This window comes from Acinonyx jubatus, chromosome B1, assembly GCF_027475565.1.
Source record: "Acinonyx jubatus isolate Ajub_Pintada_27869175 chromosome B1, VMU_Ajub_asm_v1.0, whole genome shotgun sequence".
Lineage (NCBI taxonomy): Eukaryota > Metazoa > Chordata > Mammalia > Carnivora > Felidae > Acinonyx > Acinonyx jubatus.
The window spans coordinates 35017720-35089808 of record NC_069382.1 but is presented as its reverse complement, the minus strand read 5'-3'; the positions used below and the strand labels follow the sequence as shown (position 1 = coordinate 35089808).

Genomic DNA, 72089 nt, shown 5'->3' with positions numbered 1-72089 from the left:
TTGGGTCCATGTTATTAGTTTAATTTTATAGATGGGGAAATCCATCTATACATAACAAAGAGGTTATGTAACTTGCCTAATTTCACACAGCTAGTAAGTTACAGAGTAGAAATTCAAACCCATAAATGAACTACTTCAGTTGTACAGTCCTGTAATATACACTAAACATTGAATTCTTGTAGTCGTGGTCCGTGATTTACTGTTTCCGGACTCCCTTCTGAGATGGAGCTGGAGGCATCTTGCCCTTCTATTTTATTCTTTTGCAAACGAGGCTCTCCACTGTTTCGTCTTCCAGGTCAACCACTAGGAGAATCACCTGGGGCCCTGCCTCAACCTACTGAATCAGAATCTTGATTTTAAGAGCACCCCCAAGTGATTCTGGTTAACAGTCATTTAGGGGTTACCGGTAATTATTTCTTCCACCATGACCTCTCTTTACATCCAGAAGATATGATTGACAGAACAGTTTTTGTCCTCTTGTTTCACAGAAGCAGTTCAAATCTTAGAATCTGCAATCCATCATAACATCCAGGTCACTAGATTTCTGCCTTATAAAGAATGTTTATATGTGATGCCTGTCTTCACCAGTGATACTGTAATGATTAAACTATACATATTCTGTGATAGTCTCAAAAGACTAATCTCCATACTTCCACAAATCTTCAAATTTTGTGAGATCACAGTAGCAGCATTTGCTAAGTACTGTATTTCATGGCTCCCTGGTCTGTCACCTATTCCATGCACAAAAGGAAACTACATATTGCATTTGGTCTTAGAAGTTGGGAAACTACATATTGTACCTCTCTCTTAAAAATTCATGGTGTACATTAGCATACTGAAGGACCCTTAGAAATTCTCAGTTGAAAACTGTTTTTTGCTTTGTTTAACTTGTCATTCCCCAAACTGGAATCTCTCTTATTTGTGCAATTCTATTAGGAGCCAATGTCAAACATGAACTGCTCTATATGCAGAATTTTCTGATTCTTCATTTGAAAGGGGAAATAATATCTGCTTCATTTGGGGTGATTTTTGAGGATGAATCAAGAGTTGAGAGGTAAATGTTGAGTAGCTAGGCTACTTGCTACTCATAAGTATCTTGCTACTACATACCAGGATCAGCAAAATAAAAACTTACTTTGTCATTAACCTGTGAACCTGTCACTCTAGACAGAGTCAGACTTTGACTAATCAAATCTATGAGTTCTGAAGTTGAACTGTTATTTTAAATGTCTACCACAATAAGAGCTCAAAAATTTCAAACTTGCATATCTTCTGGAATTTTCAACATGGCTGGAAAATGTTCACAGTAATGTGTGTCATTTACATAATTATTGGTGGATTATAAATTACCACCATAAAGCACACATAAATTCATATTGGTTGGATGAATGAATCAATCAGTCTTATTTGGGCTTATTAAATGTATTTCCAAAATACACTTGAGTTCATAAACTTTTTATTTGCTCTTTAAAGCATCTTGCTCTGTTATGTTTCAGGCAGAAGCACTTTTGATTTCTCTACTACCAAGAAGATTCGATCTTAGTATTCGCGTAATAGGGAAGACTTGGATCTGATGTTTTGCTGACTGACCTCATAGGAGCTGAGCTTAGTATACTTTTCAAACTGTGCTTGTCTAGTTGCTTAGGATTCTGAAGTGCTCTTAGCTGTTTCGTTTCTGTTCCCATCACTGTTCTGGTCACTGCAGTGTCCCCATCTGCCTGACAACCTATCCATGGTCAAAGCAGGGAAGGTATTCCTTTTTTGAACTTATTAGTTGCTGAGAGTCTTGCTAAAATCACTAGAACCTGTTTACTAGTAACTTTGTTTAATTGTAAAGGATCGACAGAAACTGAAGTACCCTGGATCAGCATGGAAACCTGAATTTCTGTTACTCAGTGCCTGATTCTTGGTATTTTTGTTCCTCTTGTTTAAAGCATTGTATATTTGTTGAATAGCTATGTTCAAGTTGGTATTCAGTTTTTGCCAGTAGGAATGTTACATGGGTAAATAAGAATCTTCAGAGGTCTTAGAGTAGTTTATAAAGAAGAGATAAAATTTGTATTAAGTTCCCATTTTTGTTAAACTGTTTTATTACTAAAGTTTCAGAGAAAAAGGATGTGGATCATGTTTATGAATCTTTCATAACATTTTCTCAAAATTTCCTACTGTATAGTCTGTCTTAAAAGGGCAAATGGTATGTCACAAATTCCCAACATTGAATTAAATTATTTTGGTTTTAATGTAAGAGATGTTAACAAACATAAAACTAGGCATAAATTCCTCAGGGCTATCACTCTTATGCAACAATAAATGAGTCAAAAATTTAAAACAAACCACAAGATCAATTATATTCCAGTTGGCAACATAACATTTAATATGCTAAGTGATGATGTCTGTAATACTGATTGCTGTGTTCTGTGTTCTTTCTTTTTTATTGATGTAAAATTCATATAACATAAATTCACTATTTAAAAATATATAATTCACTGTTGTACAAACATGAGTAATGTGTAATTCCAAAACATTGTCCTCACCCCAAAAAGTAACCCTATACCCATTAAGAAGTTTCTATAAGTCCTCTTTTGAGTTCAGCATGCCAGTACAGCTGTGTGCCATGTAACCCAATTCTCCCACCATTTTCCTGTATTCGAGGAGTAGGAGGCTTTCATTTATTCCATAACTTGACCTTTACTTTTTTTTTTTTAATTTTTTTTTTAACGTTTATTTATTTTTGAGACAGAGAGAGACAGAGCATGAACAGGGGAGGGGCAGAGAGAGAGGGAGACACAGAATCTGAAGCAGGCTCCAGGCTCTGAGCTGTCAGCACAGAGCCCGACGCAGGGCTCGAACTCACGGACCGTGAGATCATGACCTGAGCCGAAGTTGGACGCTTAACCGACCAAGCCACCCAGGCACCCTTGACCTTTACTTTGTAGAACACCTTGTTTACATATTAAGTCTACCTCTGCACCTTTTTAATTAGCCCTCAGTTATTAAAGTATAACTGCTTGGCACTAGTCAACCCTAAGCAGGTATGTGAGCAACAAAACCATAAGACTGTACTTGGTATTAAGGTGACCAACCAAATGATCCAAAATATGCTTATATTATTTTTTTACAATATAAATAATAAATAAACAGTCATAAAAATGGAAAGACATCATTATAAAATTCTTGTTGAGAACTCATGGAACACTAAGACTGTTTCTGAAATCTTGTTGAGGTCTGTGTGTACTTCATGAGAATGAGGAGCATGGGCATTTTAAATCTCTTCTGCTTTAAAATTTTTACAATAATTGCCCTGGAGCGTGGAAGATATCTTTTTGGGAAAATCTCATTCCTATCTCATTTTAGATTTTTGTTTACATATTCTTTTTTCCACTGGGAACATGATACTACTCCCTTTTGGAAACTTCATATTGATAATAAAGTGGAATAGCTTCATTTCTAGCTCTTTTATTCTCACTTTGTTCCTTATATATCTTTGTAACTTAAAAATAGATGGATGTAGGCTTTGTCTATAGAATGTGCCCATGATTTTTAAGCAATAACTTATTTTTGGATTTTTAAGATTACTTGAGAGTAATTATTTCCAACAGTTGAGTCATGGTGTTTTTTTTTCCTTTAATGCCAAAGTTAATTGAGTCACATTCTTATAAAAGTAATTGTAATATGAACTGTGTTTAGATATATATGGATAACTTTTAAAACATATCAGGAAAACATCACCAAAGCAATTTTTTTTATTTATATTACCAAAAAAGATGAAAGGGTTAGTGGAACAGAGTGGCAGGAGATGAGCCCAGAGACCAAATGGTGATGTGCTTTATCAGCTGAGCTAAAGAGATTTCATTGTATTCTGAAAATCAAGGGGAAGTCACTGAAGAATTTTTAAAAATATAATTAGGAAACACTTCTCAGACTTTTTAATTTTATCTGAACTTATCTTCATGAAAGTGTTAAGAAAATCATATTTTTTAATCTACCCTGAATTTTTTCATTTAAGAAGTAATTAGTTGTCAGCCCTTTCCATAACTAAAATGCCTTTGCTTATGGAAAGGTATGTTTTGAGGTGTGAAGCTGATCTTTGCACAGCTAAAATCTAATGTATAAATCTAGCTCTTCGTGGCCCAAATGTGCTATTTGAAAATTTGGCAGCAAGATTAATCAAAGGTGTTTAAATCTATTAATTCTTAATGATATTTAAAAGTAATAAGGGAAATGATTGGTCATCTTCAGAGGATGATAGGAAACCAATTCATTATCTTGAAATCTTACAAGGGAAAAGAATCCAGTGTTTCCCATTTTTTCTATATGAATTGAACATGTAGGTAACCAAGTAGTAGCTGAGGGAGAGAATCATTTTATAAATATATTCCAGTTAATAAACGAAAAAGAAATTATAAAATTAAAGAATCACCATTTTACAGTCTCCCACCAACTGAATAGATACAGGCAGCGAGCATCAGTGGCTCCCAAGATTGCAAAAAGACCAAATTGGGCATTAAGTGTCTCCTATAGTCTTGTCAAAGAGGCAACAGGACCTGAGTGTAATCCACTTTCTGGATTCATCTGTCAATTTTTAGGTTATACTAAAACAAGAAACATGCTGAACTGCACCAAGATGAGGCAGTCAACAAAATCCAAACCTGGGGAACTCTATAGGTGAAATAGCCTGGGTCCTTCACTAGATAAATTATAGGGAAGTGAAGGACATACTGGCTCTCCTATGGGTTAAAAGAGACCTTATAAGACACCAAAATTTTTTCACCTGGGCAAAACAAAACTGCAGTGTCAAGGGAAGCATACAATAAAAAAATGTCAAGGAGGTGATTAATATAAAAGGTTACTTACAGCAAGGGTGGGAAGGTGTTATGATTGGGATGGAGCAACATAGAAAGGGCTTCTGGGGTGTTTGGCAAAATTCTATTTCTGGACTTGACTGGTGTTCACCTTATAATAATTTATTAGGTCCTGCATCACAATATTGGAGAAGATATGCAGGTAGCAAATAGTATTCTGAAGTATTTCTTGCTAAGTAAGAAAAATCAGTTTGTAAGTCCTGCTGTGTGTAAAGTGGAACAGGGTTCACCAAAGTGACGTTTTTCATTAACTACAGCAGTTGTCAAACTTTTTGGTCTCAGGACCCCTTTATACTCTTTAATGTTATTGAGGATCCCAAAGAGCTTTTGTTAATGTGATTCAATCTAGTTACAGTATTTGCTTTATCAGAAATTAAAACAAAATTTTTAGAATATGTTCATTAATTCATTTAAAATAACAATCATAACCCCTTATAAACATTTTTATGAAAAAATGTTCTAAGACAAAACAAAAATTTAGTAATAGCATCATTTTGTATTTTTTTTTAACTCTCTTTAATATCTGGTTTAATAGAGTAGAACTGGATTCTGATACTTCTGCATTCAGTCCATTACCATCCATTGTTTGGGTTGAAGTGTATGAACAAAATCCAGCCTCACACAAATATGTAGTTGGAAAAAGGAGGAATATATAGAATCCAGATAATTATGGATATTCTTCAATACCTCTTTGACAAGGAATGGTTTTGTGAAGGTTAGCTGCAATATGGACTCTGAAACCATATCTGAACTGTACTTATTACACGAAAACTCATTGGTATGCAGAAGTTTTTGTGCATGCTTCCTATTTGTCAGAGTATTAAAAAGATACATCCTCAAGGTTGAGATTTAATAAAAATATTTTTTCTGCTTCCTTTATCAAGGAATTCTTAAGTGAAAACTGGCCTTTCTAAAAAATAAGTATATGGCAATGAAGACTACAGTGGTTGCTAGTACACTTTGATGCCTCTGTCTTGGTTTGTGCCAAGGCACCAGTGATTTTACCCAGCACTGCCTTTGTGCCATTGGTGCACTATTGGTGCAAATGCCAATACAGTGAAAGGGGTGAATAACATCTTAGTATTATTTTGAAAATAGCTTGGATCTTAAACCTGAAAGAATCTCAGTAACTCCCAGGGGTCCATGGACCATGCTTTGAGAACCACTGAAGTAGAGAACTCCATGGTTTCTCACTAGCTGTTCTATTCAGCTTGGTTATTTTTTGAGAAGGATATGAAATAACTTCTTATATTTTTAAGGAATTGGCATACAGTGTGGCTTTCCCAGGCTTGTCACAAATTAAGAACTTGATCGTTTATGGAAGTTCCTTTTGGGTGTCATCAAATAAAATATTTAAGGCTGTAGTGTTAGTATGCTATAGTGATTGACAATGTATTTCAAAATACTCTTTCACATCATCTGAGGCTCCTTCTATGGAGTGCTTTAACTGAATACATCTCTCTCACAAGTGTTTGTTGCTCTACTTTGTTTGAAGAAATAAGATTTCTATTTCCTGTTTCTTCCCTTCTGTTTTCCCTAGTGAGGGTGGGACTAGAGATGAAATTTCTCATTTTCTCCCCAAATATCATACATTTAAAAGACATTCTGCTGTAGGAAAGCAGTTATTTATTGATTGATTGCTGTTTGTTCAATACTGTGTTAAATGTCACAGTCCCAGACCCTAAACAGCTTTTGAGGAATGCAGGGAGCACTCAGCATCACTCTGTTGTATTGGTACAGTTTATCACTATGCTAGATTAGAGGGATTCTGTGTCACCCTTCAAATGTAAGGTATATTTATGTGTGGATATGGGAACAAATCACCCATTTGTGTTATTAATTTAGGAAGGGAAAGTCTAAAACTAAATACAGTAAGTTCCTGTTAGTGTAAGAACATATTTTCTGTGTGTAGAAACAGGTGTTTGTGTCTGTGGGCACACACATAGCTATGCAGGTATAAAGAAAAGTTCAGTGAAGATAAAAACAACTTTTACAGTGGTTGACGCTAGAAGAAGAAACAAAGGATTAGGGTAGAGGGAAGATACTCTTTTAAAATCCTTTTTTACTGTATGAATTTTTAAATCACATGCATAGAATTCTTTTTAAATAGTTTTAAAATAGCAAAAAAAAATGTCATGGGAAGATAATTTATAAACTCATTAAATAGTAAGGCAAAAAAATAGTAAGGCAGCATATAAAGTGTAAAAATGTGTGTTGCTGAGTTCAAAGTTGTACTAAAGAGCTCAGTTTGATCTGAATATTCAAAAAGGCTTCATGAAAGATTTAAGATGAGTTGATAAGGCTAGTAGAAAAGGGAAATGCTGTAGACAGAATGTGTCTGGATATCAGCAGAGCATTTGATAAAATCTCTCAGAACATTGTCATAGACCCTAGATAATTGGCTGAAATGTGAAATTTAATACAGTTTCAGATATTTGTTGAATCTTTGAGTTGAATAACTAGTTGCATGACCATAACAAAGAGTGCTAATTAATGGACCATTGATAGCTAGGTACCAGGCCTGTCTTAAGGTTCAGGGCTCTGACCATGGGCTTATCGTGTTTAATATTTTTACCAGTAACTTAGTTAAGGACATTCAGTGTGCATTTATTGAATACCTCCTAGGTTCAAAAATCAAAAGTAATTAAGGGGCTGCTGGGTGGCTCAGTTGGTTAAGCGTTGTACTCTTAATCTCAGCTCAGGTCTTGATCTCAGGGTCCTGAGTTCAGGCCCCACATTGGGCTCCACTCTGGGCATGAAGCCTACTTTAAAAAAAAACAAAAACAAAAAAGTAATTAAGATAGTTCCTATTTTTTAATCTGAAGGGGTAATAAAATGATCATGTAAACAAATAACTGCTGGAATATAAATTTAATAGGCTGTTTATATACAGGGTGAAGGGATGTATTGTTTGATAATAAGAACTAGAAAGATCTCAGTATATTGACTAGAAAAATTCTCCAAATCTAACAAGATAAAATTTTATACAAGTAAATGTAATTTATTTATACAAATTTATACAAACATTTATACAAATAAATGTTTCTATATCTACATGTAGATATAGAAAAACTACATGGGTATAAAATGGGAGCGATCTAGCATAACATGTTTGGGGGGAAAAACAGGACTTCTGAAATTTCTAGCAGAATAGCAGGGTACATTACTTAACATTCTTCTACATGACACTCAAAAATGCTTAGAAAAATGTTAAAATAATTCTTTTTAAATACATAGTATTTACTTACTTTACATACTTACACCAAAAAAGTAAGGAAAATCCCTTGGGAGCAAAAATGAGTAGGAAGATAGTGTGCCCTTTCCTGTTGTATAGCAAACTAATTTTTCTGAAGTACCCTGTCACTATCACATAAGTAGATCTGTTAGAATTTGAATAAGCATTAACAGGCTTTCAAGGAGTAAGGGGAATCTCCCAAGTCCCCCCAGCCCTATTAATTAATTTTGATGAACCCACTCAAACTGGAGTGTTGGGAGTGAGTGCTGATGTGAAAGTCACTCTAGAGTCAAATGCCAAAACCAAACAACTGTTCCTACTGCAAAATGAAGAAACTAACACTGAAATTTCTGCGTTAAATCCAGGACCCTAGGAAACAGCTAGAGTTGTTAGCAGTCCCTGGCCACTACTAGCAGAAACAAGGAAACATAGGTACTCAAAATTTCCATAGATTTACATCGACCAATTGTGAATTTATATTATCCCACACACAGAAAAGTCCCCTGTAAGTAAGCTTGAGCAGAAACTAGAAGCAGCAGTTTTCGATTACTCTGTCCTCCCCTCCCTACCCCTAGATACTTCACAGATACTGCAAATCATCAGACAGAAAATTAAAACAAACTACATATGAAATACTTAACAAAGCAATAAATTTTTTTGAGTTTATCTATTTTAGAAAAGGGAGAGAGTGTGCGCACATGAGTTGGGGAGGAGCAGAGAGAGAGGGAAAGAATCCCAAGCAAGCTCCGTGCTGTCAGTGCACAGCAACATGGGGCTTGATCCCTTGAACTATGAGATTATGACCTGAGCCAAAACCCAAGAGTCAGACGCTTAACCAGCTGAGCAACCCAGGCGCCCCTGAAGTAATGAAATTTTGTTTATTTATTTTGAGAGGAAAGGGTGCGTGCAGGCTCCAGCAGGGGAGGGGCACAGGGGGAGAGAGAGAATTCCAAGCAGGCTCCACACTGTCAGCACAGAGCCCAACATGGGGCTTGATCCCACAAACCATGCAATAATGACCTGAGCCAAAATCAAGAGTCAGATCCTTAACCGACTCAGCCACTCAGGTGCCTCAACAAAGTAATGAATTTTTTTTTAATGAAGCAAAGAGTGATCATCAAAAATGACAAGATGTATTTGACAAAAAAGTCAAGTAGAGTATAAGTTTAAACATGTAACCATTGACATTTTAAACCCAGTGAATAGTATATTAGACACAGTGAGGAAGAGAGAGAACTGGAAGATCTGAAGGTATTATTCAGAAAACAGCACAGGGAGACAAGTACCGGAAAAATATGAACGGTTAAGGGACATGGAGGACAGAATATCTAATATCTACAAGGAGAGAATGGAAGAGAGACATCTCAACTGCAACCAGGAAGCCAAAAGATAGTACAGAGAGAAATAAATGTCACCTTAGAATTGTATCCCCAAGAAAAGAATCTTTCAAGAATGAAGGTGTGGTCAGTCATGTTTAGATAAACAGAAACTGAGTTTACCATCAGTAAGTCTTTACTTTAAAAACTTCTACAAAGGACCATTAAGAAAGAAAATATACGATAAGAAGAATTTGTTTATGTGAGAAGTAAAGGTCAGCAAAGAAATTGGTAAATATAAGTAAATCTGTACAAGCATATGAAATGATAGTAATCTAATTTTTAGGACTAAAAAGACAGAACCAAAATAATGAACAATAATAAATATAGGAGAGAACTGATCATAGTTCGTGTTCTAAGGCATTGTGTTATTCAGGAGGAGGGATGAATTATTGCCTAACTTTGGACTTTTTAAGAGTGAGATAACTGGTATTGAGAAAAATAGATTTCAGAAACTAGCAAAACAAAAAAAATTTTTAATCCAAAAAAAAGGAAAGAAAAAGCAGAAAAGTAGGACAAATAAAGTCGAAAGGAAGAAGGAAGAATAAATCCAGGGTACATTAGTAGTCACAAGTACTAAGTAATCTCAGTTAAAATCTGATTGTTCGAGTGGATTAAAAGTTATAAGGGGCCCTTGGGTGGCTCAGTCAGTTAAGTGTGTAACTCTTGGTTTTGGCTCAGGTCGTGGTCTCAGGGTTTGTGGGTTGGAGCCCTGCACTGGGCTCTGTGCTGACAGTGTGGAGCCTGCTTAGGATTCTCTCTCTCCCTCTCTCTGCCCCTTCCCTGCTGACTCAGTCTCTCTCAAGATAAACATTTTTAAAATAATAGTAATATAAAGAAGTAAAGCTTGACCACCACTCCCACAACATACTCACTTCCAATGGCTTTTAGATCTAAAAGTGAAAGTAAAAGAAACAAAACTTTTAAAAAAATAGTATAAAAGAATAGGTTTGTGATCTTAGGATAGGAAAAGATTTGTTAAACAGGGCAAGCAAAATATTAACCATAAAGGAAAATAATGATAAAATGGGCTGTATTAAGAACTTCTCTTGATCAAAGACACCATCAACAGTAAATCTACAAAGTAGCAGGAGAAACTTGTAACAATAACTGGTTAAAAAAAAAAGCCATTGGAAATCAAAAAGTCACTAAATAACAAGATTCAGCTCCTGTACTTGTATGCACCTAATGAAATAGCTTCAGAACATATAAAGTAAAAACTAATAAAAGTATAGGGCAAAATTCTAAATCTATTATCATAGTAAAAAGTCACTCAGTCATTGATAGGGCAAGAAGCCAAAAAGAATAAAGCTACAGAAGATATGAGCACAAGTTAACAGGTTGGATTTGATGGACATACACAAACACATTTTTCTCAAGCACACATGGAATATCTGCAGAAATGAACAAGAATTGGGGCACCTGGCTGGCTCAGTCCATAGAGCATGGGCCTCTTGATCTCAGGATTGTGAGTTTGAGCCTCACACTGGGTGTAGATTACTTTAAAATAAAATCTTTAAAAAATAAGAAGAAAAAGAAAAAGAAATGAACGAGCATAAAACTGGAGTGGTAAGCAGGCCCTGTAAGCCCAGAAGAATGAGCATGATGGATGTGAAAACCAGAGACCAGGGGTTTGTTTCGAGTAGTGAAAATAGTTTTAGTATAAGTAGATTTCAAGTCAGATTTGTTTACCAACTTTGTAATCGCACTCACCCTAATATATTGATCTAAAATTGAAATCAAGAGGCCCCTGACTGGCTCAGTTGGAAGAGTATACAACTCTTGATTTCAGGGTTGTGAGTTCAAGCCCCACATTGGGTGTAGAGATTACTTCAAAATAAATAAAAATTTAAAAAAATAAAATTGAAACCCAGCCCTTAATTAGAAACAGAACACCAATTTCAAAGTGCTCTTTGAAGGTTTTGTTTTGTTTTGTTTTTTGAAGGCATTTTAAAGTATTATTTTTATATACTGGGTTGAACCACATAAAACTGCCATTTTTCCAGGAATGATTGGATATTTGGCATTTTCACATGGCTCAGGCTAATACAAGGTGAGGAAATGAGCTTTTCTGGGTTTGTTTCGGGTTTTTTTTATTCATCTCTTCCAGAAAAAAAATGAGTATTTGTAAGCCAGAATTCAACATCCTATCAAAAGCATCTGTGCCAAAATCTTCCTGAATTTTAATATTTTATATTTCAGAAGATGTCTCAGGCTCTGGTAATGACATGTTCTCAGACTGGAAGGATATGGTGGGATTATTTAAAAGAAAACATCTGACTCCTCCAGGGATCCTTTAAAAAGCCAGTACCCTAGAGAGTATAGGTACTGAATGTGTGATCTCATATGTAATTGTTTGAGTCATCACGAGGAAATAACCTGGGCCTGGGGACTTCTGGCAACAATAGCAAATGAAGGGTCCTGAGATAGGAACAGGGTTCCAAAAGTTCCCACAATTCAAAGTAATTCTCCAAAGTTTTGCTAATCTCTGTGTTCCAAACTCAAGGTGCCCCCTGCTTCTGATTTCTATTTAACTGTTGAATTACACTTTTCAGAAAATCTCATACATTGACACACTAGTTCCAGAAATTAACATTCTAGGCAAAATGAGTATGTTATTGTCACTCTGTGAAGTTTAATTTCCACATTTATAATTAAGTGGAAGACTTTTCTTCCTTATGTAACACAGACTTTCCTGGCTTAACCAACTTTTGTTCTTGGGGATTTAGTTGTTGCTCCAGTAACTATAAAAGGCTGACCCGGACATTATCCTTAGGTCATTGCCTGTCATTGCCTTTCTCCAAAGCCTACATATTGAATAACATGAAACTGACAAACAACTATGACATTCTTGCTGTATGCTGTACTTATGAAAGTTATATTTGCGCGTTCATTATGCCAAAGTAGTTACAGACAGGTTTGGCGTTTGCGATTTAATTGGTTAAAAGCAATGTGATGGGGATGGGGACAGGGATGGGGGAAGCAGTGTGGTATAAAAAGTAGTGTTAACTGTGGCTTTAAAGGCTTCAGGACTTCCTTTCCCCCTGTGACAGCTAAGGTGTCTCAGCTGCTGCTCTTAACTCTGCCAGGAGTCCCATAAAGCTTATTCATGCCAAGGGCAGGGTTCTTTAAAAGCTTTCCACCTCAGTCTTTGAGTCTCACTGTCATTTATTGTTTAGTCCTAAACTTTACTGAGCACTGTTGATTATTTTTGGTAGGGAAATGCAGACAGAACTTTCATTTATTACAGTTTGGAAAGTCTTAACTTTCTGAAAATGTACAGTTAAGGAGCACTTTGCTTTAAACCTAATTACCAAAGTAGGAACAGAGATTTAAGTTCCAGAAGGTAATTTTAAGATCATTCTTACTGGGATTTAAGTTTGGCTTGGCTTGGTTTAGAATTTAAACAAACAAACAAAAAGCATACATATTAGATGGGTTTGCTTTTTGCCTTTTGCTTATTAACTCCTAAAATATTTCTGTTTCCTGTTGGGCTGACTGGATTCAAAGTCATTTCACATCCTTAGAAGTAGTTTCTTTAATCTCATTTGTTTCACAGGCTCTTATGGACATTTTCAAAGAAACACTTACCTTGAGATTTAATTAGCATTAGTACCATTCTGTGAAGAAATATTTCATGTTCCTAAACTACAGGAGTTGATTTTTGTTCTTCTAAAAGGAAGAGTAAACTGTTCTCCCCATCAAATAAGAAATGTTGGTGAGGTTATGTTGAGAGGCTTAGGTTACATCATGTCTGTTTCTGGGATTACTACTGTTTTTAATTTCAGCTGCTAGATTGTCAGCTTGGTTTCAGGTTATCTTTACCAGCCTACAAATGTTACATGGACTTTCTTTGGAAGTATCTTGCAATAGGCCCTTGTTAATTTCCAAAAACAAAAAAACACAGCATTTGTTGGATGAATTATGCATGCTTACAGTATATACATACATATTTCTATTTCTTTTTTGGTAACCTTTAAATTAACTCATGTAAAGTTTATATTTGCCTTTTACTTTTAAAAAAATGAGAATAACTACCAACAGGATTTTAATATCCTAACTTTGTATAGAAAATGAGACATGTATAAGTACATAGCACAAGGATTAACACACATTTGATAGGTACCCAGCCAAGGGATAGTGTTTCCCTTTTGAGGTCCTCATGTGTGTTGTCTTATCCATAGGGAATCCTTATTAGGAGTTGTGAGTAGATGTGCTTACCTCGTTGGTTAACTCTCTAAACATTTGGATCATTTTTTCACGTCTCTATGAAGCCTACCTTAACTACCCTGCTGAACTCTGTAACCTTGCACCTCTTATACCTCCATCCCATGTATACTCTCTTCATCCTCCTTTCCTTGCTTCATTTTTTTCCATAGTATTTATCACCTTCTAACATCCCTGTAGTTAATGTATTACGTTTATTATGATTTGTCTTTCCTCACTGTAGTGTCACCTCCAAGAGTGCAGAGGTCTTTGTTCACTGATGTATCTCAGGCATTTAGAATAGTGCTTGGCCCATAGCAGGCACTCACATATTTGTCACTGAATGAGTGGAGCCTGTTTTCTCTGTGATCAAATAGAGGTATCAAGTTGGGGAACTTCCCCTATCACATAAATAGTCCTAAAGCAGAGCTGCCCATGAAACCTCCAGTTAAAACCCTCCTTTCCTGACTTTCAAATTCAGTGTTCTTTAGTCTGCCATTCTGCTCATGTAGTTAAAATATTGGTGCAGTCCTCCAGCATTTGATCACATTTGGAAAAGCCAGTAGCCATATAGATGTGTTATCAACTGTTTTGTTTCTGTCTCCAGCTACTCCTAATGGTTTTTCAGAGCTTCGTGTTCTCATCCCAGTATTTTTGGAAAATTACTTTTGAAGAGTATTTATGGTATTTATGGTACTGGAACTTACATTAAGATCTTATGTTAATTATGAGTATATAAAGTGTACAGTTAACTGTGAGTCCTGTGTTGACTGTGAAAGAGAAGATCCTGATGCTGTTTGAACAATGAGAATCCTTAAAGGTGACAGACACAACAATCAAGATAGGAGTGACTGGCAATAACCCAACCCACTCTTAACAAATTTAAATAGAAATTGTTCAGTATCATCTCCCCAGTGTTAGAGTTCCTCCTCGGTATTAGTAACCTGTTTAGCAAATGTCACTTGTCTTCTTTTCTAGGATATCAAATGCCTTTCGCCCGCCTATTTCTTTTGAGAATTTAGCTCAGAAAACACATACCAATTTAGGATGTCAGAGGTGGTAAAATACCACTAGTTGTTTCCTGCAACAAGTTTGTGATGAAGACATCAGGGCTGTCCAAAAATAAGTTTATTGGTATGTTGCACACATTACTTTTTTTTTTTAGTTGCACATTTTGTTGTTTGCATGTGACAAATCCGTGAAAATTTACAATAACCTTGGTTGTTCAGGTGAAGCAAGTATTGTTTTGGTTTTTTAAAAACTGAGACAAATGGGTGATTAAGCTGCAGAAATTTACAGAGAAAATATTTTCAGTTGTTGAAATGTACCAGAATTGTATTCAGAATTTTGAAAGGAGGACAGAAAATGCTATAGAAAATAGAAGACCCATAAGACAAACCAAGATATATTTTGCTGATCTTTTCTATATGTATATAATATTTTGGTGGTAGGGGGTAATAAAGGAAAGTAAGTGCGCACACAAGTGGGGCAGGGGCAGAGAGGGAGAATCCCAAGCAGGCACTGATAGTGCAGTGCCCCGATGCAGGGCTCAAACTCACAAACCATGAGATCATGACCTGAGCCGAAGTCAGCCACTTAACTGACTGAGCCACCCTAGGCGCCCCACAGTAAGTGATTTTAAGTGAGCATTCCTTTGAAATGATCTTATAAATCTAACTTTTAAAGAGTTTTCCTACATAGATCCTCTAGCAGAGAATATTTTTTTACAGATAGGTACAGTATGGATTCTAATTTAGATCTGTAGAGGGGTGCCTGACTGGCACAGTTGGTAGAGCATGTGACTCTTGATATAGGGGTCATGAGTCTGAGCCCCATGTTGAATATAGAGCTTACCTAAAAAAAATATTTTTAGGGGCACCTGGTTGGCTTAGTATGTTGAGCATCCAACTCTTGATTTCAACTCAGCTCATGATCCCAGTGTCATGGAATTGAGCCCCACATCAGGCTCTACCCTGAGTTTAGAACCTGCTTAAGATTCTCTCCCTCTCTCTCTCTCTCCCTCTCTCTCTCCCTCTCTCTCTCCCTCTCCCTCTGCCCTTCTCCCCAGCTCTCTCCCTAAAAAAAAAATAAAAAATTAAAAAATTTTTTAATTAATAAATTAATTTAGAGCTGTCAACTACATTGTCGTTGAACATGAATAGTGGTGTTGTAATGTCTGTGTATTAAACTAGAGAATTTTAACCATTTTATTGCTCTGTCAGATGAAGAGGGTGAAAGCTAGGATATAAAATGTCATGTTTTATTACAGAACATTGGTTAGTAAACCAGACAATATTAAAATAAAATTTGAGGAGGGAAAGTAGCACTTTTTAAACTGTCAAATTAGATTTATTTTTAATAGACTGTGTATTTTAACATACTTTGTAGAGTATTTTTAGGTTTACAGAACAATTGAGGGGAAAGTGGTTCCCACATACCTTCTTATCCTTTCCTACACGGTTTATCTTATTAACATCTTGCATTACAATTGATGAGCCAGTACTGATACATAATGATTAAAGTCCACTGTGTTGTACATTCTATAGGTTTTCACAAACATACAGTGACATGCATCCATCATTACTGTATCATACAGGGTAGTTTTGCACTCTAATATTCCCTGGGCTCCCCGTATTCTTCATCCCTCCCTACCCCCCAAACTCTTGGCTGCAACTGCTCTTTTTACTGTTTCTATAGTTTTGCCTTTTTCTGAATGTCATCTACTTGGAATGGTACAGATGTAGCCCTTTCAGATTGGCTTCTTTCACATAGTAATATGCATTTAGGTTCTTCCATGTCTTTTTGTAGCATGAAAGCTCATTTCTTTTTATCCCTGAATAATGTTCTACTGTCTAGATGTACCACAGTTTATTTATCCTTTCACCTATTGAAGGACATCTCAGTTGCTTCCAAGTGTTGGCACTTCTCACGTACAGGTTTTTGTGTAGACATAAGTTTTCAACTCCTTTGGGTAAATACCAAGGAGTGCAATTTCTGGATTGTATGGTAAGAGTATGTTTAGTATTATAGGAAACTGCCAAACTTTCTTCCAAAGAGGCTGTACCATTTTGCATTCCCACCAGCAATGAACGCGAGTTCCCATTGCTCTACATGAACGCGAGTTCCCATTGCTCTACATCCTTGCCAGCATTTGGGGTTTCCAGTGGTTTGGATTTTAGCCACTCTAATAGATATGTAGCAGTTTGTCATTGTTGTTTTAATTTGCATTTCCCTGATAACATATAATGTGGAGCATCGTTTCATATGCTTATTTGCCATCTGTATATCTTCTTGGTGAGGTATCTGTTCAGGTCTTTTGCCAAATTTTTAATTGGGCTGTTATTGTCAAGTTTTAAGAATTCTTTGTATATTTTGGATACCAGTCTTCTCAGATATATGTTTTGCAAAGATACTTCCCAGTCTGTTTCATTCTTTTAAGCAAAATAGATTCTGTCTGTAAATGCAGTTCCTCTTAGCCATGGAAATTCTAAAAACTAGCAACATAAAAAGAAGGGGGAAAGCCCTAAGACTCCTGAAGTTCCCTGAATACCAAGCCAGTCACATTTATTTGGATAGCCTGTTAAGAAAACTAAGTGTAAATGCTTTAATCTAAAATCACTTTTTATTTAGTCATTGTAATGTTTTACAGTAAACAAATAAAGTTTGGTGACCTGGTGGCCTAAGATAATTGGTGATTCTGTGTTTGATCTTTCTTTGCTTTATTATATACAATTCAGCGTTGTTTTTTTTTTTAATAAGTTTATTTAGAGAGAGAGCGGGCAGAGGAGCAGAGAGAATTCCAAGTTTTTATAAGTTTATTTAGAGAGCAGGGGAAGGAGCAGCAGAGAGAGAGAATTACAAGTTTTTGTAAGTTTATTTAGAGAGAGCAGGGGGAGGGACAGAGAGAGTGAATTCCAAGCAGGCTCCACACTGTCAGCACGGAGCCTGACTCGGCTCAAATGCACAAACTGTGAGATCGTGACCTGAGTTGCAATCAAGAGACACTTAACTGACTGAGCCACCAGGTGCCCCTACCATCATTGTTTAAATGGCACTTTTAATATTTTTTTTTATTTTTATGTTTTGTTTTTTACTTATTTTTTTAGTAGGCTGTATCCAACATGGGTCTTGAACTCACAACCCCAAGATCAAGAGTCATATATTCTACCTACAAAGCCAGCCAGGCACCCCACTTTTAATATTTTTAAATGATTCTGTACAAAATATTCCCAGTACTCTAAAGTTTGAATCTTATACCAAATTGATATTAAGAACACAAAACTAGAGGCACCTGGGTGGCTCAATTGGCTGAGATCTGACGTCAGTTCAGGTCATGATCTTGCAGTTCATTGGTTAGAGCCCCATGTCAGGCTCACTGCTGTCAGCTTATCAGCGCAAAGTCCACTTCAGATCCTCTGTTCCTCTCTTTCTGCCCCTCCCCTTTCCTCTCGTGCTCTCTCTTTCTCTCAAAAAATAAATAAAACATTTTTTAAAAGAACACAAAACTAAAATAATAAATGTACACTGGCCAAACAGCATGCTTCTATAGTATAACTTAATAAAGAACTCAAAAACAAATCACTCTTGGAAACCAGGACTAAATAAAGTGAAATTCTGTACAACTTTCATAGTTTGGCTCCTTTAACCAACAGGCTATCTTGTTTGACCATGCTTGCTATATGGTAAAAATCATTATTAAATTTATAAGGAAAAAATCTGATGATATCAGGAGACATTATTATTCCAACTTAAATTGTTAGAGACGTGGTTTAATACTCTGAACAAGAGTACTGAACTATTATAGGATTGTTCTCCCTGTGTAGATGTGCTCTTAAAAATGAGGTTTTAGGGGCGCCTAGGTGGTTCGGTCGGTTGAGCATCTGACTCTTGATGTTGGCTCAGGTCATGATCCCAGGGTCATGGGATCAAGGCCCATGTCAGGCTCCATACTAAGTGTGGAGCCTGCTTGGGATTCTCTATCCCTCCCTCTAACTCTCCCCCCCTCAGGCTCTCTCTCTCTAAAATTTAAAAAAAAAAAAAATTTAGGGGTGTTTGGGTGGCTCAATCGGTTAAGCATCTGACTCTTGATTTCAGTTCAGGTCATGATCTCACGATTTGGGGGTTTGAGCCCTGCATCAGGCTCTGCGTTGTCAGTATGGAGCCTGCTTGGGGTTTTCTCTCTCTCACTCCCTCTCTGCCCCTCCCCTGGCTCTCTCTCTCTCTCTCAAAATAAATAAACTTTAAAAAAAGTTTTTTTTTTAATGAGGTTTGAGAGGTGCCTGGTTGGCAACTCTTGATCTAGGGGGTTGTGTGTTCAGGCACCACATTGGGCATAGAGCCCACTGGGGGAAAGAAAAGAGGTTTTAGGGAGCTGGTAATATAGCAAAAAAGCTAATTTAAAGGTATGTTGTTTTATACTGTAGATTTGGGTTCCCACATGGCTGGGGAACCCAGCCTCGTAAGGTGATCTGCTTGGCCTACATAGTCTACTCTCTTAGCCATTTTCATAGCAAAGTACATTGTTTTGGTCTTTCAATACTGTCAGCATGACAGAATCAAGTTCCATAAAAGGCATTTGAGAGACAAACAACTTTATGTATAAAGAAATTCAAGGTGGCAAAAACCAAGTATATTGTTCCTTTTTTTTCTTATCGTAACTCCATTTATAAATCATAGGGTGCAAAATGTTTATGCCTAAAGCCTATTACAGATTTTTTAAATGCTGTGAGTAACCATACAATGCAGTATTAATTTCAAAGCCATCCTTTAATGTTGCACAACTGCGTTTGTTCTTAGAATGTTAGTTTAAAATGATTACATAGCTCTATAGAAAAACTTTCCTAAGTTTAATAGAGAGTTGTTACTTTGTCAGTGGAGGGCTTTTCCAGTTCAGTGTGGATTAAGGTGAAATCTTAGCATAAGAATCCTTACCCAGGTATTCTCAAGGGATCTTAGTGATGTCTTCTTGAAGAAGACGTGTTCCTTGAGCCACTTTGCTTGAATAAGGCCTGGTTGCTTGGATGGACACCACAGTTATCCTAGGATCTCCCTTCCCCATCCCTCCAGGGATTTCTTTGATGTCTCTGCAGCTTTGGGAGTTCCCATTTTCTGCATTCCATGCTTACCTTTATATATGGGATTAGTCTTATTTTGATATGAAACACTTTCTTTCCATAGAAGCACCGGTGATAGGTTGTTGGGGCTTACATGTTTGAAATAGCTTTGTTCCACCCTCACCCTTGATTATTTGTTTGGGGTAGGTTTGAGGTTCTGTGTTGATCGTTTCCCTTCGGAATCTTGCAGATGTTGTTCTGTTGGCTTGTTTCTAGTGTTGCTTTTGTGATACGCAGAGTCATTTGATTTCCTGATGATTTGTATGTGACCTGGCTTGGGTTTTCTTTTTGTTTTCATTTTTTTGACCCACCGACTCGTATCCCCCTCACCCCCTGGGCAGCTTGTAGAATCTTCTTTTCGACCTCAGGTTTCTGAAGCTTCACAGCAATGTGCCTTGGCTTGATTTTCACCTGTGATGCTGGGCATTTGGTAGGCCCTTTCCTTCTGGCAGCTGATGTTCTTCAGTTCTAAGAAGTTAACTTGAATTATTTTGTTGATAATTTTCTCTCCTTTACTATCCACTCCTGTTACTTGGATGTTGGACCTCCAGAACCTGGTCTCTGATTTTATCTGTCTCTCTTATTTTCCATCTCTGTCCTTTTATTCTACTTTCTAAGAGACTTTAACTTAATTTTCCAACCCTCTGATAGAATATTTTCTCTGCTATCATATTTTTAATTTCTGAGATCTCTTTTTATGCTCTTTGAATGTTTCTTTTTTAGAGCATCCTGTTTTTATTCCATAGTTGCAATATATTTTCTTATCTCTTTGGTGAGCTTAATATTTTTTCTACCCCCCGCCCCCATCTCTTTTTTTTCTTTTTCTTCAAGTTTCCTTCTCCCTGCACAGCTTCCATTTGTTCTATTGGCTTTTTGTTTGCTTGTTTAGATCACTGGTGTTAAAAGATAAACTGAGGCATCTTAAAACTTGCAAGAGTTTATTTGGGCAAAAATTAGTTCAAATTGAGCAGCATCCAATCTGGAAGACAGAAAGGAGCTCCCAGTTACTGCACAAAATAAAAGACTTCGAGGTAAGAAGGAAGTGGGAACAAGGAAGTCATAGTAGGCCAAAAAAGTGGATTGGTTATTGCAAAGTTACTTTCCTTTAGGGGATGGCAGGGGTCTATCAGGCAGATTACCTGACTAGTGCTGATCAGATGATTTCCTGATTGACTGGTTTAAAATTCCATTCCTGGGAGAGTCAACCTGTAATTTAGTCTCAGTTTGGTGACATGGGACTTAGCATAAACGACTGCATTTTGGGCCTGTTGTTTTAAATACTGTCGTCCATGTTAAAGGCCTTCTTTAGGTTTTTAGTAATTTTTTATTATTTGCTCATAATCAAGGTTAAGAGACTGCAAAGCTAATTGGAAATTCTGAGTGTGGGAGTGAGGCTTGTTTGCTTGAAGCATCACGGGGAGGATCTGACTGTGCCATTTGTTGGGTAATCCCTATATCGTTTAAGTATTGCCTTTCTTGGGGAAAATCTTCCCAATTCCTGCCTAGAGAGTATTGTCTGGATGCTGGCATTTCTGGGTTGAAGAAACCCAGGAGAGGAAGATTCCATAGCATTCTGTGTCCTTGTGGCTGTATAATTGACCTCTTAGCTACATGGTGCCCATATCCTCAGATATGCTTTTGACTGGCTTGCTGTCTTCCATTCCAGAGAGAGAGGGTCAGTCATTTAGAGGCATGGGGTGAGTGAAAGTGTCTGGAATCTAACTTATCAAAAATACTAAGACCCCAGTAGTGTTGTTTTAGTTGGGCTTTGGGATGGAACAAAATTAGATGTGTGGTCAATCTGCCATTTTAACCCAAAGTCCCTTTAGAAGCTTTTAAAAATTAGGCTTAACCATTTATACAAGACATTTTTATGAAGCTCCGATTATGTGCCACTTATGCACACTATCGTCTTTTCCATCAAATGTGTTCATTACTGCTCATTAACTAAAATCACAATGCATAAATAATATAAAGGCAGTTTCAGCAAACATTTGAGTCAACTGTGCAAGAATTCAAGTTTTATAGACATTAATATGGAAGCTATGTAAATTAAGAAATGTCTCTGTTTGATACAAATGCCTATAACAGTGACAATATAGTTTTCTTTCTATGGGGAAACATGTACTGACTACTACCTAATGTGCCAGAAATACCGTTGGTCCTCATTATTCATGGTGGTTCTATTGTCTGAGTCACCAAGAACACTGAATTCGCAAATATTGGAACATTGCTCCCAGAGGATATACAGTGTTAGGTTTCTGCTGACCTCTGGTCACAATATTTTCATCAGCCAATCAACCTATAACCTCATTTTATTAATGTTTCTAGTTTGTTTTGTTTTTTTCTCTTTCTGTTTAAAGACACCATATTTAATATGTCTGAGTAAGCTTATCTAACATGCATTTTCACACAGCCTTCTTGGGCTTAGGAACATTAGACTGCACTTTAGCACTATGCTTGAGAGCCATTTTAAAGAACAAAATCAAATATGTTACCTATACTTTAATTAAAAATTTTTAAATAATAGGGGCGCCTTGGTAGCTCAGTCAGACTCTTGGTTTTGGCTCAGTTTATGACCTCATAGCTTGCCAGATCAAGCCCCACACCAGGCTGTATGCTGGCAGCGCAGAGCCTGCTTGGAATTCTCTGCCCTTCCCCCTCTTGCATGCTCATGCACTCTCTCACTGTTTCTCAAATAAATAAACATTTCAAAAATTGTAAATAATAAAATACTGTTCTCAAAAGAAAAATAAATGGCAAAAATAAATAGCAAAAAGCACAAAACTGTAAAAAGCACATAAAAAGCAAAAAACAAATCACAAAAAGGATGCTGTGTCAAGTGACTCACATTTTTCACAATTCTGTGTATGTCCGTGAATGACCGTAAAATTGCCACAAGTATTGATTTTGGGATTACAAATAAATTTTAGCAAGTGGACAAATTCACAGATAAGGAATCCACAAATCAGCACTTATTGCCAACACCCTAGTTACTCTTACTGGGAAAGGCATTTATGACTCCTCTAGAAGAAATAGTACAGTTTTTATATGCATTTATGCATGAGCTTTTATTTTTTTAATGTTTATTTATTTTGAAAGAGAGAATGAGCTGGGGGCAGAGAGAGAGAGAATCCCATGCATGCTTTGTGCTGTCGGCACAGAGCCCAACACAGCACTCCATGTCATCAACTGTGAGATCATGACCTAAGCCAGAATCAAGAGTCAGTCACTTAACTGACTGAGCCACCCAGGCATCCCTGTGCATGCTCTTTTAAAATGTTCTTATTTATTTTTAAGTAATCTCTACACCCAACATGAGGGTTGAACTTACAACCCCAAAATCAAGAGTCACATGCTCTACTGTCTGAGCCAGCCAGGTGCCCCCATTGTTTTTAGTAGCTAGTATAATTGATAATAGCCAGTAATAAACTCAGTCATTAACAGTTAATTTACTGACTTTTACAGCCTTGTGAAGTAAATATTTCTATTTAAAAGAAATGAAAACTAATTTGAAAGATCTGAGTAACTTATTCATACTCCCATAGCTAGTAAATAGCTATGTATAGTAAATAGAGGAGTGGGGTTTTGTCTGGCATCTAAGGTCTTAATCATTACACTGTACTGAACCTCCCCTCCAAAAGGATCCTTGTTCTGCTAGGTCATTGAAGTGGTTTCTGAGTAAAGCTCCCATGCTGTCATGAGAGGGATGTGCAGGAGTGTTACCAGATTGATTTTTTTAAGTGTAATTCTCTCTTTAAGATAATTTGCCCTGTTTTCATGATTAAATTAATTTTAATATTCGCTTACTTTTAAATCTGATTTACTTATATAACTAAAAGAGGAAGAATAGTATATTACAATCACAGAATTTTAGAACTGGGAGTGTCTTTTTAAAATAATATAATAAAATCCACCTATTTTACACATGAGCAGACTGAAGCTTCAGGAGATTAACTTGCCCACACAGTTAATTACGAAGGCCATTATCCAAATTGCTTAAACTCTCAATCTAACTTCTCTAAGTTTTATGTCGTTCCTTGTACTCAAAAGATTGTTTTAACCAGATTCAGCAAAGAGTAACCAGAGTTAAGCCAAAATCAACTGCCATATATGCTCACTACTTTTTAACCTTGACATCCTGTACTGAGCCACTGATATGAGACAAATCTACATTAGAGCAGGGGGAGGAGGCACTCAAAGACACTCAGGCACCTTGGTGAAGGAAAGAGAGCCTGCCTGAGACAAATGTCATCTGATTAGTGACACTTGAAAATGCAGGCCCAGTGTTATCAGATCCTTGAATTTTTCATTGGAAGCTCAAAAAACAGATATTATTATGAAATATTGGCAACTATGTCAAACTTTAAAACCACACTGTAAGACAAAAAGCGAATATGTCCATGGGCCGGTTTGAGGCCACCAGCAGTTTGAGACCTGTACTTAAGAGGATTCAGCTTACACTGCAACTTGCATTCCTGTGCACAGTGAGTGACTATGAGAAGGAACCAAAACCAGAGTTTACTGACAGGCTAAATGAAAATGCTTGAGTCAAGTTTATAAGTCAATAAACCATTAAGTGACCAAGCACAGTTAATCTGTCTGTTTACTTCTTGAAAGAGCTTGTTTACATGTGTTTTGGCTGCCTGTTACCCACAGTGCAGAGATCTTCCATGTTTATTACAAGTTCAAATTGATTAGTATTTTGAGGCTAAGTAGAATTTTGCAGTCTCATATGTTAGCAGACTTGCTGTCCTTATCTAATGCCTGCAAGCCTCTGACGTAGTATTATCACTTGCTGGAAATTCATATTTTATCTTGTTTCACAGCAGTAGACATTACACAGCATCTGCAACCAAAGTTTTACTCAGTAAAACTTAGTACTTAGTACTCTCTTAGTACTCTCAGACATAGAATGTCCCCCAGATGCATCCAGAAGTCTTAGCTTATTTATTTCTTTTTTTTTTATTTTTTTTTAACGTTTATTTTTGAGACAGAGACAGAGCATGAACGGGGGGACGGTCAGAGAGAGAGGGAGACACAGAATCCGAAACAGGCTCCAGGCTCTGAGCGGTCAGCACAGAGCCCGACGTGGGGCTCGAACTCATGGACCGCGAGATCACAACCTGAGCTGAAGTCGGACGCTTAGCCGACTGAGCCACCCAGGCTCCCCTTAGCTTATTTATTTCTTGAGAAAATGATGGAAGTTACGGTTCTAAAAGCATGAATTGGTATAAAAGTACAGCATTCTAATCTAAAGTGTAGCCGTCGGTTATGATAAATTTCTGTTCCATTAATATCAGAAAGAAATAGATGAGAGTAAATACCTGGAAAATTATGGGAAAACTGTGGCATTCATTCATCTTTGTTTTAAAGCTTCTCATTGAAGTAGAACACACATACAGAAAATTATACAAATTACACAGTTCAGTGGATTTTCTCAAAATGAACGTGCCTGTGTAACCAGAACCCAGATTAAGAAATGAAATATTTATACTATTGTTGATGGACATTTGGCTTTCCATTTAGGAGTGATTACATTTAGTGCTGCCATGAACATTCTTTTACATGGTTTTTTTTGTTTTGTCTGAGGTGAATTTAGCACACATCTCTGTTAATTATATACACAGGAGTAGAATAGCTAGGTCGTAGAGTATACATATTTTGAGCTTTAATAGATAGTGGCCAATTTGCCAGTATGTTTGAACTAGTTCAGATTTCACAATTGTGTATGAGTTCTTGTTTCACATCCTAACCAATGCTAGATCTTGGCTCTTCCATTATAAATCATTCTGATGGATGTCTCATGTGGTTTGAATTTACATTTCCTGATACTTGAGATTGAGCACCATTTCTTTTGCTTATTGGCCATTTGGATATTTGTAAAGTGCACTGGCTTTGTAAACTTTTTTCTTTAACTTTTTTTTACATAAAGTTTATTTATTTATTTTGAGAGCAAGAACCAGTGGGGGAGGGGCCGAGGGGGGGGCAGAGAATCCAAAGTGGGTTCTGTGCTGACAGCAGAGAGCCCAGTGTAGGGCTCAAACTCATGAACCGAACCCTGAAATCATGACCTGGGCTGTAGTCAAATGCTTAACCAACTGAGCCACCCAGACACCCCTCTTTAACTTTTAAAAATAAGTAGTTTGCATATATAAACATTCTCATTTGAGCTAGCTCCTTTCCCTCCATTGACTCCACTGCAATGTATAACATCTTAGAGATCTGCTGATATATGTGTAAAACCAGAATGGCTTTGGCCCACAAGATTGCCTTCTAGATAACTTTATAAACAAGAGGAAACTTTGTGTGGAATTTTTTAGGCCATTTAAACTACCAGCATTTGAACTTACAGCATTTCTTGGTAAGAAAGAGTAAAATAAAAGTAATAAATAGAGACATACTTTTTAAAAATTTCATTTTTGGAATAGCCATTTGCCTTTTTGGTTTTTTTAGTTGGTTTTATGAATTCTGATGGTAAACAGAATCAGCTGTTAATTAGTAATGTGTTCCTAATTAGAAGAGTTAATTTAGAAAGAATGTAGCTCAAATTTGCCCTTTTAAAAAATATTTATATAGTTGTTGGGGAGGGGGGTGCCTGCTTACAAGTAATACATGGTCATAGTCAAAACTTCAAAAGTTACACAAATACATAACATAGAAATTGACAGTTTCCCATAATCTCATATTCCAGATCATTGGTTGATTTGTATTCATCCAGATTTCCTTCTGTGAATTTGCTAACATATATCACAAATGATATACCCTACATACAGCTTTGTCACTTGCTTTTTAACCTAACAACTACATGTTACTGCATCTTTAGGAGTTTAAAAGATATCTGTGATAATTGGGTACTCATTATTGATAATAAGAATGACTTATTGAAACGATAAATAATAAATTAGTATATTAATTTTATTAACCTTACTTATAGATGCTTAAAATGGTTCACCTAGCAGTTTCAGTACGCATTTTTTAAAATATTTATTCATTTTTGAGAGCGTGAGCAGGGGAGGGGCAGAGAGAGACAGAGACAACAGAATCCAAAGCAGGCTCCAGGCTCCCAACTGTCAGCCCAGAGCCTGACCTGGGGCTTGAACCGACAAACCGTGAGATCACGACCTGAGCCGAAGACGCTCAACCGACTGAGCCACCCAGGTGCCCTTCAGTATGCATTTTTAATTTACTTAGCACAGTGTTTTCCTAGTACACAGAAAAATTCCAACTAAAGAAGATCTAAATTAATGTAGTTTATGAGCAGTTGAAAGTGGCTTGATTTTTTTTTTCAGCAGCTTTTTAAAATATATTTAAGACATCCTAATCAGAATCCAGATGCTGAATTGGTGAATCTACTGTTTTTTATGAGAAATTCACTGGATTGAGCCTGTACTTCACACTTTGTAATAAAATGGTAGTTTCTCATCATTTCAAGTGGTACTGGTGGCTGTCAGATTAAGAATGTGCTCTGCAGAAAACCTGGAAATCTGACTAGTCATCCAAGGGTTATGTTTGTTTTCTAGTTCAGTACTCAGCACTATTGGGAATGTCATCAAATCCTTCCTAAAAGTGAGTTATCCTAGTCTCTGGAAATCTCCAAGTGAATTCTTTTTAAGCAGTGAGGCTTAAATTTAAAAGTATTTACTGTTAGGCTTTATAAAAAGCAATATTTTACAAATTAAATAAGTTCCAAGGTATTCTGCTTTGTATCTGATGTACAGTCTTCACTTTCCTCTAATCTAAAGGAAACTCTTCAGGTAAATCATTATATTCTGAGCGTTCTAGTCTCAATTGGTTGCACCTTCTTTTGAAATGAGAATAACAGGCACCTGGGTGGCCCAGGCGGGTAAGTGTCCACTCTTGGCTTCAGCTCAGGTCGTGATCTCACAGTTTGTGAGTTCGAACCCCATGTCAGGCTCTACAGTGGTAGTGTGGAGCCTGCTTGGGATTCTCTTTCTCCCTCTCTCTCTGCCCCTCCCCTGCTCATGCTCTCCCTCTCCAAATAAACTTTTAAAAAGTGAGAATGAATGAGCTGCATTTTCTCTATTCAAGTTTGAAAGGCTATATAAAATAATACTGTTGCTAAATATTAATGAAGATATATTCTTTCAGTACCTTCATCTTAACCATGTGGTCTAGGTTTGGGAGTTTGCCTCGCGTTTCTAGTACTTTGCTAGTGGAAGAACCCTTCCAGTCTTGTGAAGTATTTTACCCATGTTTGCTTTTCTGTTCCAATGGGACCAGATGGAAGTTTCTTTGTGGATTATACATTTGGCAAACTCAGGAATAGAAAATAGGCATTCTTCTCTGGAGGCTTTTCTGTGACTGAACTGGCGTCATGTAATAGATGTCCTCAGTAAAGCTGGTGGGTGGGAGAAGGTTTAATACAGCTGTTACTGTGCAGAGGGAAAAAATGCTGTGATGTGTTGTTGCTATCCAAAATGTGAAATTTAATAGCTGATCAGATAATTGCAGGATAAATTGTTTTATTCAGGGTCCCAAAAAAGGTGATTCAAAAGACTTAGATTTGCTTTGGAAACATTAGGATCCAAAAGAGCATAAAGATAAATGTCTCATTCTCCTCTCCTTCCATGGGTAAAATGGGTTAGCCCAAATAAAATGACTCTTAACCCTGTGGGTTTTAGATGTTTTCACTAATTGGGAAAACAAAATTGTTTCCCATTTGTTCTTCTGGAGACACAAATAGAGCTATAGTTCTTCAAACTGTTTGTGTAAACGGTCAAATTACTTTTTTGGTTTTTAAACAGACTTGTTTCCTGAGCTGAGAACTCATTAACAGACTTACCCTGCAGTATGTTTTTGTCTCCTGAATTAAAGCAGATCAAAACAAAACAACAACCAAGAAGGCCCACCATAACCTGCATGTAGGTTTTTAGCAATAAGGAACTACCCGTGACAGATGCCTAGCCATTGTCATGTGAACAACTTTGTTATAGTAAACATAAACAAGAGATGCACTGGGGGAGCTACCAGAACTGCTTGATCAGACTTTAAGGAGAGTCATTATACCTTAAGCAGCATGACTATTTAGGGAGTATCCTGTTCAGGATTTTGGAAAGCTCCAAGTGTGTGGTGGCTGTGGACTTATGAGGCTGCTGATGGTTTCTGTGTTACCTGTTTCTAAAATAAATTTTCCCTTTTTAAATGAATCATTTTATTCTATTTTATTTTTTTTAATGTTTATTTATTTTAGAGCAAGAGATAGAACATGAGTGGGGGAGGGGCAGAGAGAGAGAGAGGGAGACACAGAATCTGAAGCAGGCTCCAGGCTCTAAGCTGTCAGCACAGAGCCTGACATGGGGCTTGAACTCACAGACCACAAGATCATGACCTGAGCCGAAGTCAGATGCCCAACTGACTGAGCCACCCCAGGCGCCCCTAAATGAATCATTTCATGGGGGGGGGGGCGGGGGCTGAAACAAAATCTTGTGAACTTGGGGATTTAAAATTAAACTGATTTGGGGCACCTGGGTGGTTCAGCCGGTTAAGCATCAGATTCTTGATTTCAGCTCAGGTCATCTTCTCATGATTCGTGTGATTCGTGGGATGGAGCCCCATGTTGGGCTCTGCACTGATGCACTGAGCCTGCTTGGGATTCTCTCTCTCCCTCTCTGCTCACTGTCTCTCAAAAATAAATAAAAATTTAAAATTAAACTAATATATTTGTCAGTAGGGTTGTGGGCCAATATTGCAACCATATTGCTTTCACATGTGTTTATGGACTATATGTAATTAATTAGTCTTATACTTTATTCTTTGTGTTTATAAGCTTGTGAAAAAATCAGGTACTTATGGAGGAACTTCATCAAGATCTGACTTTGCAAGTGCAGTTTTGTCTGTGCTTTTAAGTTCAAGAAGTTATTAAGTGAGACTCCTGGAGGTCAGAGAGGGACAAATTAAATATAAGGCTAATCAGAGTCCCAAGATGTTTTGAAGGGTGGCTGGTTTGTTTTGTTTTGGAGTAGCAGTTGTGTTTGTTGTGCTCTCGGAAGCAAGACCCCTGATCTTAAGAGTGTCAGTACTTGTCTTTCTTGTTTTCTTTAGGTAAATGTTTGAAATTTCTTAATCAGGTTGAGTAAAATAGGTATCCTGCCCTAAGGGCTTTCCTGCTTAGTGGAAAAGCTGTGATTTATAAAGTTAACACCATAATGAAATAAATTGATGGTGAAAAGCCTTGAGCAGATTGCCTGTGTAATAAATTTTAGACTATTTACCCAGGTCAGTTTGTTTTATTATTATTATTATTATTATTATTATTTCTGCTCTTGTCAGAATTGTCATTTCTAATAGTAGGATCCCTCAAACTCTTTAAACCAAATCTTGCTTGCTATTGTAGAAAATAGGCTCAGATTTCTTCTTAAAGTCCAAACCATTTCTTTAAAGACTAACGGATGTTTGCCCTCCTCTTCAGTCAGTGAGAGGTGACAGTTAAGTGCACTCTTACAGGTTTCTTTCCTCTTTGCTTCTCAACACTTCCACGTTCAGTGGAAGTAGACTTGCATCCCTTTGGGTTTTGACTGAAGCACACACCCATCCCCTTCCTGCCTCCCTGGAACTGTTTCAAGATTTGAAGAGAAGGGTTTGTTTGGGGGCGTTTCCCTCGTCTTATCTCCGTCTGAGCATATGCTAGGGTTGAATGTATTTTGACCCTTCCACTTTAAATTTGGAGCTGAAACACAAGTTTAAAGTACAACAGGAGAAGAGAGTCTGCTGAACTTTAAACATGAGGGATCCAGGGAGGAAGGTGCGTACATGCATTCTGAAGCTTTCCCAGAGAGGTTGTCCATCTTTATTTATTCAGACACAGAATTGTAAGCTAATAACTACTAGGTAAAGGGAAAATATTTAAAACTATATAGAGATGTGTGACACATTGTGTGTTTATGTGCTTAATTTTACAGGAATGCCTCTAGTATTGAGTTTTGAAATTGATGGGAGAGCAAGTAAATTCTGAATTTTTATTTGAAAGCCTTTTGGAAAAGCTTAGGAGGATGGGTATTTGCAAGGAAAAATGTATTGTTTGTGATTGATCTTTAAGGCAATGACTAAAAAAGTATAGATAGACATTTTAGGTATTTTATCATTTTGTCTTCTAAAGCATAAAATTTTTAAAAAGCTATAAATAGTTATTATGAGATAAAGGTCACCCAGATTCTCCTCAGAGTTGAAAAGCAAGTCTCTCTCCATTGATTATTACTTATCTTTGTCTAGTGGCTTTGAGGACAGTACATTGTGTGTATAGACTGATTTCTTTCTTGACTGATCTTTTCCAGAGCCTGGCCCAACTCGAGAATCTGTGCAAACAGCTCTATGAGACAACAGACACAACCACTCGACTGCAGGCAGAGAAAGCCTTGGTTGAATTCACCAACAGCCCTGATTGCCTGAGCAAGTGCCAGCTGCTCCTCGAAAGAGGAAGTGTACGTAAGGCTTGAAAAATCCTGTAGGATCAGAAAGGTTGAGGAAAATACATTCTAAGTTTAAGGGTGGACTGGGATAAGTTTTGTTCCTTAATTCTTCTAGGTACCTCTGCCTCCTTAATTTCACCTTTAAAAAGCACCATAGCCAGCTGCCTGGTCGACAACAAAAGGACACACAGCCCCATCAGGAAAATCTCACTGAAATATATCTTGTTCTCTCATTTTTCATCTTGAATCAAATTTCTGGGACTTTTTTTTTCCTGTTTCTCACACTTAAGTACCACCTCATATCCTTTACAAAGAAGACAGACCTTTCTTACCCACATAGCCCATGTCACACAGCGTACAAGCTTCCTGGTCACCTCTGTTCTTCCTCCTCTGTACCAGAGCCACTGCTTACTGCCTCAGAGGGGTTGGGGAAAATCTTGACAACGAAAACTACAAGAAGTTACAGTTTTTAAAAAGGGAATCAGAGCTCCTTCCAGCTTAAAAATGGCAGTGTGGTGATCAATATAATAATGTTAATGAGACATAATTTGATTAAGTTAACATTTTAGGCAAGATGGAGATCTTAGGAAGGGAAGGGTAAGAATCCAACCAGGGTATCATGAAAGGGCACCGAGAGTCAGAATCCCAACTAGCAGCAAATATCTGAAGGTTACAGAGGCCCCGGGTCAGAGGTTGTAGAGTGCTCTGCTCTGCTTCTGCATGTACTGTTTTGTATATTGCTTTCCAGTCACTCAGTCTTAGGATTGACCCACTTAGATTTGTATATTTGTGCTACGGGAGATGCACAACCAGCTCTTACAGGTGACTCCCACTGGGGCCCCACCCTATCATATCTGACATCGTTAACTCCGGATCCTCATGTTGACAGTCAGTAAGTAAAACAGGCTGGAATAAATTGGTGCAATACTAAACACAATTATAGTGGATGCTTCCTTCTAATCTCTATTGACTTCTTAGAGTGACCTAGCAGATTTATTGGAATTATGTGTGAAAACCATTTAGATGTTATATATTGTATAGTTACATTTATATGCTCTATTCTGTAGTTAGAGTAACCTCTCTTGCGTTATTAGTAATTTGACACACCTGCTGTAATCAGTTAACCCATGTTCAGGGCTGTTGAGTGAAAGTCACATATCAAGTGATTTTTTTATAGATTTTTTTTTTCTTAAGCATAAAGTTTTTTATAACTGGTGGCATTATGCAGTGCCTATGGATAGCCTGCTGTCTTAAGGACTTTTAGTGTCGTGGGAAATTATCCTTAAACCTTAATTAAATTGTTTTAATAGTTCTGAGTCTGTCACTGTTATATGACACTATTATAATAGAGCCACATGGAAGAATTTGTACATGGCTCCCTTTTATACATTATGATCAGTTAGAATACTCTTGATTCTCCATAAGGTTAAAATTCATAAAATCCACATACGAGAATATGATAATGCTATTCCCTTGCACAGGGCATAATTTTTCTTTCTCATAAATAATTGTTATAAATTTACTTTAAAACTACCATATACATTCTGGAAAGCTGTATCTGATTGCTAGTTATGCTGCTGTGAAGATAAAAGTTTAGGATTAACTGTACAGCTTAATGTAATGACTTCCTCTAATGCTGTTGTTTTTTTTTTAACTTTCTAATGGTATACTACAGGAATATTTTGAGTTGAAACTTTTTGAAGCATCATTATAACAAGGCTTTTGACAGAAGATTTCTCAGTTTAAATAAGAGATCTGTCTTCTTAATATCTTTCTGAAGTGACCCCCTCTAAGTGATGCAGAAGTGGCACTGGGTTCAGTTTGATCAGGCCATTCACTTCATACTGCCTTGTTCGTAACTGAAATCAGTTAAGTGAACACGTACTGTGTGTGGGACTCATTTTTCCTGAGGCCCTCTAAAATGCAGAGAAACGAAGAAAATAGCAAAACTGATTAATTTTTCTTGAATCTAAGCATAGATATCCAAATAAAAAACCTCATGACTGACTAATTCAATAAAATTGAATTCTGAGTCTTTTCCCCCCTCTTTTCACAGTCCTCTTACTCCCAGTTACTGGCAGCTACATGCCTTACAAAGCTTGTATCACGCACAAACAACCCTCTACCATTGGAGCAACGCATAGATATTCGTAAGTAGAGAATTATCGGTTTTTCCTTCAAGAAATTAGTTTGTTTAATGATGTGCTAATAATAGTTAAATTCGTGTTGCTTGTTTGATAATGTTCTGCAATTGCTGAGCATAAAAAATACATAGAATCCAGTTTTTTTCCAGAATTAGGGGCCTTATATAATTATTTCTAGATAAGTCTAAGTCCTCCCTTTTGTCATCAGGGGGACAGTCCTGTCCTTTGTCATCAGACTGTTTTGTTCAGCCTTTACTGCCACTAATAACTAAGAAAAAACAATTGTTAAGGATTTTGAATTCTGTGCAGACAAGCTCAGTACATTCAAGCTCAAGTACATTCAGAACGGCCATACTCCAGGGTCTTCATTGTGACAACTATAAAATCCTGAATTGGAAAGCCTAGTAATCTTAAATTCAAAGGGCCATTTTCTCAGTAGTATTAAGAATTAAGGGAATACAACAAAAACAAGAGTTACAGGAGGTTTAGGGGAAATAGTCTAAATTTACCATTCCTCAGACATTTCGTATATTTAAAGATGTTTGCCCTTCCCTGGCAGAGCTTGCTTTATGTGACTTTTTTTGTTTTGTAGGGAACTATGTGCTCAACTACCTTGCCACTCGGCCAAAGTTGGCGACTTTTGTGACGCAAGCGCTTATTCAGTTATATGCCAGGATCACAAAACTGGGCTGGTTTGACTGTCAGAAGGATGACTATGTCTTCAGAAATGCAATCACAGATGTCACAAGGTTTTTACAGGTAAGATGTATATATCTGATGTAATAAGAATGTGAGAAGCAGCTTGCATACGCATATGTAATAAACATTACACATTTAAACATTACACAAAGTGGTATTATCTTATACATTCTCTTCTGTGTCTTTTTCACCTTTAATATGCCTTAGCTTTGCATGTTTACACGTCAGCACGGACAAACTCCGTTCCAATCTTAAGATACCATAATTTAGTTAACTAATTTCTTATATAGGTGGGCATTTAGTTTAGTTTTCTATTTTGACTGTTATGTAAACACTTGAATGAATATCCTAGAATATATATACCTGTCATATTTGGAGTAAGTGTGTTTGAAGAGTGAATTCCTAGCCATGGAATTATACAATCAAAGGGCTATGTGCATTTTTGGCTGTCAAAGATACTTCCAAATTATCCTCAAAAAAAGTTGTTTCCTACAGCAATTAAAGAGTGTCTGCCTTTCTCCCGTACCTTCACCCTGGGAGCTCAGCTTTTTAATTTTTCCAATTTAATAGCTAAAAAGAATTAGTATCTCAGCATTTGAGTTATAAATGAGACAAAACAAAATTTTCATTTGTTAATTTACTACCTATTTTTTTCTGTGAACTTCCTGTTTTATATCTTATGTACATTTTAAAAATCTGGTTCTCTGTCTTTTTCTTATTGTATGTAGTCTCTTTGTAAATTATGTTATGCATTCATTTGTCACTTATCTTAAATGTATTTTGCCAGTTTCTCTTTGTATAATGGGTATGAGGTAATACAAGTATTTTTAAAGTACAAAAGGCCTCAATGTTGATAAAGGCAGATTTAGCAGTCTCCCTGCATGACTGCTAGGTTTTGTGTGCTGCAAAGCAATAGTGTTATGTTATGTTATGTTATGTTATGTTATGTTATGTTATGTTATGTTATGTTATGTTTATTTACTTTTTCAGAGAAAGAGAGAGACAGAGGCATGAGCAGGGGAGGGGCATAGAGAGGGAGACACAGGATCCCTAGCAGGCTGCAGGCTCTGAGCTGTCAGCACAGAGCCCAGCACGGGGCTTAAACTCAAAACCCATGAGATCGTGACCTGAGCTGAAGTCAGACACTCAACCAACTGAGTCAGCCAGGCGCCCCAGCAAAGCAACAGTTTTAAACTGCAGTTCCTTGCTACCTTATCCAGGCAGTTTTGATAGCAACACAGGATTGTGCCATTTCAAAATTGTGAGTGCACTGCCATTGCTGAAATCAAGCTGCACATCCCAACTTCTACCTTATGTTTTTGTTTTTGTTTTTGTTTTTGTTTCCAGGATAGTGTTGAATACTGCATCATTGGCGTCACAATTTTATCTCAGCTAACCAATGAAATTAATCAAGTAAGTGCTACAGCCTTCCTCATTGAAGTAAGTGCCATATTTTTTCTCAGTATTGGTGTTTTCTGCTATGTGTGGGATGATCTTTTTTGGCAGTTGTGTGCTTTTGCGGTAAGTGATTAATGCCCTTTGAAACAATAGTTCCATTGGGTTTTCCTCTGTAAGTGCAGCCTTCCTCATTCTTAATGTCCTGGTCCTCTTCTGTCTCCAGAATATTTGATCCTCCCATCAGCTAGCTATCCTTGCTGGAATTAAGGTTCATTGTGAGAGATGGGAGGAGCAGTCCTAAGTCAAAACGTTAATGAAACAATTGTTAAATGAGTCCAAAAAAGGGACCACAAAAGTGGAACCAGAATATTTGTTTGCCACTTCTGTATACATTAGTATGTGTTTATAGTCATTTAAAACTCAGTTCCCATGTGCTATTAAAGATTTGTGGGGGGATCTTTTTAGAATGCATAAAACATTGTGCTAAATACCAAATAATTATTTGAGTATCCATTGACGTTATAGATTACTACAGAGGAAACACCAGTGGCTTTCTTTCGCTCTGGCTATTATTTTGGTAGTCATTTACTTTTATATCCGGCTAAAATTTTATAATTATTGAACAGGCCAGTATTAATATTAATTGTGACATCTCACCCTTCGGTTGTCAGCTGTTAATTACATTGGCATCACTGTTGCTCTGGTGCATATTTATGCAGACATTTTTATTAACCCTGAGAAATTTTAACTGTGAGTTAGTACTACTATAAATGCATCAGCTTACAGCCATTTAAAACCTGGAGTCCATATTATGTTCTATGTCACATGCGATCCCCACTGTGGTCAATCATTATCAAAATAATAATAGCTTATACTTTTGAGTGATTACTATGTGACAGGCACTCTTCTAAAGACTTCACTTATATTAACTAATTTTATTCTCACAGTAGTCCTGTGAGGTAGGTACTATGGTTGTCCCGTTTTCTATATAAGGAAACTGAAGCACATAAAGGTAAATAATTTGCCTAAGATGTCACAGTCAGCAAGCAAAAGTATCTGAATTTGAACCCACATAGTCTTATTCGAGAACCGATGCTCTTAACAACTAACTTATTAATGTAACTGCTATTACCTTTGTGGTAGTAGTAAAGCATGCATTAACTAAATACAGAGATTGCGGAGTTAATGTTCTCCTTTTTGGGGGTGACTGGGTGGCTCAGTCAGTTAAGCATCCAACTTTGGCTCAGGTCATGATCTCATGGTTCATGGGTTTGAGCCCTGCGTTGGGCTCTGTGCTGACAGCTCAGAGCCTGGAGCCTGCTTTGGCTTCTGTGTCTTCCTCTCTCTCTAATCCTCCCCCACTTGTTCTCTGTCTCTCTCTCAAAAATAAATAATAAACATTAAAAAAAATTTTTTTTAATGTTCTCTTCTTTGAAGCTTAGCCCCACAAAATACATTAATGTTAATATTTTTAAAAAAGAAAACTTCAAACTTTTGTCTGTCTTAATGGAAATGTGTGTAATGTACTTAATGTAATTGTTCTCTATTATGATCAGCATAACTGATTATACTTGGAATATGGTACATAATCTAGCAATGGAATAATATTCAAGACATTTATGATGACACAGTGACAGTGAAGCTAGAATTGGGGAATATTTTGAACCTCTATAAAATTCAGTTTTCTGTTGGGTTTGTGTTTTTTGGGGGGGAGGGGATTGTCAGATTTAAATCAGCATTTTTCTGTATTCGTGTTTGAACTTAGAAATAAAATCAAGGGAGGGGTGCCTGGCTTGTTCAGTAGGAGGAGCATGTGACTCTTGATCTCATGGTCGTGAGTTTGAGCCCCACACTGGGTGTAGAGATTACTTATAGATAAAGCGTTAAAACAAAAAAAAAGGGAATCAGAGGGAGTGCTGCATTACTCTTTAATGAGCCCCCTCTTGAATGAGTTGATTGGTCTATAGAAGAGATTTAAGCTTTCAGTAGGTGGTTGGACTAAAAATTCCCTTGGTAACCTTGAAATCCCTTTGTTCCCTTACTGAAGTGTCTGTGTGTCAGAAATAGAGGGCATACTAAAGAAGCCAGCGATGGAGTCCTTAACCACAGAAACCTTTAAAGTTTGGCTGAAAAGAGAAGAACAGAGGAAAAAAATGAGAGACCAATACAACCATTCAATTTAAGTGCTCACTTCTGGGATAGAAACTACATGTTGAAATAGGTTAGAGAAGGCAGAGAATGTTGTGGGCTATTGTCAGTTATCCCAAGTTCATGGTTGTTAGTTAATTAATGACTGTTGTAGAAATTCTATGGTAACTTTGGTTGTTTACCAAACCCAAGCCTTGCCACTGTCTGTTTCTGAGACTAAGCCACAATACAACATGCTAGTAATTATTAGCAATATCTGCCAGCAGTTTGTTAAATTTTACCCCCTTGTGCAGAGGAAATTAAAACTTTGGAGTGGAGATACTCATCTCTCTTTCCGTCTTCCATCTGTAAGCAATAGACAGATCCTGGCTAGCTATTAGCCGCTTATTGTCCTTTGCATCCTCTTACTATACATAAGTTAATGGTGATTTAAACATTAAAAATGTATTTTGTATATACAAGTTGGTTTTATTGGAAATCCTAGTTTATTTGAAGTCTGCATGAAAGTTTTTTTTTCTTTGCAATTAATTCTAAAACTTGGATTGGTTTATTTTTTGCACAGGCAGACACCACCCATCCTTTAACCAAGCACAGAAAAATAGCCTCTTCTTTCCGAGATTCATCGTTATTTGATATCTTCACACTTTCCTGCAATTTACTAAAACAGGTAAGATTGTAGGTTGGGTCCTCCTTCCCAGGCCTCTTTGAAAGGATGAGAATGAGTGGGGACCTGTTAGGGGTCAGCTCCAAGCCAACCCCTTGAGAGTTGGTGCAGCCCTTTAACCATCACCATCTCTCCTACGACACCTGCCTCTGAGATGCAGAAGAAAGTGGCACGCTGACCACTGACATTAGGAAAAGGATTGGAATTGCCCTATTTCAGAGCTGTTCCCCTAAGCAAAGCACAGTAAATGAACACATATCCCAAGGAATCTGGTATAGCACAGAATTTGGGACTTGCTGTTTGCTTTTTTTATACGCACATAAAATCTTCCTTCATGGAGTAAAGGCATGTTAGCTTTATGGTGTTTGGATTCTTAGTGCTCTGAAAGTAGGTTCAGGCTGCATTGTTAGCATACTGAAACAGGCCAGCTCCCCTGCCCCCTGCTGAGTTACAGGCAGCAAATAAACAAGCAACATCTGTAAGGAAAAGTAGATTTTGAATTTTTAACATCCATTTAGATTTCATATCCTGAAGGGGTAGACAGTTATCATATAAGGAAATTACCTGTTTTAAAGCATAAAATTGGTGTTGTGGTTCATTTATGGATAGAGTTGAACTAAGAAAACAATGCTCACCTATGAGTTCTACACATTTGTAACAATGGGTAAGGAAGCTTCTCTCTGTAGAAAGCTAAATGGGATTAGCCTCTGGCTGTTTGTTTTTGTTTTGTTGTGGGGGGTTTTGGGGAGTTGGGTTTTTGTTTTTGTTTTGTTTTTGTTTTTAGTCTCTTTTTCCATTATGTCTCAACTTTTAGAGGCAAGTTTGGATTCTTTCTGTTGCTCCATTTAATGATGTTCATCTTCCTCAATTACTTCATTCTACCTCAGAATTCCCAAACATTCCTCAGGTTGGGCAAGCTGCCTGGCAAAAGCTGTTGTACCCCCTGGAGGGGAAAAGCTTTGGAGAAAACTGAGGATTGACTCCTCCCCACTGATACTGTCAAAAACAGTTAGCCAGCCGGTCACTGAGTTCACAGACACTATCTAGAAATTATTAGGATCTCATAGCAAATGGAACAACCACACATCCCATATTGCTTCAGAATTCCTTGTGGTCACTGTGTCTACAACATGTAAAGGATAAGTGTCCAAAGAGGGATGTCTTTAAATACCAGTTTCATGTTTTTATGGTAAATAAGGATCTAGGATTTTCATAGTGACGTTAAAGTGATGGAAGTACAGTGTCTTTTGCAGGGGAAAACTTGCTTTATTGATTTGAAATACTGCCCTCCTTATCTGGCTTAACAGCTTTCTCAGGAGTCTGGCAGCAAGCTGGGAAGAGAGGAGTGATTGTTTGGGGCTCATTATGTGGTCACTTTTACAGGCTTCAGGAAAGAATCTAAACTTGAATGATGAAAGTCAGCATGGCTTGCTCATGCAACTGCTCAAACTCACTCATAACTGCCTAAACTTTGATTTCATCGGCACTTCTACTGACGAGTCCTCAGATGACCTGTGCACAGTACAGATCCCCACCAGCTGGAGATCAGGTAACAGAATTTTACCACCTGGGACAGACTGCTGCTGCTCAGACCTGCACAACGTCTGTGGGATGACAACCCTTTGCTTGTTGTTAGAGACGATTTAGAAGGTCAGCATCTGCCTTGATAAAGTGAGGAAGAGGTTGTTGGAGGAATCTTACAGATCCCTCAGCCTCAGAGCCTTTTTTTAGTTACTGGGTTACTAACGAATGTAACTTTGACCTTCCTACATTAATCACCTAGAGACCCCTGTGATCTTACTCATTTGACATAATTTCTAGCTTTAAAAATGAAATAAAAGAACTTGTTCTTATTCTGTGTTCTTTAGGATAAAACTTGAACACAGTCCTGATTGGTTTAAGTTCTCTGAGAGTCAGAAAAATGAATCTGTCTCTTAGAGGAGCTAAAACCTAGTTCTCTAAAAACAACAGCGAGGGAAACAAAAAGCCCCTCTTACCTTGTCACTTTGAAAGGAGGTAAACACTGGGAGATAGGAAAGCAGGGAGATGTCCACTGATACATAGTCCCATGTGTACCACTGGCAATGAGCAGACATACTCAGTAACGCACTCCTTTGTCTTTTTCCAGCATTCTTAGATTCTTCAACTCTGCAGCTGTTTTTTGACCTGTATCATTCCATCCCTCCTTCATTTTCACCTCTGGTGAGTCAGGACCACAGTTTCTAAAACAAACCTACTTCTAGAAAGTAGCAATGGTGAATGAGCCTTATGCTTGTTCATTTTGTTGTATAAAATCCTAGAAGCAAGGCATAGAAATAGTGGGGGTAGTTATCTAGCCTTTTGTGGTAAAGCTTGTACCCTAAAGGTTCTTGCAGTAAAGTCTTAACTTAATTCTCTCTAAATTATTCCTTTCTAATGACAAATTGCTGCAGATGTCAAGCTCTTTTGGTCTCATCTTGAATCTGACTTTATACTACACCTCAAATCACAGGCTGGAGTGGGAGGGTTCACCTTGTATTGTCTAAATGAAGATGATCCTGCCCAAGAAAAGTTTTTAAAATCCTCAGGCACATGTTACATAGGTGATAAATGGAAGCTGTAAGGGGAAGACAAATTTGTATACTATCCTGGACAACATTTGAGGGCTCTTGGAAGTAATGCATTTCTTCTTTAAAGCAGAATAATTACCCTCCTCAAATCTCAAAATTATCCAGGTCCTAAGAGATACTGGTCTCGTATTTCAAATTGTTTGGTGTAAAATGCTACTGTACGAAACACAAATAAAACAGGAAAGTAATGGATGTTTTGCATAGTTTTTCTACAGTAGACTGTTTTCCTGGTTATTATGGTACTTTTCCAAATGTAGACCTTTGCTTTAGTAGAAACATGAATACATTGCTGTTTGTATCTTTATGTTTACTTCAGGAAAAGGTAGCTCACTCAAGAGGGGTAGTTAGTGAAAGGACTATTTGTAAAGATATGTGGGCAACATTAAGGGAATCCAACAAGGGGTGGTGAGGTGCCATACACCCTTAAGGGAGTACAATAGTGGGGAGCCCTTGGGGGCAAGAGGAGGAAACCCTGGAAAGAGCTGAAGCTGTGGCTTAGGGGAGGGCTGGACAGCAGAAGTAGGGACACTGCCAATCATGGCCCAGCCAGGAGTTGAGAGGGGGTGCCTCTCTCTTCCTGCCTTTAATCTCCTGCTAGAACTTTCCAGTGGTTGAGGCCTACTAGAGGCAAGAGGGCAGTGGAGCTTGGCTCTGCTTAGTTAACAGAAGTCAGCTTCTGAAGGAGTAGAGCAGTGTGGAGAAGGATAGAAGATATAGATCTGGAGGGGCAAACAGTGTAAATATCTAACATAGTGGGGAAAGAGAAGTGTTTTCAGTATAAAGCCTGGGTTTTTTTAGGACACAGATATAACTTGGTTATTTCATTATAGCACTACATAGCAAAGCCTGATGAGCCAAAAGTCTTCATGAAACAGAGAAAACCAAATCTAAAACTTTACTTAAAGTATGAATTGAATGATATTTTAAAACCTTAAATACATATCTTAACAAGAATCAAAGAAGCCGGTAGGTGGTCAAAGAATACTACCTAAGTGAATTTCTAAACTCTGGATTTAACTAGTTGTTATGGTAACTTGGATCTAATGGGGTTTTTTTTCTTGTAATAAAGCTGTTTCCAGTATCCTAAGTTGCATCTTCCTCAACTTTTTCTACATCATTGAAATGGTAGCAGGGGGTGAAAGAAAAGAATTAATGGCATATGTAATAAGAATATTATAGGAGGGGAAGGAGGGAAAAGATAATATGGAATAGCCATATCATCTTTTTAATCAATTGTGTTTGGATTGCATCTGCTTTTAGGTATTATCCTGCTTAGTACAGATTGCCTCAGTCAGAAGATCCCTGTTTAATAATGCAGAGAGGGCCAAGTTTCTCTCTCATCTTGTTGATGGTGTTAAACGAATACTGGAAAACCCACAGGTAAGATTTTTGAGAATTTATTTTTATTCGAATAAATACATACATATATATGCTGTTGTGGGGGTGGGGGTGATTAGTATATGCCTATCTGTTAGGAGTCAGAAGGAAATCCATCTAGAGGCCACACTTAGCAGAAATCCTAGAGAGCAGTTGGGTGTGTCATTCTTCAGAAGGTTTAAGTGAATCTGTATCTGTAGGCAGTTTCTTGATCCCAAACGAGGGATTTGTATGCTCTCGCTTCAAGAATGCAGGACTTATACAGGAAAAATAGGGAGAGAGCTAGTCATTTTCCCTCAAGAAATGTGGTTTTTGTTTTTCTTTTCTTTTTTTAATATACATTATTTACCTAAGTGTATAGGGCTGCTTTTAGGTGGGAAGAGAGATAAAGTGCTTTTTCTAATATATACATTCTGTAACTCGATTGCCCTTTTTGTCTTTTTCAGTCCCAGAGATTCAGCCAACACCTACTTTTCTTAAAGTACCACTTCTCTATACTAGGAAATACCATACAAGCATTTCATTTTTAAATATACTTTGTCCTGTCCCTCTGTTTAAAAAAATAAAAAAAAATTTTTTTTTGAAGTTGAAGTATAGTTGTCTCAGAATGTTACATTAGTTTCAGATGTACAACATAGTGAAACAACTCTTTATGTTATGGTATTCTTACCTCAAGTGTAGCTACCATCTGTCACCACACAACACTACTACAATACCGTTGATTATATTCCCTGTGCTGTACCCTTTTATCCCTGTGACTTATTGACTCCATAGCTAGGAGTCTGTATTCCCACTCCCCCTTCACCCATTTTTGGTCATCCCCACAAACCTTCCCCTCTGGCAACCATCAGTTTGTTCTCTGTATGTATAGGTCTGTCTCTGCTTTTTTTTGTCTGTTCATTTGTTTTGTTTTTTAGATTCCACATATAAATGAAATCATATGGTATTTGTCTTTCTCTGTCTGCCTCTCTATATATATGCACACACACACACACACACACACACACACACACACACCACTTTTTTTATCCATTCATCTGTCAGTGGACACTTACGTTGCTTCCATGTCTTGGTTATTGTGTTGTATATGCTGCGGTACACATAGGGGTGCATATATCTTTTCAGGTTAGTGTTTTTGTTTTCTTTGAGTAAATAAATACCCAGTAGTGGAATTACTATATCATGATATTTCTGTTTTTACTTTTTTGAGGAACCTCCATACTGTTTTCAGCAGTGACTGCACCAATTTACATTCCTCCCATCAGTGCATGGGAGTTTGTTCTTCACCATATCCTCACCACCATTTGTTATTTTTTGTCTTTTTGGGTCAAGATTTTTTGTTTGGTTTAAAGTAAGCTCTACAGGGTGCCTGGGTGGCTTGGTCGGTTAATCATCCGACTTCGGCTCAGGTCATGATCTCACGGTCCGTGAGTTCGAGCCCCATGTCGGGCTCTGTGCTGACAGCTCAGAGCCTGGAACCTGTTTCAGATTCTGTGTCTTCCTCTCTCTCTGCTCCTCCTCTGTTCATGCTCTGTCTCTCTCTGTCTCAAAAATAAATAAACGTTAAAAAAAAAAAAATTTTTAAGTAAGCTCTACACCCATTGTGGGGTTTGAACTCATAACTCTGAGATCAGGAGTAGCATACTCTAATGACTTAGCCAGCCACGTGCCCCAGTATTTCTTGTCTTTTTTTAACTAGCTATTCTGACAAGTGTAAAGTGGTAGTATCTCATTGTGGTTTTGAGGATTAATGATATTGAGCATCTTTTCATGTGTCTGTTGGACATCTACATGTCTTCAGAAAAATGTCTATTCAGATCCTCTGCCCATTTTCTAATCAGGTTGTTTTTTGGTGTTGAGTTGTAGGAGTTCTTTATATATATTGGATGTTAACTCTGTATTTATATCATTTGCAAATATCTTCTCCCATTCAGTGGGTTGGTTGTTTTTTCATTTTGTTGATGGTTTCCTTCACTATGCAAAACCATTTTATTTTGGTATAGCCCCAGCACTTTATTTTTGCTTTTGTTTCTCTTGCCTGAGGACACATATCTAAAGAAATGTTGCTGTAGCCAATGTCAAGAAGTTGACTGCCTACATTTCCTTCTAAGAGTATAATGGCTTCAGATCTCACATTTAAGTCTATAGTCCATTTTGAGTTTATTTTTTGTGTATGATATAAGAAACTGATCCAGTTTCTTTTTTTTTTTTGCATGTAGCTGTCCAATTTTCTCAGCAGCATTTATTGAAGACTGTTAAAAATGCATTTATTCATTTAACAAATACACAGATCACCTACTATGTGCCAGGGATGTGTTGGTGAACAAAACAAAGTATGCTAATAGAGGAAGACCTGTGTAAGAAAACAGATATGTTTGTCTAATATGCAAGCAAATCCAAAGTGTTTGATATAAGTATGAAGTAAAACACATAAACATACTAATATAGGACTAAATTTATTATAACAATGGTGATATAACGTAAATAAACTAAACATTTGTGTAACTTTGCCACTGAAGTGTTAGTCTTATTTAATGATCTGACAGATGTGAGAATGAAAATTTCATAATTTTTTTATCAGTATAAGACCAGTCATATCTTAGAATGTGCTCCTTTTATGCTATTTAATAGCTGCTTTAGGCAATTAATGTGATCCTTCTGGGCTTCTATTTCAGACTCTTTATTGATGCTAGAAATTTTATCTCACAGGATGATTTTTATGAACACATGAAATAATAGATGCGACCGTCCCTTTTTAAAAACAACTTTTAAAAAAAATTGTTTTTAAACATCCTAACAGAAGTGTCATTCTTTTTTTTTTATTATTATTAATTTTTTTTTTAACATTCATTTTGGAGAGACACAGCACGAGTGGGGGAGGGGCAGAGAGAGAGGGAGACACAGAATCCGAAGCAGGCTCCAGGCTCTGAGCTGTCAGCAAAAAACCATGACTCAGGGCTCGAACTCATGAACCGCAAGATCATGACCTGAGCCAAAGCTGGACGCTTAACCAACTGAGCCAACCAGACATCCCGAGATGTGTCATTCTAAGGGAGGACCTCTAGCTCAGAAGTTAAAGTAGATTCTCCTTTCCCCTCATGCCATCCCAAATGTCATTCTGGAAGTATAGTGAATCACATTTTACATTTCATTTTCCTTCTGTGCTGTCACCAGAGTTTATCAGACCCAAACAATTACCATGAGTTTTGCAGACTACTGGCCCGATTGAAGAGTAACTATCAACTGGGAGAATTAGTAAAGGTGGAAAACTACCCTGAGGTCATCCGATTGATAGCTAACTTCACAGTGACCAGCCTACAGGTTTGTCTTTGATTGCTTGTCTCTCTCTTACCTACACATAGGAACCTTTTCTCTGGCTCATTGGTTTTAAACTTCTAAGAATACAGGCAGACCTCGTTTTCTTGCACTTCACTTTATTGCGCTTCACAGATACTGCATTTCTGACAAAGTGAACGTTTATGGCACCCCTGCGTCGAGCAAGTCTTCTGTCTGTGCCATTTTTCAGCACCATTTGTTCACTTCATGTCTCTGTGTCACATTTTGGTAATTCTCCCAATATTTCATGCTTTCTCATGTGTATTACAGTGATCTGTGATCAGTGATTACAGCTTCCTGAAATCTCAGATGATGGTTAGCATTTTTAGCAATAAAGCATTTTTTAATTAAGATATGTACATTGTCTTTTTAGACATAATGCTATTGCACACTTAATATATTACAGTATAGTGCAAACATAACTTTCTTATGTGCACTGGGAAACAAAAAATTCATTTGACTCACTACTGTAGTGGTCTGGAATCAAACCCGTGGGTGTGCCTGTATTCCCTTTTTTCCCTCAAGCCAAAGTGAATAGAAGTGTAGGGCAACTCTGCAGAGTAATTCTTGCAGCCTACTCATTTGCATTTAAAAAAGTGCAAGGATTTGGTTAGAGGAACTTGTAGGAATTGCAGGGATAATATTTAGATTATCACTCTGAAAAAGGCAAGATTGGAACAGGGAGCTAGACAGAAGAGGGAAGAGTTAGTGACATCTTTTTCTTAGTCACGTAGTATAAGGCAGTGGTTCTCAAATTTTATGGCTTGATTCAAAATCCTCTGGAGTTTGATGAAAAATTGAAGTGCTTGTCTTACCTCCATAATTTCTGCTTCAGTAGGTCCAGGTGGAGCCTAAGTGTCTCTGTGTCCAACAAGTTCTCCCGGTGATCCTCATGGATACTAATGTTTGAGAACCACTTACGCAAGGCTTTCCTTGTGGGAAGGTTTACACAACCAGGATAGAACAGCTCTTTTTATTAGATGGTTAATCTCTGAAATACTAATAAGTACATTGGATGAGTTGTCATGCACAGAACAAAGCCCATAAAAATCTCTTTTTTTTTCCCCAAGTCTTTATCCTTTGTGTCAAGTGACATGGGACTAATGTATTGTGTACAGAAATGAGAAGTATACTTCCTACTCTTTTGGCTTTCCTTAGCACTGGGAATTTGCCCCGAATAGCGTGCACTATCTCCTGAGCCTATGGCAGCGGTTGGCAGCCTCTGTGCCATACGTGAAAGCCACAGAGCCCCACATGCTGGAAACTTATACTCCTGAGGTCACCAAAGCCTATATCACATCCCGTTTGGAATCTGTGCACATCATACTGAGGTAAGGAACCTGGGACAGGGTTCTGTATTCTCTCCCCAGTTGCCTGGTGTTGGACTTGCCAGAGATTAGACACCCACTTGGCAAAGGCATTCTTGACATGATTCTCTTTTGGAGCTAATGCTGTTAATGGCCATTTTTTCATGTCAGCAGAATAGCAGATGAGAGCATAAAATCTGAAAGAATAGTCTTTCTCTTTAACATACTTATTATGTCCCTCTTTTTTGCCATCCTTAGTAATATCTTTGACTACTAGGTATATCAGTATACTGTTTGTCCTTGCCACTGATTTCCTTTAAACATGAGAGGAACATTTATAAGCTATAGATGATAAGAATTATGTGTAAGCTATAGGTGCTTTATTTTCCCGAAGAAATAAATGGATAAATAAGATGACACAATCCAGAGCTTACTAGGAGATGATCCTAGGCAGTGGATAGCCGATTGTATTATAGGAACACATGGTTTCTGTCTACCTTGACTGTTAACTAGACCGGAAATCTATAGCTAAAGAAGTGTTAGACCCTTTCAAAAATGACCTGTATAAAGTGAAGTTATTCTTTGTTTAGGGACCTTTCTTGTAGATTTTTTTGTTAGCTGTTTTTCAGGGGAATTTACTTGGATTCTGAAGGTCTGAGGTATTTTTAAAATCAGATCTTAATTGGCTCAGAGTCAATTACATTTAATTGCCATGAGTGATAGTCTCAACTGTTAATGACTTGAATCATTTCAAAATCCAAGTATTTGTGAAGCCCACTAGAAAGCATCATTCTCTCTCTTTTTTTTTTTTAACATTTATTTATTTTTAGAGAGAGCACAAGCAGGAGAGGGTCAGAGAGAGAGGGAGACAGAGAATCCCATGGAGGCTCCGCGATATCATTGCAGAGCCCGATGTGGGGCTGGATCTCACAAACCATGAGATCGTGACCAGAGCTAAAATCAAGAGTCAGACACTTAACTGACTGAGCCCTCAGGAGCCCCGAAAGCATCATTCTCTTACTGACATAGTTTCTGTTCCTGAGGATTCAGCTGGTTTCATTGAGGCATTGTTGCGGAGTGGTTAGACGTGCAGGCTCTGTGCCCAGGGAAGCCAGTTAATAGCTGTATGCTCTTGGGCAAGGTTATTCGAAGGATCACACAGCTATGTCCTGGCCCAGTGTGTGGACCATGGTGCACCCACAACTGTGAACTCTAGCTGTAATGGGGGCAGTGTTCCAGCCGCTGGGGTGTCACACTACAATGTAGCAATAGACAAAGAGCTTGCAGTATGACAAGATTTTTAAATCTAGAAGCAGTAGGTAAGGTAGGACCTGGTGTAGATGCACAGCACCTCAACTGCAATTCTGAAATCCAAGATCTAGAACCAAATTTTCTCATCAGTTTGGAATGAAAATGCATTTGGTGGCAAAACTTGGCATGTGCTAGTATGAGCCCATTTATAGTTTTTTCTAAAACTTATGTTTTTTGTGACTATTTATAATATTGATACATTTTGCTACAGGAATGTTGTATTTGATACCCCAGAGAGTCCATTGAGGGTTCATATTATATGGTAGAAGCGTTCATATTGCTTCATTAAAATCTGGAGATTTCTGGAGATTGGGCCACAAAGACCGCACACGAGGACAGGATATTTGTAGTCCCAAAGGTTATTATAGTCAAGGACCAAGAGCCCCTGGGGTGAGAAGCATAAGATAGAGAGGGTTGAGGCAAACGAATGTTAAGGGAGCAGTTGTTCAGATCAAAAGACTGGACACGAACACACAGAATCTATCTAAAGAAGACGCATGCTAGGGTGACGACACTGGTCTTCCCACTTTTTATATATGTTCCTTCTGTGCAAAAGGGAGTGTGGGGATGTGGGCCTCTACCAGTGTAAGTGTTGGCTAAATGCAGAAGAACAAGAGCTGTCGTGGTAAGGAAATCAATGGCATATTTTAAGAGAGCCGCCTTCTTTTTCCCTCGGGAGCAGGGATGGACTGGAAGACCCTCTGGAGGACACAGGCCTGGTGCAGCAGCAGCTGGACCAGCTGTCTACTATCGGACGTTGTGAATACGAGAAGACGTGTGCGCTCCTTGTGCAGTTGTTCGACCAGTCTGCCCAGTCCTATCAGGAGCTGCTACAGAGCGCCAGTGCAAGCCCCATGGACATCGCCGTGCAGGAGGGTGAGTGGGTGGGGGATGCAGCCTGTTAGGCGGTGCTGCCGGTACCCCTTCACTCATTGCCACCTCTCTCTCTTTTTTTTTAATGTTTATTTTTGAGAGAGCGCAAGTCGGGGAGTGGGGGAGGGAGGGAGAGAGGCGAGACACAGACTCCCAAGCAGCCTCTGCACTGTCAACACAGAGCCAATCAGGACTCCACGCAGGGCTCCTCCTAATCACGATTTTGACCTGGGCCGAAATCAAGAGTCAGATGCTCAGCCAACTGAGCCACCCAGGCGCCCCTTATCACCACCTCTCTTTCCTCCCTTTACCCCAAAATGACTCTTCCATCATTAGTTACCTCCATCTGCACGAAAGGCTATTATAAATAAATGCCACAGGTAGCTGGGGAAGAGTAACCAAAATCTTATCTACATGGATGTCTTTAACTTCAAGAAAGTACTGGACTCTAAAAGTAATGACCTTGTCTGATAGGAGAATGTCTGTTACCTAATGAATTTCCCCCTTGGCATCACCCTTAGCAGAGTGGGGTGATAGCTATACTCTGTAGGAAAAGTTAGGCATTATAGCTTTACCATAGTGTTCTTAAGATTACAGAAGCCCATAGTAAGAAATGAACCTCACTGTGAGGAAATTTCTTCAATGAAGTAACCACTGGAGTGGACACTAATAGATCTTCTTCCTGTTGCAGGAAGGCTGACATGGCTGGTTTACATCATTGGCGCAGTGATTGGTGGCCGGGTTTCATTTGCCAGCACTGATGAGCAAGATGCTATGGATGGCGAGCTTGTCTGTCGGTAAGTGGTCTCACAGAGGCTTTCTATTTCACTGCTGTGACTGCCACCGCTCCTTTTGGTGTTCTCAAACCACGGGAGCCTGGCCTGCTTCTGTTAGTGCTTTCCTCCCCATGTATAGAATGTAATCTCACAAACCTGATTGCCCATGAAAATGAAGGTCCAACTGCAGACATTTTATAAATACATTTTATAAATATAGCAGGAATTCTACCTTCAGCTTTTACTGAGGAAACATCTGCAGTAATTCAGCAAGGAAATGATGGATACAGAATTAGGAAAATGACAGTAGGGAGTAGCTTTTAGTTTTAAGGACAGTATCTCAGAGTTAATGAAATGTGGACTACTTTTGCAATAGCAGAGTGAGACTAATAGGAAACTGTGGTTCTTCAAATATTTCCAAATATGGAATTGCAGAGTTTCTGCAGCCTTTCAAATCTCTTGACATAACTTTTCCACCCAGAGGATTTCAAGTTACTTTGTACCTGTGATTCTTATCCATCTTTCTAAAAAAACCTATAAATGAACATTTAATGATTTCTAAAATTTCACCTAACACAGAAATAAAAAAGCAGGATTTTTTAATACTCTATTGCAGAGGTTCTCAAACCTTTTCACCAAGACTGTTCATCCTCTTAAAAAGTATCGAGGATCTCGGGGCCCCTGGGTGACTCAGTCCATTGAGCATCCCGCTCCTGATTTTGGTTCAGGTCATGATTTCATAGTCATGAGATCGAGCCCCACATCAGGTTCTGTGCAGAGCATGGAGCCTGCTTGGGATTCTCTCTCTCTTCCTCTTTTTGCCCCTCCCCTGCACACATGCATGCTCTTCCCCTCTCTCCCTCTCTGTCTCTTTCTCAATAAATAAACTTTAAAAATAAATAAATAGTATTTGAGAATCTCAAAGAGCTTTTGTTTATAAGATATAGCTATCAAAAGGACACCCGGGTGGCTCAGTCACTTAAGCTTCCCACTCTCGGTTTCGGCTCAGGTCATAATCTCACGGTTTCGTGAGTTTGAGCCCCGTATCATGCTCTGTGCTGGTAGTGTGGACCCTGTTTGAGATTCTCTCTCTCCCTCTCTCTGCCCCTCCCCTGCTCACACTGTCTCTGCTCTCTCAAATTAAATAAAATAAAACTTAAAAAGAAAATAAGATACAGCTATTGATATTTTTCGTATTAAAAAGTAAAACTGGGGTGCATGGCTGGCTCAGTAGAGCATGCAACTCTTGATGTCGGTGTTATGAGTTTGAGCCCCACGTTGTGTGTAGAGATTACTGAAAATCTTTTTTAGGGGCGCCTGGGTGGCTCAGTAGGTTGAGTGTCTGACTTTGGCTCAGGTCATGATCTCACAGTTAATGGGTTCGAGCCCCATGTCAAGCTGTGTGCTAACAGCTCAGAGCCTGGAGCCTACTTCAGATTCTGTGTCTCCCTCTCTCTGTCTGTCCTTCCCCCACTCACGCTCTGTCTCTCTATCTCTCAAAAATAAATAACATTCCAAAAAAAATCTTTTTTAAAAAATAAAAATAAGTAAAACTGAGAAAGTTTAAATTTATTCATTTAAAAATAACAATAAGCCCAAAACATGTCAACAGAAATAATGTTTTTTGAAATATTTTTCAAAAAAATTAATGAGAAAAGTGTCTTTGTTTTAATGTGTGGCCCAGAAGTCAGCTGGATTCTCAGATCTGTGTCCGCATTCAGTCTGTCATGATGTCATGCGTCTGGTAGCCACTGGACACCCCAGTGCACCCTCCTGTCAGAATGCAAGTAGAAGAGCAGGTCATGTTTCAGTATTGTGTGACCTTGGGGAACCGCCACCCTGAAGGTTTCTGAACTTTGAGATGCTCTCCTTAGAGATAAGCACGTTTTAACATGATGCCTTAGAATATATTGGTTCCCAGACATTTCAATCCGTAATTCCTATTCTGAAAATTCCCATTTGTCTGTTATCAGATGCCCGTATGCCCTTAGGTGCCTTAATCCTGACAAAAGTCTCCATGGCATGTCACACTGGCATTTTTTGAAGAGTCGACCAAAGATTTGACAAGGATGAAAGCAAATAAGCTTTCTGATTCAGCAGCTTGGTGTGTGTCCTAATATAAATTGAAGACAGTGTCTTGTATCCTCGTTTCTCACACTGAGTGTTACAGCATCAGGCCTGAGTCTGATTCACTCATGATGTGTCAGAAATAGTTTATCACCTGTTCTCATGTCATCAAAATGTCAGATGACTTGCTTGTAATAATACTCATTCAGTACTTATACGCTTGCATTCCAGCATTCTTTCGCCAGGAAAAGGCTCGGGGAAAAGAGACAAGGTCACAGTAGCACAGGGATGAGGTCACGGTGGTATATCTGCTCTTGGTTCCTGGGGCTTTTACCTACCTGTGGGCTTTGTCCTTCATGGGTCCATTCCCTTCATGGCTTTGTGGGAAAAAAGATTGAGGACCATGGGCTTAGTCCAGTCTCCCTCGTTTTATGGGTGAGGAATTGGGACTCAGAAAATAAATTGCTTTACTCAAGGTCTCACAGAAGTTTCAGGAAGACCAATACCCCAATACTGGTCGGGGGCGGGTGGGGTCCACTATTTTTAAGCTAATTATGAGTTCTGATTCAGCCTACGGTCTCAATGGACTAGAAGTTTTAAACATCCAACCCGACATTCATATTCATTCTCTGGCTATGGTTCCTATGGGGGCAGAAATAGAGAATTTTGTTCTCTCAGCAGAGCATAGAGCCTGTAGAGAATGCCTTTTAGATAGGATGGGTAAGGAGAGGAGACACATATGACCATTGGAGGATAGGTTGGATTTTCTAAAGTGACCAGGATATCCTGCTGTTGAGAGAATCATTGTTCTTCTTCCTCTAGGGTGCTCCAACTGATGAACCTGACAGATTCTCGCTTGGCTCAAGCGGGTAACGAGAAGCTAGAATTGGCCATGCTGAGCTTTTTTGAACAGTTTCGTAAGATCTACATTGGGGACCAGGTGCAAAAATCCTCTAAGGTAACAGACTCTCAGTTGGCTCTACTTCTTTCTCACTTGGGCTTGCAGAATTGCTAACTAAGAAACATCTGATAACAATTCAGACACGGGTTTTAGTATCAGGATAGTCCACATGTCTCTTCTTCATCTGTAGAATTTTGAGAGATTCATCAAAGAATTGGGTCCATCTCTCTAATGCTCCCTATGCTTAACAAATGGCCAGTCAAAACATCTGTTGGTCTCAACACTGGCAATTCTCAGTTTCTGTACATGAATTGATACTGAGAACAGCAGAAGGTTTTGATAGTCTTTATAATCTCAGGGTCGAAGGGGACTGGTAAGATAGCTCAGCATCTATCCAGTGTCAAGTAATACTTCGAAACTAGCTTAATCCCTTCAACAAAGATTTCCCCTACAGTTTCGTCCATTTTCTTCCCGCATCTTACCCCTGAATAAGGACAAACACAGTACTGAGATGTGATTTTTCTAATCCATATTTTCTGATTACTTTCTCTTCCCTTAACACAACACCAGCTGTACCGCCGACTCTCAGAAGTTCTGGGCTTGAATGATGAGACCATGGTCCTAAGCGTCTTCATAGGAAAAATGTAAGTGTTTAGCTTGCCATCAGCAAGAGTCCCTTGCAACTGTAAAATGTGATCTTGGCATTATGCTGCCAGTGCCTTGGTATTCCAGCATTGATCGTTTGCGTCAGAAAATTGTGCATTTGAGTGTGTGACAAGCTGTGCTTAGAGATATGGCCCGGCCCCAGAGCATTCCAGGCTTGTACAGGCAAGGATTTAATTTTGTTCATGTGGAATCTCCTCTATAGCCTCTGGAATCACCGGTGAAACCCTGTCATGGCATTAGCAAAATGGACATCCCTCCCCAGAGGTGCTCAGCCTCTCACCCAATCACCCTGCTGCCAGAGATGCCCAGAGTAGGCATTCGTTTTCTGGTGCTGATTTCCACTAGGTGTGCCCCCCCGCCCCCAGGAGGAGAGCCCCACTTTAAAACAGGCTTATTCCTCTCAAGAACTATCACACTCTTGAAGAGTCTTGAATCTGCAAAATCTAGTGCTATTTGAACTGTCTTCAAAGTTGGAGCTCCTAATTGGCCCTTTTTTTGTTTGTTTTCTTTTTTTTTAAGTTTTGCCCCCTTTGTTTACATTTTCCCCTTTTTAGGAGCTCAGTATCTCAAAGCACACAACTAGGAGCTAAATATTTTACCCAGGGCTGTGTGCAAAGTGACATTTTTCCCCTTCCAGCCATCCCAATCCTAAACACCCATATTCATGAGCTGGTTAATAATTTGATGCAAAAAGCAAAGGGGGTCTAAAGGACTCTGCCAGCCAAGAACCCGGAAGCAAGGGCTACTAGAATTCTGCAGCTGACAGTGGATGGCGCAGGTGCAGAATTGCATACGTCTGCATGTTATCACTGCCGCAGAAATCTCTTACCCTTGCTGCAGAAATCAGCCCTGGAGTGCCCCAGAATTCCAAGGGCCTGGGTATGGGCCAGTGTAGCTTTGGAACCAAGTAGTGAAGATTATCTGAAGGATAATTTTTCTAGTCAACCAAATGTAAGTACGGAGATTTTATACCCATTTTTTGTGGTTGTGATGTCTGTGAATTGGTGATGCAGATGTGTGGTGACTCTTGGTGGATGATTTTCTTCTTCTTCCAACCCTCAAGGAAACCAGGCAAATCAAAAGTATCTCCTGCTTTTTTTTTCTTTTTGTCCTCCAGCATCACCAACCTGAAGTACTGGGGCCGCTGTGAACCAATCACTTCCAAGACACTACAGCTTCTCAATGATCTCTCCATTGGATATCCTTTTCTAAGCCGGTTTCTGTGCACAGCAGGAACTGTGGCTTGCCACAGTCTTAGAAATCATGGCCTCCTGCTGCTTCCACTTTAATTTAGCTTTATGTGTGCTCAGGTATTCTCCATTCTCCTAGTTGCCAAAGCCAATACCCACACAGAATCCAGGGAGAATTCCAGACTCCAAATAGGAGCCACCCCATAAGCTAACAGTTTCTACAGATTTATGCCTGGTTATCTCTAAGATCCAGAAATACATAGCAGAGCTGTCTGATCAGTATGCACTCTGTGGCCATGATTTTTGCATCCCCAGTGATGACAGAGTCCACCTTGATTGTCAGCCTATTGCTAGAAGCAGCCTGATTCCAGGCCCTTCAGTAAAAGTAGTGGCTGTATTCCCTCTTGGCCTGGACCAAGTCTACTATAAAGTTTGAATTGCTCTTGAGGCAGGCTTCCACAATCAGGGGTCTACAAGAGACTAAACCCTATAAAAATTAGTGACTTTTAAGATTGTACGTAACTAGTGCCATTCTAAATGCATAAGAGAGAACCTAATTCACCACACACCGTGGATGCCTTAGGCAGGGATTTAGGGCTTAATTTGCTCTTAGAAGCCTCAGTGAGAAAAGCTGTCCTAGGATATTCATGATTCTTGGGGGAGAACTGCTGGGTTTTATCTCTTTTCTTACAGATAGGAGTTTGGTATGGGTATTCTGTCATCAATCAGTTAAATACTGCTTAGAAGAAAACACATTTTCCCCCCGTTTGGCAGGTGTTATATTCAAGTGCTTAAGGAAAATAAGATAATCTGGGTATGGAATTCATAGCCAAGAAAGAAGCTACTTTATCCTAGAAAGTTGCATTCTGCATTAAAGATTTTTCATTTGCACACACTTTCCTTGACCTTCTTTCTTTGTCTTCACATACAGTAGTGTAAGGAAACTAGTGAAGCTTAGTGCGGTACAGTTCATGCTGAACAATCACACGGTGAGTGATTTAGCACCTCTTCCCGGTTCTCCTCTCCAGCCAGCCACCCACACTTCCTCAGCCATATAAGGGGGATGTTTCAATTGAGGTCCGTAGTGCCCCCACAGCCAGAGACTGCTCCCTGACTCCCTTCACACTGCCAGATCACACTTACTCTCATCTGAGCTGCTCTTTGGAATCCAAATTATCTGAATTATGGTGAAGCTGCCTACTATTATTCATAGAAAGATAAATTAGTTGTAGATAACAACAATCATTAAAAAAATTTTTAATCCCACTCATACCCTTAAGGAATGACGATGTGGCCATTAGCTTGAAACGGCTCCTTAATTCTGAAATTCCTGGCTTGCCTTCCGCCTGTGACCCATGTCTTTATCTTTTTAACTTGTCTTCCTTTTTTTTAATAGAGCGAGCACTTTTCATTTCTGGGTATTAACAATCAGTCCAATCTGACAGACATGAGGTGTCGGACTACGTTCTACACGGCACTTGGGCGTCTCCTCATGGTGGATTTAGGTACTGCAATAAATCCTAGAGGCTCGCGTAGTAGTCTGGCATTGTTCTAAATTCTTACTTGAGCATGGAAAACTAGATGTGGGGGAGGTCTTTCCTGTTGTTTCATCAGTAACAAAACTGTCTGAAATAACGATCTGATTTCACCAAGAACAGATCATGCTATAATGGTCCCTGTAACTGGAAGAGAAGAACTATATGTGCCAGAAGTTTTCATCTGATGTGCAGTGATTTTTAAAACCTATTTCATACTTGTCCTCAGAAAGTTAAGAGAATTGAGGCCTAAATGCATGTTGTTGGCCAGATAACCCTCTACCCCACATGAAGGTGCAACCCACTCAAGACAGTCAACACAACTTTTCATGCCCCCTCCCCCCCCCCCCAGTTCACTAGCACATGTGAACCCACAAGGCTTAAGAGCCTTTGTAGCTGCCATGTGATATTAGCAGTTTGGGGTCAACTAATGACTGAAACGCAGCACTGTCTTCATTCTGAGCTATTTAAGTTCAATCCTACTATATAACATTACAGAACCTTCCAGGTTTATGGAAGATTAGTGAAAAGAGAGAAGTGTGAAGAGAGCCTCCACAGGCATCTGACTCCAGTACAAGTCTCATCAGGTTCTCATACACCAGACTCGGTCCTTTCTTAACTGACTGTCAGCTGTCACTTAAGGAGAAGTAAATAAAAACATAGTACCTCATAGACATAGGAACCTCTGGTATTGTCAAACACAATGTGGACATCCCTGGACTGGATGACTTCCGGCCATTTTCTAGTTTAAAAATTCTCTCTGTATATTTTATTCTGAAATTAGTACTCATACCCGTGGGGATGATAAAGGGGCCCCCTTGAATTATCCTCGGGTCTGCTCATCTTTCATACTATCTTATTTTCCTTGCATGCATAGCTTTGAATTTTTTATATTGGAGTCACACCCTGGGTTGTTTACCTTTCAGGAGAGGATGAAGATCAGTATGAGCAATTCATGCTGCCACTCACAGCCGCATTTGAGGCTGTGGCCCAGATGTTTAGCGCTAATAGTTTCAACGAGCAAGAGGCAAAGGTGAGTCCTTCACCCACTGATTGACCAGTTTCTGCTTTTGGGCAGCCCCTGACAGAAACTAGATTAGCTATTACTACAGAAAATAGTGCTCATCCATACATTTCCCACTGATTTCACTTCTATTTAATCTCTTGGGCTCCTGGGATTTTGAAATCGACAAACCAGTAGAGATTTATAAAGTCTTTTGTTTTTATGTTAAAGTGTTTTCTTATGTAATACTTACGATTTTTGTCTACATTTTCAAATGTAGTAGCATAAAGTTATTTTGTGTGTTTTCCTATTGTTTTTTGATCTCTGGTTGTATCTTTAGTTACGTGTCGCCTCTCAGTTTTAATACTGCATATTTGTGCTTTCTCTTTCCTGGATCAGTCTTGCCAGAAATGTGTCAACTTTATTAGTCTTTGCAAAAACAAAACCAAACCCTGTTATATCTTTGTTTTCTACTTCATTCAGTTCTGCTCTTTATGTTTATTTTCATATGTTTTTCTTGGGGTTTTTCCATTCTAACTTTTCAGCCCTCCTTCTTTCCTAATGTAATCATTTAAAGCTATAACTGTCCCTCTAGGCATATTATTCCACATGTTGGTTTACATAATGTAAAATTTACCAGCTTAACCGTTTTTTAGGTGTACAGTTGAATAGCATTAAATATATTAACACTGTCATGAAATAGGCCTCCAGAATCTATAGTTTTTGTATGTAACATTTTCATTTTCATTCAGTTCTTTGGATTTTCTAATTTCCATTAAGATTTCTTCTTTGACAGGAGTCATTTAGAAGGGTGTATGAATTTCCACATATATGGAATTTTAAAGTTACCTTTAGTTATTGATTTCTGGCTCTCAGAATTATCATTTCTTGATTTTTGCTCTCCTCATCTTCACACATACCTGCTCTCTTTGTCTATAGATCTCTGGAGCAAAACCAGAAGATACTAGGCTATTAATATTTGTAGGACGTAGGACTTTTTTGCAGTGTTCATAATGATGCTGAAGCTGAATTATAGTCACCAAATAGCCAGAAGTATTGCCCCAAGATGCCAGGCTTTACCTAATATTCTAAAATTCTGTTTTCTTCTCTAGAAAGCCTCTTAGTTTTCTGTCTCTAAATCATCAGGGAAGTCACAGAGCAACACCACTTTGCCCGGCTGTCTCCCCTCTTTCTACCAGTGTTTTGAGATAGGTACTATTCAGAGCTGAGTTTAGTGTGGAGCATGTCAGTAACTTGAGCTGGAGTACTAACCAGTACCAAGGATAATTGAGGAATATCACTGAATAGCAGCCCTTTTCCCCATCACTTTAGTTCCATACCAAAGCAGGTGAAATTAATGAAAAGAACCATTTTGGCCACGAATTGCAAGCATTTTCCACATCTTTGTCACACCTCATGTAATAAGTTTTTTAAAGTTGCTGTGTCTTAGATTTGAAGACAAGTTATGGTATCAGTTTAGGAAGAGAATTGTCTGCTTAAAGCAGGCTGTTAGAAGTACAGTCAGTTTTGTTTTGTTTATTTAGAGAGAGTGTGTGTGTGAGTGGGGGAGGGGCAGAGGGGGAGAGAGAGGGAGAGAGGGAGGGAGGGAGGGAGGGAGGGAGGGATGAAGAGAGAGAGAGAGAATCCCAAGCAGGGCTGTCAGTGCAGAGCCCGACACAGGGCTCGATCTTACGAACTGCAAGATCATGACCTGAGCCAGAATCAAGAGCCAGACATTAACTGCCTAAGCCACCCAGGCGCCCCAGAAGTACAGTCATTTTTGGCAAATGAGTCAGGACACCCAAATGTGCCCGTGTCCTTGAGCCTGTTGATTATCAGCTTTTAAAAGCAGTCTTCCTGCTGTTCAGGGCCCACGGGACAAGTAAAAGTACTACTGAGAAACAGAGGATTTGGAGTCTCGATGGTATGAGTCTTAACCCTGGCCCTCATGCCACCTAGCAGCATGATGGCACAGTATCTGCCTCTTAGGCCTCCATCTCTTTCACTGTGAAAGTGTACTTTACCCTCCAACATTTACACATCAGTCTTATTTCCAGGGCCTCCAACCAGGGCAGGTAAGATGGAGGCTGCTGTGTTTCCTCCCTGCAGGATCTGCATTTGATTTCCTGTGGTGCTGATGCGTTTGTAACTAGGTGTGGTACCAGACCTTTCAGATATGTGGTCCCTCTGCCTCTTCTTGTGTGGACTTTTTGGCCATTTTTATCCTCTTTTTTCCTAACTCTTCTTCAATCAAGCTTTTTTGCCCTTCTCCTTTTTACTTAGAACTTATTAACCATATTAGTGTCTTAAAACTTTATCAGCTTCTGTTTTTGCTGTGATGGATCAGGAACCATTGCTTTTTCTTAGTAGATAACAGGCTTACAAAACTAATTTTCTAAGTGAAAAGATTCCATTCTAGTAGGGAAGAGATCAGTTCGGAATATCTGGGAAGGAGTATTTGTTGAATGGTGGAAGAATTTGATTACACATTTGTGAAATCCCCATCAAGTAGTTATAGGTTTGGTTTTTCTTCTATTTTAACCTACTTTTGCCTTCTACTACAGCGAACTCTGGTTGGCCTAGTAAGAGACCTGAGAGGGATAGCTTTCGCCTTCAATGCCAAGACCAGTTTCATGATGCTGTTTGAGTGGATGTATCCTAATACAGACCAGGAGCGTGCTACTGCAAGCCTTAACTGGAGGGTGGATGGGCGGTGTAGTCATGGGGGATGAGGGTGGGCAGGGTTAGGGAGGCAACGAAGGCAAGGAGTTGCCCCCAAAGGCAACTCGTAAGCTCCCATTCCATAGTGGTGTGATGGCATAGCGCTACCTGCTCCCGTGAGAGAGATGGGGAAATGAACGAGGTCGTTTCCTACCACTTTCTTTTCTGGGCCCCAGATATAAAATGCCTGTGGAGCTGCGGCATGTGAATTTTGCCACACTTAGAAAAAAGAGACATTTCGATCTACTAAGAAAAGACAGCTTCCCTAGGAATTAGAAAGCCTAACCTTGGATTCATAACCTTGAACAAATCATTTCGTATCTGACTGCCTGTTTCTCCAGTAGTTATATAACGGAAATAGCTGCTTCCCTGTCACGAAGGGATAAGAGGATAAATAACAATATGAAATACGTTATGCTCTTCAGAAGAAAATCATTATGTAAATTACAGCACATTATTAGATGCCTATGAAAATTTTAAGAACACACAGTCTGGTTAGAAAGACTGCAAGATTAACAAGCAGGAGGCAGGAAATTAGAGAACTTTAACTTGACAGTTTGTGCTTGGCCAATGCGGAGAGATTATTTTAAATTCTGTACCTTTCTGGATTCAGAATTTTTCCTTAGCTTTTCATTTACAGATATCCATCCTACATGCCAATTCTCCAGCGGGCAATTGAGCTATGGTACCATGATCCAGCCTGTACCACACCTGTGCTCAAGCTCATGGCTGAATTAGTTCATAATAGGTAAGCAAGAAGAAATTTTCAAAGGGCACAAGTGCCCTTTTACCCGAGAGAATTCTAGGAGAAATTATTTCATCTAATGTTTTGGGCAGATTGTGAAAGATAATAAGACTCACTGCTAATAGAATTTGCAAAAAATATCTATAAAAGTTCACGTATGTATATTTTTGTATGTTTGGAAAAAGGGTGCCCAGCCACACAAAGCCACAGCTGCTTGCAGGAAATAAGTCACCTTGAAAAGAGTCCCAAGATACCCATTCTTACAAGAAGTGAATTTGGCAACCAACATTCTGATTTTGCCACCCACATATAAAAGTTAACACTTAGTAATCGTGCCATGCCTACCACATTTCAAAGTTCTCATTTCAGAAGGACTAATTGAGAATGATGCCGGGTGCATTAGAATACCGTTTTAAGAAAGGTATCTATTTGCGAGATTGCAGCTGGATTGGTAAAGATTTACTTAAGAAGAAAGTAAGAGAGACTTCCAAAATACCAAATTTTAGATTCGCCAAAAAATTTAGGGATGGAGGAAAACAGTAATCCGGCACATTGACTTCACTAGAATTTCAGGTCTGTGTATCTGCCTCTCATGGCACACCTGAGATAATTAATTTTTAAAACTGCCTTACTGAGGGGTGGCAGTAGCCTCCCGTCAGGCTTATAATCAAGAGTTACTCATTTACAAGATAAATATTTGAGAGCATCTAGTCTTTGCCAGCCACTTTCTTAGCTGTTGTGTCAGACAAAACCTCTCCTCTCTTAGATTTTACATTCAGGGGAAAAGACAGTAAAACAAGCATGGAAAATCATTTCAAATAATGGTAAGTGCTATGAAAAAAAAGTTAATAAAATGGGAATTGAAGGAGAAGAGGGTCAGAGAAGGCCTTTCAGAGAAAGTGATATTTAGGCTGGGTTCTGAATGACAAGAAAGACTCTGGTAGCCCTGCAAAATAAGGGGAAAAAGCATTCTAGGGGCGCCTGGGTGGCTTGGTCAGTTAAGCATCCAACTTCGGCTCAGGTCATGATCTTACGGTCCGTGAGTTTGAGCCCCGCGTCGGGCTCTGTGCTGACAGCTCAGAGCCTGGAGCCTGTTTCAGATTCTGTGTCTCCCTCTGTCTGACCCTCCCCCGTTCATGCTCTGTCTCTCTCTGTCTCAAAAATAAATAAACGTTTAAAAAAAAAAAAAGGCATTCTAAACAGTGAGAACAACTGTAAAAACCCTAAGATGGGATGAGCTCATGGGGACTTGAGACAGAAAATACCACTGGCTGGAGCATGGTGAATGAGGGGAGGCCATAGTAGACAAGTCAAACAAACAGGCCGGCAGAGACCCAGTCATATAGCAACTTAGGACAGCAGTAGTGAGGACGAGTGCATTCTCATTACAGCAGGAAGCTGCAGAAATCTTTTACGCATGGGATTAAAATGATCTCTTTTTACCTTATTTAAAGGTATCACTCTACTCTGAAGTAAGAGACTGTGGGGGAACAAGAGTGGGAGCAGAAGGACTGCACAGGAAGTAGATTCAGGGCATACTGTAGAGCTAGATCTTGATGGATCCAGTGTGGGGAGGAAAGGAAAGAAGAATCAAGGAGGACTGTTAGGTATGAGGCCTTAACCAACTAGAGTCATTAAAAAGACCAACTAGAAGCTTATTTAAAAGGTGGAGCAAACCAAAGAAGAGGTGCTCTGGTCAAGAGAACAGTCAGGAACTCAGAACTCAAGTGTTTGTTTGTTTGTTTGTTTTTTCAAGTTTGTTTATTTATCTGAGAGAGCATGAGCGGGGGAGGGGCAGAGAAGGAGAGGGAGAATCCCAAGCAGACTCCAAGATGCCAGCACAGAGCCCGATGCGGCTTGAAACCGTGAAACCATGAGCCAAACCCAACTGGGCACCCCAGAACTCAAGTTGTTTAAAATGCTTGCCTCACCTACTTTGTCCTGTAGCATTCGCAGTCCCTTTGCCTCTCTTCTTTTATAAAGTGGTAATAGTGCTTGTACCCTCCCTTAGTTGCCACCAAAGCTATAAAGGTAAATGTAGATTAATGTCTGACGAGCTTTGAGTTAGTACTACCAAGAAATGACTGTTGTAGAAACTATACTTTAATCAAAATGGACAATTTTAAGAGTAATTTCATCTGCCTCACTTTTTTTCTTTTAAATGCTTTCACTTTGAGAAGCAGAACTTGAGTCTAGGTGTTAGTCTTTAAGATACAAGCTCTGTCACAGGTTAAATATCTTTAACTTGGTTATTCCATGTTAGGATAGGTAATCTGCACATCTTAGTGCAAAAAGAATCCCCCAAGCCTCAAGTATCCCAGTCTTCCAGCAACATACCCCTGACTTTTTCTCCTTCTGTGTTCTCTGCTCAGATCCCAGCGGCTCCAATTTGACGTCTCTTCCCCCAATGGCATTTTACTCTTCAGAGAAACAAGCAAGATGATAACAATGTATGGTAAGGGCTTTAGAGGAGCATAACCCTGGGAATGAATTCCAGCTCAGTCGCCCTAGTGTATGCAGTGTAGGTCTCAGGCTAGCCCTGGCAATAACCAGGACAGTATTACAATGCCAGCTGACACCAAGGGCCTTTGAGTAAGAGGGTTGAGTTGGTTACAGAAACTATCAGTTACAATGTGGTTGAATAAATAATATATTACCACATGTCTGTCTACTCACTCAGGCAATCGCATCCTGACACTAGGAGAGGTCCCAAAGGATCAGGTCTATGCACTGAAGCTCAAGGGCATCTCCATCTGCTTCTCCATGCTGAAGGCTGCCCTCAGTGGGAGTTATGTCAATTTTGGAGTCTTCCGTCTCTATGGAGACGATGCCCTGGACAATGCTCTACAGACCTTCATCAAGCTGCTCCTCTCTATTCCCCATAGTGACCTCCTGGTAAGCCTTAAGCATCATTGGCAAGATCTGAGCCCCTCATCTTGTTTGCGTGTTTTTGTTTGGGGGTTTTGTTTGTTATTTTGCCAACACTGATTGAATATTTCTCTGGAGAGCTTACGCTAGCTCCAGCTAGCTCTTCTGTCTTCCCATCTGAAGGGAACTGAGCTGTTTTATTTAAGATCTTGCTCCCTGCATATGGAGGTGCACAATGCTAACCTGATTTTTGTCCTCTTTTCCCACAGGATTACCCCAAGCTTAGCCAGTCTTACTATTCACTACTGGAAGTCCTGACCCAGGACCACATGAACTTTATTGCAAGCCTGGAACCTCATGTCATCATGTATATTCTCTCTTCCATTTCTGAAGGACTTACTGCACTTGGTGAGCGCCCGTGTCGGTTGGTTTTAACCACTTAACAGAAAAGGAGAATTTTGCCCCAGGATCCAAAAGGGTTACTGCTTTGGGGGAATTGGCCTTAACCACAGAGAGTATAAGATTCATGAGTACATTCTCATCCAGCAAATATTTACTGACCCTGTCCTGAGGACCAAGTACTGTGCTATACACTAAGGATACAGTAGTTAACAACACATAGTCCCTGTCCTTTAGGGGCTTTTTATCTGGTGGATGAGGCAGACACATAGACAACTGCCTATTTCCTACACTTTTCTGCTTACTACAGTGAGGACGGAGTGCTGAGAGAGCTGCCAGGAAGCATACCTAAACTAGTTTTGAGGAGGTGAGGTGGGGGTCAGACAAGGCCTGGCTGAAAGCATTCATATCAAAGCATAAACCAAAAAGGTGAATGGGCAGTATCAGGTTAGTGGGGAGGCTTCCCAGCATCAGGAACTGCAACTACTAGCACCTACAGCCCAGAAAGAATCAGAAAATTCAGATGGCAGGTACATTGGTGCAGAAGAGAAGGGGGGTGGGGGGAGTAGAGCTGGAAAGAGATGGCAGGGGGCAGGGGAGGCAGGAGGGCACAAAGGCACCCGTAGCATCTGGATGTCTGGATTCTAACCTACTGCAATTGGAGGCTGTGGAAGGTGTTCACACAGCCAGCTTCACAAGTTTTTCCCCCTACTCCCATCTGGTTCCTGTCAACCCTTTTGTTCCTGGGTACCTTCAAGCAGTCTTAATAGGTGTATATTAGGTGTGTATGTGTTCAAAGAAGAAAATACTTTTTTTTTTTTTTTTTTTTAGCATTTATCCATTTTTGAGCAGAGAGAAACAAAGCATGAGCTGGGGGGAGGGGCAGAGAGAGAGGGAGATACAGTCTGAAGCAGGCTCCAGGCTCTGAGCTGTCAGCACAGAGCCCGACACGGGGCTCGAACTCATGGACTATGAGATCGTGACCTGAGCCGAAGTCGGATGCTCAACTGACTGAGCCACCCAGGTGCCCCAAAAATACATTTTTTGTAGTACGCTGAGCAGAACGTAAATGGGAGGATTAAGTCAACTGCAAAATAATCACCATATATTGCAAATGCATATTGGATGACTTGGATTGCCTACATGGTGAGTCATCCACACCTCCATGCCACCCCTTTGATACACATTTACCTCCAGCAGGGTGCAGAGGCATATCTAGGACAGTCTAGCCAAGGGATCCAACCTGGCTTTGGAAGGCTGTTTTATAGCTCCTTAAAAATAGAGGGCCCTCTGTATAAACAGAAACAGAATGGTTGACTCGTTTAAGGGTTCATCCCTCAGTGCCCTGGCCTGTGCCTCACGTGGTCAGAGCGCTGTCTGCAAGCTCTGCTGCAGTGTCCCCTTTGTAAATTACACAGATGAGTCTGCAGCTCCCACAGGATGCCTCGGAAACCAAGAATACAGGTCCTCTGACAGACCAGGAATGTTGCTAGGCAGTACGAAGCTGTGCCACCCCTGTAACTCAGAGCAGAGGCTTAACAACTCACACTTGGATTCTCCTCACGGCCGGTCCAGTTATTAGCAATATGATCTCTAGACTTTGGTTTATTCATTTGTAAAATGGATCACCTACCTCCCAGAGTTCTCAAGAGGATAAATAGATAATACCTACAAGGTCCTTATTAGCACAATATCTGGCACAATGGAAGTACTTGCTATACCAAATTGTTTATTTTTTAATGAAGCAGAAGACCTACATCCATACCACCTGAGTCAATAATGTCAATATCAGTCATTTATATTGTCTATCACCATACACACACTCTCAGACTTAGGATCGGGCCTTGCTATCTGATGAGGGTGAGAGGCTAATGGGAAACACCCAGCACAAGGCGTTGACTGAAACGGGTGCAGTTCCCAGTCTGCCGGGGTACCTCTGCCTCTATGGGATCTCGGCTAAGGGCAACCCATGTTTGCCTGGGTCACCGTCAGCAGCTGCGTATCCCTGCTCTAATCCGCCCCTGCCCCTCTTCCAGACACCATGGTATGCACAGGCTGCTGCTCCTGTCTGGACCACATCGTGACGTACCTCTTTAAGCAACTGTCACGGAGCACCAAGAAGAGGACGACACCTCTGAACCAGGAGAGTGACCGCTTTCTGCATATCATGCAGCAGCATCCAGAGATGATCCAGCAGGTAAGGAACATGAGCATTAGGAGGCATTGTGGGGTGTTCTACAGTGGAAGACCCTCTCTGGGGGAGAAGAAAGGCCAAGCAAGATGCAGAGTCTTACGTCTCAACCAGGATAATGCTGCCGAAGTGAAGTTTACACCTTAAAATTACAGCGGATTTTGAGTTTGCTGAGCAATCATCAGACAGAAACAATCTGAAAAAATCAGGTTCTGTCTGAGTTGTTCTTCCAAGTGTCACACCTACCCCTACGCCTTGGACCTGTCCTCCTTCTACAGCAATGACTATTGCCATAAGCGGGGCACAAGTTAGCAGCACCCAGCTATAAAGCTTTTACTCCCATTTGCAAAGTGGGAACAGGAATGCAGGACAGAGGGAAATAACTGACCACACAGAGATCAAACCATATGTTTGCCATCGTTTTATTTGTATGCTGCATCTTTGCAAAAATAAGATTTGCAAAAATAGATAAAAATAGATAAGGAAAGGGGATCAATGGAATTATTTAGCTTTTAGCTACTAGTCTCACCTTTGTCTGTATTATTCTCTAAAGAAACTGAAATAATTCACATTCGTATCACATCCCCAAAATGTTATAAAAGCTGTCTATGGGGCACCTGGGTGGCTCAGTCGGTTAAGCCTCTGACTTCAACTCTGGTCAGGATCTCACAGTTTGTGAGTTTGAGCCCCACATTGGGCTCATTGCTGTCAGTGTAGAGCCTGCTTGGGATCCTCTGTTGCTCTCTCTCAAAAATAAACATTTAAAAAAAACAACTTAAAAAAAAAAAGGCTATCTCCTCTCAGACAAGTACTGGGGAGCTACAGTGCAAAGGGATTTTACCTAGTATGATCATTGTGTGACCCATCCCATTCCCCACAGAAAACAGGGTGAACTGGAAAGGTCCATTTTTAAAGGAAATATTAAACCAATTTAAAAAGCAGGAAAGGAAATACCTTAGAAAATTTACCTCATAATAGAAGATTAAAATGAAACTTCATAAACTATTTGCCTGGTTTACTCCAGACAGAAGAGGCCTTCCACCCAATAAACTCTTCTGTTTGGAATCTATAATTCTATCTTGGGTAGCTACCCACTAGGTCACTGCCTCAGATTCTCCATTTCCAGATGCTGTCAACGGTGCTGAACATCATCATCTTTGAAGACTGTAGGAACCAGTGGTCTATGTCTCGGCCCCTACTTGGCTTGATACTACTTAATGAAAAGGTAAGAGAGCCAGAAGCATGGGCAGACACATTTAGCTATCATTTGCCAGGGCACTGTGGGGAACGTTATAGGAACACCCCATGATGGTAAAGCAGAGGGAAGATAGCCTGTCTTCTGAGCATGTTCTGTTCATGGTTTGACAAGTACATAATCACTTAACTGTTAGAAGTCACCATGTATAGCAATTCAGACAAAGGTAAAGGCTGAGGAAATGTTACCAGAAGGGAATATACCTGGAGATCAGACCACCTGTGACCTAAATTCTAGCTCAGCTCTACCACAAACAAATATAAGGAAGTCTAGAGATTCCTATAAAAGAAACCAAATCCGGGTCACCAGTCCGGCTCAGTTGGTGGAGCATGGAACTCTTGATCTCAGGGTTGTTGGTTCTAGCCCCACATTGGGTGTAGGGATTACTTAAAAGGTAAGATAAAATCAAGAACCTGGATCAGATGACCCTTAGAGTGTTTACAAATTTAAAACTCTTGATTTTTAAGTAAGATGAAGATAAATTATCTGGCAAGTACTTGCTTGAATCAAAAAAGGTACCCAGTTTTGGTAGATAATTCTGTTTCTTGTTGGAGAAGAACATTCCTTCCACCCTGCAGAAGAGGGAAGGCTAATAAGCCTCATCTCTCCTTACTCTGTCTCACTCCTTGCCCCACAGTATTTTTCTGACCTAAGGAACAGTATCGTGAACAGCCAGCCACCAGAGAAGCAGCAGGCTATGCATCTGTGTTTTGAAAACCTGATGGAAGGCATCGAGCGAAATCTCCTTACGAAAAATAGAGACAGGTGAGTGTAGAGAGCCCTGCCGAAAAGTCATAGGCAGTTTCTCCAGTCCTCGAAACAGGACACTCCTTAACAGTCTTTTAGAGGCCATCTAAAGCAGTGCTGTCCAATAGAAAAGCAAGCCACATAAGTAACTCTAAATTTCCTAGTAGCCACATTAAAAGGGGATAAAAGGAAGCAGACAAAATTCATTTTAATACATTGTATGTAACTTAATGTATGCAGAATATTATGTCAGTGTGTAATCCAGACTTAAAAATTTAGAATTTTAACATTCTTTTTATTTTACTAAGTCTTCAAGATTCTGTATATTGTACATTTAACAGGGAATCTTAATTCAGATGCTGACTACTCATTTGAAATGCTTGATTTGTATTTAGACTTCATAAAATTTACAGTTGACAAAGTAGATTCCCATATTCAAGTATACCGAACATACTTAGAAATTGTCCAGTAGTTACAGAATTGAATGTCAGGTTTCCCTGAATTCAAGTTTAAATTTGATTTCATTTTAAAAATGGCATTTTAATTTAAAACTAATTAAGATACAATTGGGGAACAGAATTTTAAATTTCCATGTAATTTGATTCAGTTCTTCTGTTGTACTGGGTACATTTCAAGTGTTCAGCAGCCATGTGAGGCTAGCAGCTACCATATTGACAGGTCTCCGGCATTAAGAAATAGCTTCATTTTCTTCACACCCTCACTGTATGAGGGTTACTTCCCACCTCTGTCAGATTTTCCTGTTGTGCTGTCACGAGTTCAAGGCGGCCCTCAAAGCCCCAGATTTGACCAGATCTCCAAGTCTACCACAAGGTTGTCAGGTAGAAAGGGGTGCAAAACTAGCTCAACTTTCCCTTAAGGTCTTAAGACCGAGATTAACTGACCTTAGATTCATGCATTCTGCCTTTCAGTAGCCACTTCTCTGCCAGAAATGTTTTAGGCAAAGACCTTTCCCTTCCACCCTACTCCCTCAACCTACAATTCATCCTCTCTGCAGGTTCACCCAGAACCTGTCAGCATTCCGTCGAGAAGTCAACGACTCGATGAAGAATTCCACTTACGGCGTGAATAGCAATGATATGATGAGCTGACACCTCCTTGGACTCTACCTGTACAGAGCAGCGTCCCTTTGGTCTGGCCCAGAGGGGCAAACAATTACAAGGAAGAGGGCCTGGCTGATCCTGGCCCCCTCCACCAGGGGTGTGGGGAAAATGGCAAAGGTCAACTAGCTACTTCCCCAGGGAATAGGGATGTGAGTGCACTCACTAGGGGGCAGGGCGCTGCTGGTTCCTGGGGGGATTGGGTGGGAAGGGTGGTGGGAGGAGATAGAGACACAAGTGTGTGAGACTCCAGCCCCTCCTCCTGGGGCCACCCCAGGGGGTGGGGGAGGAACCCCCAGTGTCCTGCCACAACCTGCCTTGTATAAACATGTACATTTTTTCATAACATTTTGAACAAGGTTTATATTGACTCAAGTTTAAAAACAAAAAGTGTGACTGAAAAATTTTTACAGAGTCTAGTGCACCAATGCTGATGTGAGGGGTTGTGTATGCGAGTGAGAAAAAAATGTGTATTCTGGTGGCCTGAAGCTTTACTGGACGAGGATGTGTGAACGTGCAGAGATATATTTAGTGACAGTGTAGAGAGGCAAAAAAAAAAAAAGGTAAAAATTCCAAATGTATATTTTTTCTTATTGCCCTTTCCTTGCCCCCAAAATTATCACTTCCTGTTACTGTATTACCCTTGTTATTAGGAACTCTAAGCCATGTGGAGCACCATCCTTCCCCTTCAACCGTAGATGCTGCCCTAGGTCCGTTGGCCTCTTGCAGTGACAGACAACTCCAGCTAAAAGTGTTTGGTGTTCTTAGCTTCATCCTTTTTCCCACTTTGCTTATCCTCATCCTCAGACAGATGCCTCTTGCTTTTATAAGTCAGATGTAACTCTATGATTTAGGGTTCTCAGTCTCTGTAAAGGTAGAGACCAGAGAGAAGGAATTGAGCCAGTTGCTCTCCTGTTGAGCGATTTGGATGAGTCCACCAGAGGCCTGATTGTATGGCCGGTAACTTTGAGTCTTCCCCAGCCCTTGAGGCAGTGTGTGTGGATGTGTGCGCGTGGATATTTATATATGTACCCTGCACTCGTGAATGTATGAACTGGAGGAAGTTACTACAGTGGAGGGGTTCTTAATAACAAGGTCTGCCTAGCATGAAGTATTTAACAATCTCCCACCCTTTAAAAATATACATTTTTATAAAATAAAAACCATAATAAATGTTTTGAATATTAAAAAAATTAACCTACAGAAGAAAATTAATGGAGAAAGCTATTTGCCTTGTACTTTTCCACAATTGCTGCTGCTAGTTGTACGCATCTCTAGTTCAGCTCTTGCCCATGGGACACTCATCAATTAGGTTTTATCTTTATTTCTCTCCTCTACCCCCAGAAACAAGCCTGTTACTTTTTTTTTCCTTCTCCTCTGGCGACTGTGTGGTGAATCCTTTCTTGCGTGATCAGGTTGCGGATAGACTTGTAAGGGTGTTTGCTGCATACAGTGTAAGCATTGTGACCGCCAATAAACTTCAATGGTTTCTACTGACCTGGCTTCAGCAATCAAGTCTAGTGTGTCTATAGGGACACGTCTCACTCTAAACACACTAAGATGTTTGAAACACATTCTTAAAAGCCAGTAAATGACAGGTTCGTCTCACCCTTGTAAAATGTGCTTGTTTCTCATTCAACTAAGTCTGACTCCATTTCTTTTAAAAGTATGATTGTTTTAGTTGATATATCTATGCAGATAGATATAAATATATATAGATACATACAGTGCTGATGTCCACAACTACAAGAGTGAAGCCACTCTACCTCTACTAGCAATCGGCAAAGAAGTAATGATTGCAGAAAGCCCAGTTTTGTTAACGTCCTGATCCCCGCTCCTCTTCTGTGAGCTGGGCTTCATTCATTAGACCCTGACAGTTTCAAGGGTAAGTTTTTCACTGTACTATGCAGGCTTCATGGGCCAGAATTATCAAATGAAGAACCCTATAGTTAATGAGGGCTATTTCTCATCCCCATACTATGTAGTACCTAGGTATAAGAGAACTTAATTTCCAGAAACACTGTATCTTAATGGAGATTTACATCCAATGAATCACAGGCTCTAGAGTGCCACTCTTGTCTACCTTATCTAGATGTACTGCTACCTGTGTTTGCTGTTTCAGTGTTCTGGGTGGTATCTTGGTCCTAAGTTATTTTGAAGGCAGAAATGTGTATTCTAATGACCAGAAGGCAAACAGAATGGATTTATCTTAGCCAAGTCTATCTCTAAGCCTAAGAGAAATATAAAATGGTCAGGCTTCATTAATATGCAAAACACACCAGTCACATGCCCCAGTGACCTGGAATTCTAATTCTAATTTACTACAGTAAATGAGACAAAATAACTTTCTCACTGGTACTTGAAAAACCTCCTCTGCCCCAACTATCCTGAGATGTTGCTTGATCAGCAAAATGGCAGAGCCCTCCTTTCCCTTCCACAAAAACAATTTTAGAGGCAAGAGACTCACCAAACATGGTGATCTCCTCAGCGCAGCCCTAATGCTGTCCAGTCATGACAAACTGCCATAGTTAAAATCTTCTACAACCACATTAAACTATTTAAACAGTAAAGCTGTTCCTTTCTTGACAGTTCCAAGAGGGGGCACCCCCAAAAAAGCCAAATAAGATATTTTTTCTGGTCAAATTAGCAATTGAACATGACCCGTCTTAATAAATGTGAAAGTCAGTCATCTTTAAACTTTGGTTTCCCCTCAAAGTCCTGTGCAGGTTTTATTCACTTAAAAAGAGTTGTTTATTAGTTTCTAGGCTATCCTGGGGGACTATGGTTGTCAAGTCAGGTGTCTTTAGACAGTGTTTCCTT

General features: G+C 39.2%; 1 protein-coding gene and 1 long non-coding RNA gene across 2 annotated transcripts; one reads left to right on the top strand and one right to left on the bottom strand.

Annotated features, from left to right (window-relative positions):
• The first annotated feature begins 30093 nt into the window (after window positions 1–30093).
• Window positions 30094–70766, top strand: XPO7 (exportin 7). The gene is made up of 28 exons (XM_053216451.1): window positions 30094–30557; window positions 31087–31233; window positions 33278–33371; window positions 33958–34124; window positions 35412–35504; window positions 38173–38277; window positions 39658–39823; window positions 40403–40476; window positions 42144–42263; window positions 45435–45581; window positions 46755–46927; window positions 48897–49090; window positions 49779–49884; window positions 52753–52888; window positions 53402–53475; window positions 54615–54698; window positions 55616–55676; window positions 56084–56192; window positions 57149–57255; window positions 59790–59878; window positions 60587–60694; window positions 63064–63146; window positions 63372–63586; window positions 63829–63967; window positions 65995–66155; window positions 67276–67374; window positions 68042–68169; window positions 69167–70766. Exons 1-28 carry the CDS (start codon window positions 30537–30539, stop codon window positions 69258–69260), a joined length of 3294 nt encoding a protein of 1097 aa, XP_053072426.1. The 5' UTR covers window positions 30094–30536; the 3' UTR covers window positions 69261–70766.
• Window positions 51400–52309, bottom strand: LOC113604692 (uncharacterized). Its single transcript, XR_003426724.2, has 2 exons — window positions 52269–52309; window positions 51400–51636 (listed from the first exon to the last, which is right to left on the bottom strand). It is a non-coding gene; the product is annotated as an uncharacterized LOC113604692 (long non-coding RNA).
• Window positions 70767–72089: the final 1323 nt, after the last annotated feature.

What these genes read in the sequence shown, in the direction of transcription:
- XPO7 (XM_053216451.1), top strand. Translation starts at nt 30,537, where the DNA reads ATGAGGGATCCAGGGAGGAAG. An exon ending in AGGTGCAAAAATCCTCTAAG is followed by an intron (nt 52,889 to 53,401) that starts GTAACAGACTCT and finishes ACACAACACCAG; the next exon opens with CTGTACCGCCGACTCTCAGA. An exon ending in GCTGAATTAGTTCATAATAG is followed by an intron (nt 60,695 to 63,063) that starts GTAAGCAAGAAG and finishes TTCTCTGCTCAG; the next exon opens with ATCCCAGCGGCTCCAATTTG.